Source organism: Melanaphis sacchari, unplaced genomic scaffold, assembly GCF_002803265.2.
Source record: "Melanaphis sacchari strain LSU unplaced genomic scaffold, SCAv2.0 Contig56_pilon_pilon, whole genome shotgun sequence".
NCBI classification, from domain to species: Eukaryota; Metazoa; Arthropoda; class Insecta; order Hemiptera; family Aphididae; genus Melanaphis; species Melanaphis sacchari.
The window spans coordinates 218,919-281,343 of record NW_020271399.1 but is presented as its reverse complement, the minus strand read 5'-3'; the positions used below and the strand labels follow the sequence as shown (position 1 = coordinate 281,343).

At 25.5% G+C, this 62,425-nt stretch overlaps 3 protein-coding genes across 12 annotated transcripts; 1 reads left to right on the top strand and 2 right to left on the bottom strand.

Moving 5' to 3' along the window:
* Positions 1-2,873: 2,873 nt before the first annotated feature.
* On the bottom strand, positions 2,874-20,600 carry LOC112599928 (CCR4-NOT transcription complex subunit 1-like). 6 transcript variants are annotated; one of them, XM_025347054.1, is made up of 42 exons: positions 19,788-20,600; positions 16,386-16,601; positions 16,121-16,316; positions 15,947-16,051; positions 15,721-15,881; positions 15,371-15,664; positions 15,100-15,285; positions 14,908-15,035; positions 14,610-14,850; positions 14,437-14,547; positions 14,208-14,366; positions 14,008-14,123; positions 13,525-13,784; positions 13,240-13,455; positions 12,991-13,169; positions 11,785-11,909; positions 11,532-11,724; positions 11,104-11,313; positions 10,894-11,037; positions 10,625-10,804; positions 10,332-10,559; positions 10,122-10,256; positions 8,861-9,020; positions 7,800-8,068; positions 7,553-7,693; positions 7,334-7,489; positions 7,129-7,269; positions 6,805-7,020; positions 6,543-6,740; positions 6,320-6,471; positions 5,982-6,257; positions 5,776-5,890; positions 5,576-5,704; positions 5,265-5,501; positions 5,047-5,193; positions 4,770-4,904; positions 4,368-4,607; positions 4,152-4,307; positions 3,844-4,096; positions 3,647-3,779; positions 3,413-3,547; positions 2,874-3,234 (listed from the first exon to the last, which is right to left on the bottom strand). In XM_025347054.1, exons 1-42 carry the CDS (start codon positions 19,887-19,889, stop codon positions 3,150-3,152), a joined length of 7,359 nt encoding a protein of 2,452 aa, XP_025202839.1. In that variant the 5' UTR covers positions 19,890-20,600; the 3' UTR covers positions 2,874-3,149. The 6 variants fall into 6 exon arrangements, with proteins under 6 accessions (XP_025202839.1, XP_025202842.1, XP_025202841.1 ...); XM_025347057.1 differs by having other exon boundaries at positions 4,368-4,571; XM_025347056.1 differs by having other exon boundaries at positions 16,121-16,295.
* LOC112599929 (3-hydroxyacyl-CoA dehydrogenase type-2) lies at positions 17,503-22,772 on the top strand. Of its 3 annotated transcripts, none has more exons than XM_025347061.1 (2): positions 17,503-17,525; positions 21,985-22,772. In XM_025347061.1, exons 1-2 carry the CDS (start codon positions 17,503-17,505, stop codon positions 22,727-22,729), a joined length of 768 nt encoding a protein of 255 aa, XP_025202846.1. In that variant the 3' UTR covers positions 22,730-22,772. The 3 variants fall into 3 exon arrangements, with proteins under 3 accessions (XP_025202846.1, XP_025202844.1, XP_025202845.1); XM_025347059.1 differs by lacking the exon at positions 17,503-17,525 and adding an exon at positions 20,856-21,072 and having other exon boundaries at positions 21,946-22,772; XM_025347060.1 differs by lacking the exon at positions 17,503-17,525 and adding an exon at positions 21,091-21,175 and having other exon boundaries at positions 21,946-22,772.
* A 3,686-nt stretch (positions 22,773-26,458) lies between these two features.
* On the bottom strand, positions 26,459-51,389 carry LOC112599941 (lysosomal-trafficking regulator). Of its 3 annotated transcripts, none has more exons than XM_025347071.1 (46): positions 51,365-51,389; positions 51,037-51,161; positions 50,808-50,896; positions 43,702-43,852; positions 42,882-43,156; positions 40,677-42,811; positions 40,510-40,605; positions 39,558-39,715; positions 39,348-39,481; positions 38,752-38,862; positions 38,513-38,676; positions 38,320-38,435; positions 38,077-38,242; positions 37,850-38,017; positions 37,526-37,779; positions 37,099-37,461; positions 36,942-37,020; positions 36,447-36,637; positions 36,209-36,382; positions 35,848-36,129; positions 35,520-35,775; positions 35,341-35,447; positions 34,997-35,215; positions 34,710-34,916; positions 34,326-34,643; positions 34,042-34,245; positions 33,761-33,965; positions 33,509-33,685; positions 33,277-33,433; positions 31,519-31,657; positions 30,480-30,727; positions 30,051-30,272; positions 29,862-29,974; positions 29,585-29,796; positions 29,371-29,514; positions 29,067-29,311; positions 28,880-28,946; positions 28,690-28,821; positions 28,389-28,630; positions 28,010-28,311; positions 27,767-27,936; positions 27,462-27,685; positions 27,118-27,319; positions 26,835-27,052; positions 26,697-26,768; positions 26,459-26,634 (listed from the first exon to the last, which is right to left on the bottom strand). In XM_025347071.1, exons 1-46 carry the CDS (start codon positions 51,387-51,389, stop codon positions 26,505-26,507), a joined length of 10,188 nt encoding a protein of 3,395 aa, XP_025202856.1. In that variant the 3' UTR covers positions 26,459-26,504. The 3 variants fall into 3 exon arrangements, with proteins under 3 accessions (XP_025202856.1, XP_025202857.1, XP_025202858.1); XM_025347072.1 differs by lacking the exon at positions 51,365-51,389 and adding an exon at positions 51,234-51,356 and having other exon boundaries at positions 26,505-26,634; XM_025347073.1 differs by lacking the exon at positions 51,365-51,389 and adding an exon at positions 51,252-51,356 and having other exon boundaries at positions 26,505-26,634.
* Between the last annotated feature and the right edge of the window lie 11,036 nt (positions 51,390-62,425).

Sequence of the window (62,425 nt, the reverse complement as noted above, 5' to 3'; positions counted from 1 at the left end):
ATCTGTAGCTATGAACACTGATATCACAGATATATAGTTATATAAATATATTAATAGTCAAATCATACCTATTATTAAAATACATATTTTTAGTTTTTACTACATTATGTACATATTCTGATTTCATAAATACAGAGTAAATCCAAACCCTAATTATAATATTAATATTATATTTTCTATATTCTAACATCATGATATTATTTTTGGTATTCGCGGCTTTTTGTGTTAACACATTTTTACAGCGATTCAATACCTTTCAAATTACCTTGATAAATTGATTAATGTTGATAAGAAAAATAATCATGTATTATTAAAATCATAATAAACGCAGCTATATTACAAATAAATTATATTATAATATAAAATTATAATTTAGTTGTATTATATTCTCTAAACATTACCATGTCGCAGTCACAAACATAAGCCATGATTTACGTTTTTCGTATTGGTATGTATGCTATTTAATTAGTATGCCATTAGGCACACCATTTTTAATGCTATAGTTCCGTTATTCATACTATTACGTTATACAAACAAAAATAATATTCTGCATATTGCAAACCACTCAGATATCCCATTTCCAATGAGAAATAGATTGTGGGTATGTATAATTAATTATCATGAGAGTACCTGACAGAACACTTGATGTAATGGTGCTAATGCATAATAAAATATTTATTGTATACCTATCAAAGGTAATAATACGATTTACGTTGAAACGTTAGAGATACGATTGCATACAGAATGTGTGTTAAAAAGTTTAATGTTTGTTTACATTGCTACTTTTTATGACACATTAACTGAACAGAATACAATCGTTTAAATTCCACTCAAAACACATTTATAAACTATAGATATATGGATATAATATATTCCAGTGCGGATAGATGACTGGATTATATTGACATGATCAATTTATAAATATCTTAAATAAATGGACCTATAGTACCTGCAATAAAATTATGTATTATTTAAGGTATTATTTTTAAAACCAGTAGCATAAATACAATCACAATATCATAGTCGTAATAAGATTTTTGGGGATTATCACGTCACTGAAAAAGATTTCATACACTATATGATAAACAATTTTTGATCTACGTGTAATATTTTATTATATTCATATAACCATATACATAATATATGACTATAAACAGGTATTTCTGTTTTTGTTATGTTTGACTGTTTTTATTTACAATTTTCCTCAATTTTATTGTGTTGCAGGTTGCTGGCAGCATTTGTGTATCGAAACGTATGTTCCTGTTCAATTGAATAGAAATTTTTAATTCTTGATTAGATGTACATCCTCGAATGCTTATACCACGAAGTCATCCTTATAAAACTTATTAATTTTCATAGTACAGCTAGCTAATTGTTTCGAGTGACTCAATAGTAGTCGCCACTGTTGATAAATTCTGTAATTTATAAATAAAACCTAGCTGTTTCTTCTGGAATCTTAAACGATGAACAATACTGTTATCAAGTAGATATATATATATATTAATAAAATTATATACTCACAGTGACTTAAATTGGAGGTACTCAAAACTTTACTTTGTCTTAACAATTCATAATAACTCGAAGTGACTATTAACTTAGTAAGGCACTTCCTATATAATGAAGATTGAGATTGCTAAGAAGTAAATTAAAATTAGTGGATATTTTTCTAGCAAGACACTTTTGAAATATAAATTACGCATACAATGAACTTAAAGCTGATTTATCATATATTTTCAGTCAAATATTTGTGTTTCGAACTGAAAACATCGACATTTAGTACGATTGATGCTTTGTTAGAAAATTGACATTAAGTGGTAGTTAACAAATTCTCCGGAAAATTATACATTTTTGTTTGAATTATATACAATTATTGTATTAACTTAAAATAAAATAAAATAATTTATAATTATAATCAGGCAACAATATTATTTTAACAAACTATAAAATGTTCTTATTTAAATAAATTTGTCAACTATGGAATTGTTTGTAATCACATTGTTAATAATAATAAATACTTCCATTTCATTTTTTGTTCTACTGCTGACACAATTTGGTCAGTTAATTTAATACATTAACTCTTTTATACAATAATTAATTTTGATTTTATTACAGCCGAACTAAATACGGAAGTTGTAACCAATAGTTGCAAAATTTTTTTTTTAAACAATGACACAATACAAAAGAAAATCCTCAGCAATCAAGATGCCCATTACATTTATTTTAACGCCTATGAATTAGAAGCGTTTTTTTTTTCACTTAAATGTGTTAACATACACCATAATGTCCATAATCCACAATTGTAAGTCATCACAAGCAAAACATGAAAATTTCACCCTCATACAAATTTTATAATCTGATATACTAAACAAACAATCACACATGGGACAATTAGGAATATTATATACTTCTTGAAGTTGAAAGTTAGCTCAATAAGGAATAACACTTAAATAATTAATTTATAAATATGATTGTTATTATTAAATAAGCGAGGAATAAATGTGTTATAAAATGCATAAAATAAAACAACGATTAAGACACGCCATCGGGTTATTTTGGACTCATGTATTTCATGCTTTCTGCACTTAAGAATAAAAACATTTCCACCATAAAAATTGGATTTAAAATACAAATAAGCTAAATTAAATTTAATGAGTGAGTTAAATAAATAAATTATTTCAATTAAACTACTCAATAAATCCAAGGAATTCAATAGTAACTTGTGTAAATATACACACGGTCAAATTAAACCAGACTAACTCAATGAAATATGGGAATGGATATGGAAAACACAAAATTACACTAAAGCAAGTTATAATATTACTTAAATACTATTTATAATTATTATAATAGGTAATACTAATATTGTACATAATTAAAAATTCACTACCCTTTAATATATTTGGTGACTAATCTTTACATTTTGTAAATAAGTATACTTCATATGTTACATGCATATAAACAATATAAAAAGGAAAATAATTATACATTTATATATATATTGTTTCTTGCTACTTTGATCTTACTTTCATACAATATTATTCTTAATTACTTAAAAACTTGTTTCATATTTTCCCTTACAAAATTATAAAACGTAAAAAATATATACGACTTCATTATTTAACTAAATCTATTAAATAAAAGTTGAATGCTTATAAATCTGGTAAATCTCCGCTATCTGTTGAAGTGTTGGGTTGTTTATGAACCATGCAAGAACGGGCAACGGATTCAAATAGCCTATGGATTCATTTTTAAACAAATTATTAAATTTAGTTTAATAATAATTTTGGTAACAAAATAGAATAATTATAGCCAATAATAATATAGGAAAATATTTAAAAACCATAACATTATTAGAGGTTCTATAAAAATATTAACACCAACTATTACATAAATATAACTGAGTATTGCTTACTTCTCAATTTCTGGAGCACAATGTACAAATTCATGGTTCCAAAACTTGTAAGCTGGATTTTTTATCAACTCAATAAATGTGATTAATAAGCCCCAAGGATGAGGTCTGTTAACGATCAATCTCTCCAAAAGAACTCTGAAATGAAATTAAGCATTAAATAACAATTCCATTAACAAATTTAATATTAATCCAAAAAAAAAATTCTTAAATTATATTTACAATGAGTATACTAACCTTGTTATTTGTTCTTGAATAGCTTCACTATTCGCCTCAGCAAATAGATACAAAAGAGTACAGCTAAAGTAATGTGTGTGACTATTGGGGAAACGTAATTGGTTTGCAATAGCATTTAAAAACAAATAACGACCTAAAATAATAATAAAATATATTTGTTGAGAATGATATATAACTAAAACTGTAAGATATTATACCTTCTGTATCAAGGTCCACAGATAAATTTTGAAAAATATCCATGTGTGCAGAATGAGCAATTGTAGAGGTATTTGGTACTAAACCTTTACTGCGAATATGCTGAATGGCTTGAGTACCAACATATAAAACAATGGCGTTTAAAAGAGAAAGATTATAGCGCATTCCTGGTTCACAACAACTCTGTTGCATTGTAGTACGGATCTCTGACAAGAATGTAACAGGAGCTCGGGTTTTCAAATACAAATCTAAATCCTAAACAAAATGTTAAAAATATTACTTTGCCATTAAAAATGTAAAATTTAATTACTTTTTTAAAGCTGGCTGGTTGGATATAACACTGGAAATCTGGACTTATTTTAGGAGCCAATGATATTTCTTGAAGCACGTCAACTTTTAAATTTGGTGTAAATGGATCTGGTAAACGCATGTTACGTGGGAATGCAGATAGTATCAAATTTCTCATCTAAAATCAAATTAATAATAATATATGAAATTTAATGTTCATTAAATAAAAAATACAAACCTGAATGCAATTTGGAGGTATCACATCACAAAAGCCATAATGGAACTCACACAAAAATTCAGGAAAATCATGTAGTAAAATGAGGAGCACTCTCAATGTTCCCTTATATAACAAATGAACAGGCTTGGCAAGTTCAGCATTTCTTAAGAATGGAGCCAGGTATTTGAACAGGTCAATGAGTAATTGAGCATAGAAATTCCAACTCTGAACATCATTAACCGGAGTTTGATCGTAAGCACGCTGTCGCTAAATCAATGTAATTATTTGCATATAGAAAAGCAAATAATGAAAGGCTCCACACCCCTCAAAAACATTTATAATTAAACATGCAATGTAGAATTAACTAATTGCGTAACTATTTGAGCCTTTCATTAAATAGCTAATGCTATCATTAGAGCTTACCTTTTGTTGTGGAGTTAATCCCAAAAGACGACCTATAAATATTCTGTGAGATATAAGTTCCAGCCAAGCGTATGCAAATCCTGGAACTTTTCTTGGCCGAAGCAGGTGAAAAGTATGGCAAAATGCAGCAAGTATCTAATAACAAGTATACAATATTAAAAAAAAAAAATTTATATGGTTTTATCATAAATCATATAAATATTGTACATAATACACATATTATTGATTTTAGATTTATTTGTTATTATCCATAGCTAGTTTAGACTTAAAATCTTACGGGATAATTGATTGATTCCAGTACTGGATCAGGTGCATTCAAATCAAGAAAAAGGGTGATTAAAATCCTATGGTATGGTAGTTGGTGAAAGTCAGTGGCTTGGACGTCATGATCTTGAAGTAAAACACCAACAACAATTCCAAGAACCTAAACATATTTCATTATTTTATACTTATACAAGTACCTATACTTTTAGAAGTAAAAAAAAATTTAGTTACTTTATTCAAAAGATTTGTTTTAGTAGTTATGGCAGTCGCATCACCAGAATGTTTAACTAGTAACACGATAAGTTTAACATACGCATCAATTGTATGAAAAAGTTTAGCACGTACAGTGGAAGGAGACTGTGTATGATCAGGTATCTGTCTATAACATAGTTCAACCATCATCTGTGTACTGAGGCGGAAAAATCGAGTTATAATATCATCAGATTTTAGAATTCCTTGTACATTCATCTATTTTTGCAAAAAAAAAATTAAACAAAATAATTAAACAAATTAATTAGTACAACAAGTGCATTACAACTAACTTGATGAATGTATACACTAAAAGTTTTTCCTGGATCCCTATTGGGTGCTGCACTATAAATAGTCAACCATTCTTTAAGTAAATACTCAGTTTTTTCCAACAAACCAGGAGGATCATCAAAGTCTCTACCCTAAAAATAAACCCATTTTAATAAGTTTAATCTTTACAAATTATTAAAACTTTATAGTTGATAAACCTTACCTGTAGCATCCCATGTTGAATGTGTGCTGAAGAACTACTACTGCCACTAGCCATTCTTTCTGAAGCATTATTTTCTGCTTGTGGTGATCTAATTATTTCCAAAAGCGCAGCCAACCTAAAAAGTAAATTAAGTTAAATATTGATAAAAAAAATTTAATTTAACACAATAACACAATATCATTATAGAAACAATTCAAATTACTAACCCATCAGGAATAGGGCGACCACTAAGCACAATGCCATTTAATGCATCAATAGTTGCTTGAAGATGATGTTCAGTTATTGGTGAATTAGAACGATTATCTATCAAATAGTTTTGTAAAAATTGTTTAACGTATGCCATGGCTACATAATTTGCACCATTATCCATAGACATAGCCAGATGCATATCATACATGCTAATATTCACCATTCCAGCACGTATTAAAACATCAATTGCATCAATGTTAAAACGTAACTCGTCTCTAGATTCCATGATAGCTCTAGGAATAATCAAACATAAATATTACTTTTATGTAAAATAAATTAATTTTAAATAACATACTTGGTCAGAGTTTTATTTGTCCATTGTAAATTGTAAGCACGAGGATCTTGGAAAGCTCTAAATATACTGAGATGTATATCACGATATCTGATACTCATATCCAAATCATGGTTAGCTGGTGGACTAAGACCATCTAAATAACTTTCTACAGTCTAATAATAAATAAAAATATTAAATAATACAATTTCATAAAAGGAATATTTTATTTAAATGGTTAATTTACTTTATTAACAACATTTGCTGCAGTAACAATATCACGTGATCTTCTTAATGTAGTCATTGCTTCCATAACACCATGTAAATTTGATGGTTGTGTTGTGTTAGATAGAATTCGTTGATTAGCCATATATAGCTGTAAAAGTGACTCTATCTCACTAATGAGTTTTTCATATACTACTGTCATCTCATCAGTTGGAAAGCCCTAAAAAATCACAAATAATAAACAAGTTAAATACGAAAAAATGAAATAATATTAAAATAATTACAGATTTAGGAATGAATAATGAAACAGCTTCCCGATCTAGTGGTTGAAAACCAGGTATATTCCTTGCAAATTCCTCATAAACTCCAATCATCTGAGGTGGTGGCAAACCAACTTTATTACGTAAAGCTTCTGGCAAATATTCTGCTTGGCCACCTAATACTAGTGGATCACAATAACGACGACCTTCCATTCTAGACATATTCCGCCTCTCATATTCCTAAATATTAAAAATTTTAACATAAATTTGCAGACAAATACATTTAAAATAAGTACACTATAATTACTAAGATTTTTAATAATAGATTTTAAAATAAATATCACTCACGTTTTTTAAGTATTTGTCAATTTCTATTACTGCTTTTTCAGTGGCAGTTTTTTGCACAAATGCACATGCTAACTCCAAATTATCATTTGCACACATGGTACATGCTTGATCAATCATTTCCTTTTGAGACTGTGTTGGAGACTAATTGAGAAAATTATATTATTTAATTTCATTAGTATAAAAAAATAACGTTATTAATACATACAATCAAAACACTCATAAAATGTTGCTTCAAATTAGTTGTCAATGTTTGAATGACTTGTTCTCGGCAAGTAATCATTGCCAAACCAGAAGTTAAATTTCTTACCATACAATGCGCTGCTTTTCGCAAATGGGTGTCATCTGGGTCCATACCAAAATCCTAAATTTTCAAATTGATTAATCACTTATATTAAATATTTACAATAAACAATAATAAACTAACTTTTTTAACAATGTTTTCAGTGGTAATTACAGCAATTTTTACTGATCTTTCAACAACAGGGTTTATCCATTCTTGGATTGACCGTTCTATAGCATTACGAACATAAGTCTTTAATGTTGGTTGGCTATGAAACAGCGGAATCTAAAATTAAATATTTGTAAAAAAAATTATAGAATAATTATTATTAATAATTTTTATTAAATGACTATTCAGTATATAAATTAACATAACTAAGAAAATAATTTACCTGAGAGTTAATAACAATCATAGACATTATCTGTGATGAATTAGTAGTATTGAATGTAACATAATTAAACTTTGGCTCAACTAAAGGTAGCGGTGGAGACATGCCTGGTGTACCACTAATTCCCATACTACCAGTAGATGTTAATGTTGTAACTCCACCAGCAGCTACTACATGACCAACAAGTTCATCATTGAATCGAGTATTCGAACTTATGGATGGAACTGTTACATTATTATTCTGTTGTTGTTGAGCTTGGGAAGCAACAATAGCTATAAAAAAAATCCATACATTGTTATAATTAATAATACATTTTTGTAAATTATAAATTTAAATAATAAATATATTAAATAACTAAAAATGCACAAGCAATACCAAATCTAAGGTAAAGATGATATAACTAATAAAAAAGCCAAATTTAATAAAATACAATTAAAGGATCATCACACTACATCATGTCATTTTAATTGAAAAATATTTCAATTCAACTTTATTTATGAATGATTTGTTATCTAAAACCAAATTATTAAATAGTTATTTACAATGACAATAATATGCACTATTAAGTTTTTTAAATTTAAAATTTTAGGAAAATGAAATATTAACCAATTTTAAATGAGAAACATTTATCAACTAACTTACTAACTTAATTTTAACAATACCTGAGCATAAATTTCTTATTTAGATTAAAGAAATAATTCACAAATGTGTACACAGTTAAGGTAAATTTCAAACTAAAAAAACGCAATTCATACTATACTTAAATTTTAAAATTAAAGATTTATGAAAATTTGCCTTTAAATTAAATTTGAACAAACAATTAAAATGTAATTTCTAATTTCAACACTTTTATCAGTTTATAATTAAGATGAAAATTAAATTTAAAAACAGTCATTAAATTTTGGGATATAATTATTATATTGAAACTCCAGACTTACAAATAATATTTCATATGGGTGCCATCATATTATTGTTGTCATTAATAATTTTTAAATGAAAATACCCAAATAAATTAAACAAGTACCAAGCACAGCCAATATTTATTCATTTAAAATATGTATTACTTTGAATAATTGGTGTTTGGCGCTGGGGTGTAGGAACAGATATTTTTGGAGGCTCTGGAGCACTTTGAGGTCGAGATTTAGGTTTTTCTGCAATAGACAGTTGAGGTTCTAATTTCTTTGCTATTTCTGGATCTTTAAGAACATATCCAGCAGTCAAATCCTAAAATATAAAATAAATTATTAATCATATTAATGGATATTAACTGTTTAGTATTTATAACACAAATATTAAAAAAAAAGTAATAAAAAAAAAGTTAAAAACAATTACTTTTTATTTAACAAGTTAAATAAAAAGTAATTACACATTAGGTGCTGATATTTTAGGTTGGTAAAATTCTAAAAATATATAAATTACAAATAATAAAACCTGTTGTTACAGATAACACAATAATTCTTAAAACATTAGTTTAAATAATACTAAATTTTGAAACAAAAAAATAAAAACAGTTTATTGACATATTAATTTAACAATTTATCAATAAAAACTAGACAACTTGTTTTTACTGAATATTCAATTCAAACTTTTTGAATGCGACTTATTCACCTAGTAGAGTGAGGAATGTCATTATTTTGAATTAAATGATTAATCAATTTATATAAAATTCTAAACAAAGAAAAAATGTTTTAGCATTTATTTCTAAGGGTAGTAATTTGTTATACTTTTATCAACTAAATCAAATTTGCTATTAGTTATTAAAAATAACTTGGAAATTCAATTATATTTTCATATTTAATAGTCTTTTTTAACCCTTACAAATACTACCTTAACCCTCATTATTTTTTTACATTGTTACCATCCTATACTGCAGACATATGTTATATTTAATTTTTCAAACTATATATACTTGCGCTTGACTTATAAATTCATTCTAAGGCATGTCAGAAAAAAATTGAAAAAAATCAATATTTATTTAGATATTTAACTGATTAGAACAAGATATTTAACATAAGATATATTTATGAAACGTTAGAGAATTAATAAGTAAATACTGGTTAGTATGTCACTGCACTGTAAAGATTAACTAGATAAAATTAACTTTACTCCATTTAGTAGAAAAAAACCATGAAAAAAATGTAATATTATAGTTTATTACATATACAAATTGTTGCCTGTCGGTGACAGCAAAACAGTAAATATCGATGCTCATCACAGTGACAGACGTATGTACAAAAACAACCAGTTTTTGTTAAGTGGGCATTCTTAAACTGAATGGAGGTATACACATAAAATTTATGTTACATAACATATCAAAAAATTCACCTTAAGTTCTATGTTTAAAGCTTTACACAATACTTCAACTTCAAATTTCAAAGTTAATTTCAAATCTGGTTCTTCGTGAAGTTCAGCTAAACAGTTCATTACAGACATTGTCCATGGATTTCTTGGCCTAAATACCTAAATATAATAAAAATTTATGTATAATAATATAATAACTAGATTCTTTAGAAGAAAATTAATACAAGAACATACTTTGCTTTTAGCACATGATTCTAGTATCTTAGCAATAAATGGCACTGTAAATAATAATTCTTGATGTCCCTTATTATATGCTTCTACCAATAACATTTTTAGGTCAATATCATCCAATAGTATAGGTTTATTTTTAGCTAATGTGATCATTCCCAACCAATGACCTAAATTCTTTAACAATGATCTATCAGAAAAATTGGCCATTCCTTTGTCACTTTTTAACAAAACCTAAAATATAAGAAACATATTATACATTAATTAATATTCAAGATTTAATTAATATTATTACTAACTCTAATATTCCTGAAGGTTTCCAGTATTATTAAAGAATTCAGGGCTTCATTATTCAAGCAATCCAAAAAGTTAGAGTATAAGGTATGGAAATTCAATTCAATACTGACACGTTTCATAACTAAGTATTGTGATAGCCATGGTAAACATTCATGGGTGATAATTTCTCTAATTTCATCACACTATTATGCAAAAACATTACAAATAAATTATGGTGATGAAACAAAATTATAATATGTGAATATTTTGAAAAAAGTTATCAATTCTAAACCTTAGTTTGTAGATTCACTTGACTTAAGTTGTTAAAGATAAAAGCTATCTTATCTTGAACATTTTCAGCTGGTGCAATAATTTTATCTTCTTGTTCTGTAGCCACCAACAAGGTGTCAATGTTTGTTGTGTTTGCAATTGATGGCTAAAAATATATTACATAAAAATGATTAACTATGAAACTTAAATTAATTAATAAGTTTTTGCTAACCCTGGATGGTAATACAACATTGGTAGTAGTAAGTTTAGAAGATGAAGATGACACTGTGGTAGTAGCTGTGGTAGTAGTGATACTCTGAGCTTTGAAAGCATTAAGAGAGTTTGGCATGAATGATCCTTGTGATATAGAACTACTACTTGCTCCAGCTAAATCTGTTACTCTAGGTGGTGGTTCTTGTGAATTTTTACCATACTCGACATACTATAATAATAAAAAATAGATCAAAAAGTTACAATATGTTTAAGAAATATTATTTCATAAATTATTTATAACAATTATCAAAATGATAAATCAATCAAAAGAATTAATGATCATTTAAAAATGGGAAGATATCATTGTAAAATTACCCATGTCCTAAAGTATTTTTCAAAATATGTTTACAAAATCAGAGTTAATAACAAATTTTAAAAATAATGTACCTCAATAAGATGTTGTGGAAACTGTTGAAAATGAGGAATAGTAGAAATGTGAGAACAATATTGATGATAATCCTTTAAACGATGTTTAAAACGATCCAATGCAGTTATACCAAAATTATACATTTTAGAATTTGGACTTTTCTTAAGTGCATCCAATATGAAACGTAACGCAAGGCCCAAAGCTTTATAATTTCTAAAAAAAAAATAATAAATATTAGTATATTACATAAAAACTATAAAGAAGATTACTTACGAAACAAGGCCGTGCTCTATAATACCACCAAAAAGGTGAGCTGTTGTTATTAGTTCTTTTTCTGGATATGCTGGGAAAAATCTATACTCTTCAAACAAGTTTCTCAACATACAACAAAAAACTTCCTATAAAATTAAAGATATTTTAAATTGTTTAAAAATGTATAAAAAGTATTGTATATGTCATCATATACATTATAAGCCAATATGTAGAACTTTAGGTAAGTATTATTATTTTAATAATATTAACAAAAAAATCAATGGTATTAGAATAGTTTAAAAAAATATATTATATACAAAACATGTTATAACAGAATATATATTTTATTAAATATTTAAATTCTTAAAAAATATTTAGTTGAGTAGGGCTTTGCTAAAAAGGCTAATAATTATAAGTAGGTTATTAATATTATAAAAGTAATTAATTATTATTCTTTTAAGTTATTTTTTATACTTTCAACGTTTAATATTTTTACCAGACCACGGAAATATATCATGATAAATAACACAACTTTAGCGCTATATGAAAGTGTATATTATAAAGAACATAATTGAAATGTTTTAGAATCACCTAAATAATATTATGTTATACATTAATCTCAACTACTAATTCTCAACTAAAAAATTTATTATTTTAAATGATTCTGTCTTAAAAATATTTAATACGCCCAAATGAAATTACCTCTTTAGAAATGTTTTCATGGAAATACTACACAAGTTAACACAATGTGTATTAATTTATTTTTGTTAATGATTTGGCATATTTACCAAATTATGTGTAATTGAATCAGTAACTTGTAATGGAAATTTTGTAAAATACATTTAAATTGTTTAAACATTTATTATCTTATAGTATTACCCATGGCTAAATAATCAGGTATGTCAGAAATAATACTAAAATCTGTTCTAAAAAGCACATTCATAGAATAATAAACAAATCTTAATTTATTATATGGTAATATGACATCAACCGGCAAGGATTTTTATCGGTCAAATCTTGAAACTAGTTACAACTGTGATAAAAGTTCCTGCCGGCTGACGTCACATGACATGCATATCACAGAGTTGCTGACATACCTAAATATTTAGCCATGGTATTACCATGACAATTATAATTTATAAAATACTTTTTCTCTACATATGACAACCATGGTAACATAAAAGTTTTGTCACACATTATTTCATAAATTTATATAAAATCAATTACCCTTTCACGTTTAACAGGAGATTCTTGAAATCTTTTTAACATTTCTAGAACTTCATCAATTGATAGTGAATGATGGGGAGCCAAATTATAAATACGTTGAAAATAACTATTTGCTTCATCTTCTATGTCTTTAGGTACAGAGACTGGCATGTTACCATCAACAAATAGACTGTTATCAACTAAAAATAAAAATAGTCTAATAGTCTTGTTTTGTTACTTTATATATATATATATATATATAATACTAACTAGGATGATTGGATTTTCCTATTACTGATGGTGTAATCTGATGAGGTGGTAATCGGCCAAGCATATTAGATGGCCCAGATAATTGACTGGAAACTGCAGGACCTGGAGCATTTGAAGATGAAGGAGTCATGATAGAGAAACCTCCGTGTCCAGACGTGTTTCCAATATTATTACGAGACGGCGATCCAGGTGTTTGAACTAACTGCCCTAAGGAGCCTATTGTATGAACAATTGTATAGTTTATACAATTTTAATTTAAACATGTTATGAATAATTAATACAAACCAGGTAAACTAAATGTAGAACCAGATTGTACTGAAGAATTTAATCCAAGACTAGCAAGACTAGTAGCCAGTCCAGTAAGTTGATCAACTAATACTTGTGATGATGGTCCTTCATTTAGTCGATGATGTTGTGAAGCACGAAGGATAGCTGGTGGTGGAGCTGTTGAATTAATTCGTGCTGATACTACTTTAGACATATACATATTAGTACAATTTGTTACCATTTGCAAAATGGCATCAGAAAGTTCTTGTGAAATAGTTCTGTAATTAAATTATAAAACAAATTTAAATGGTATTTATAATAAACAAAACTATTTATATTTTTTTAAATTAAATTTTTACTTAATTTTATACTATATTCATCAATATGTTAATTTTAAAAAAAATTAATTAAAACTTAAGTATAATATTTTAATACCAATAACCCAAAAGGTTAGGTTATTTAATAATAAAAATTAATAGAATTCAAAAAAGTCCACCATACCCAGTAACATTGCGTAAACAATTTAAAATTGTAAGAACAGTCTCAGATGATAATGGAGTGTATTTAGACAAATGTTCATCTTTGGCTGTAGATCCAGCTAATTGAGGACATCGTTTCTAATAATATGAATAAACAATAAAATTAAATATTTAAAATGTATAACTCTGAAATACATAAATATAAAAATAAAAATGACGAACTTGCAAAAATTTTACACAAGCTGAAACAAAGTTTTCACCGTGTTCACGTATTTTATCTGATAACCATTTATCAAGTTTCAAATATTCTCGTCTTGAAGCTAAACAAGCTAAATCGATGACAAATACAAACTGCTGAACACTTAACAATAGAGATAATGCCTAAATAAAATAAATTAATAATTAATAACAAAATTCAATTATGAACAACAGTGAAAACAATTACTCTTACTTTTAAATCTTGAGCTATATCTAAAATGCGAGAAAGTTTTATATGGTCGTGATCACTACGCACATACCACTCACTCATGGCTTGCACTAAAGTATGTCTGAGTCCAACATTCTAAAGAATAAATAATAAAATAGTTATAACCTATAACAGCTATTTATAAAATCTAATAATACCTGATGGTTCCAAGCATGGTGCAAAATGACACCTGCATTGCTATGATTTCCAAGAAATATTGGTATAAGGCCACTTATCATTTCATGCCTAACCATACTCAAAGGACCATTAGACTGAATTAGAGCCAGGGCCAATAAATCAGGGCATTTTTGAGCAGGGAATTTTAAACACTCTTGCACTTGATAATAAAGACCACACTCAGCCAAATACAACATTAAATCAACAAGCTCAATTGAACGCCTAAAAAAAAAATTGTTATCTAAATATTAATAATAAAAATAAAATTTATAATTTTACCAATTATTAATATCTTTATTATCTGCTTCTGGTGTTACTTTTAACAAATCGATTGACACAGAACGGTATGGATAATCAGCAAAACAAAAAACATCAGAATTTTGTAATATAAGTTGGACAAGTGACATCTAAAATTTTAATAGAAATTTAAAATTACAATTTTGTTTTTAGTTTAGAATAGAAAAATATTACCTGTGCTTCAGAATTTGACCAATGTCGATAAATCATTTCAACAGGAAAATTATCAGCATGGTATCCTTGGGCTTTTAAGCCAAGTCGCAAAGCAGTAAAAAGAAGAACTAAACCTTGTCTATCTTTAATAATAAAATCACTATGGTCAAGTTCTTTGATAACATCTGACCAAGACAATGATGGATTCTATAATATAAACACAATAATATTAATGTAAAAAAGTCATAGTATTTCTGAAGAAATATAAAATATTAAAGTAAAAAATTAATACCAAGTCTTTGATTGTATTTACAAATACTTCAACATTCCATGACGTACAATTAATGCTTTTATCTAAATCATGGTTTGCATTGTCGCCAGGCCAGTAAGTCAAATTTGATTGAGTGTCAAGCCCAGTATGAGTTTTTATCATCATTGATAACACTTTTGCAATTGATAAAGGACCAAAAATTACTGTAGAACCATTTCCACTGATCACCGATAACAAATTTCGACGGCATTCTTCTAATGATGAACAAATAGAGTAGCCCATTTCCATGACTAAATCAGCTAATGATGGATCCAACTGTAACATAAATAATGTAAATATAGTGAATTGTTAATTTAAAAATAAAATATTACCATTGAATTGGAAATCGACGACATGTCTTGATTTATTTTATCCATTGGACGATCTGGGTTATCAGAATATATCAAAGGAGCCAATAACACAGGAGCAACTTCGAGTGGAAAATCACGGCGTAAATTTTTTAATAAAACTTCCTTGACTTCTTTACTTATGCCTAAAATCAATAAAAAAAAAAATAATTAATAAGAATTAATGTGATTAGAATAATTTTAAACATACCAAATATTTGATCATCGACAGCAAATACGTGACTTAATATTAAATGTAATACTTCAGGACTAGAATCATGCAATCCTCCTCCAGTAATTTGTTCGGTATTAATATCTAAAATAAATAAAATTAATAAATATAAAAAAATTTATAATGAGGACAAACTAAATAAATAAATTGTACCCGAGTTAATATAAGATTTGATTAATTCTGGCAATTTTTGTTTAACAAATTGCAATGCAAATGTTGAATAGTTTGCTGATTCCAAACAAACGAGTCCAAAAACAACTTCTTGAACAAGACTAAGATGCAATATCCTACTCAGCTGGATAAATAGCTGTATTGATGGTTTTAGTGGCTGTATTGATGATTTAAAAAGCTATCAATTACATTTCATAAAAGTAAATTCAAAAACTTAAGACATTAAATAATAATTCAATTGAATTACCTTTTGTGTATGAAGTGGATTGTCAAGAGCAAAACACAAAATTGAAGTAAGGGAAGGCTTATTTAAAAGAGTTGTACACTGTTGTGCCAACAATTGAACTTGATAGTAATCTTTATGTGATATATTTCGCGGTCCTTCAATTTCTTTAAGATCTATATGAGAAAGAAGACAGCGCAATAGATGTCGATCTGCTTCAAATCCTTGTAATTGGATTGCCTGTATATAAAACAAATAAGTATAATATAAAGACTAGATAAAAACATCTAAGTTTTTCTGAATCAGTTTAATATCAATTAAATTAAGTAATAGATTTTTAAGTACTTGTAAACTTTAAGAACTAATTATTTATTGCAAATTTATTCCTCGAGGTTAAATCTATTTTTTACAAAAATGCCTTTCAAAATAAAAAGACAACTTTATTGTATTTACTAACCTAAATATTTATTTATGTATAAGTAAAAATTTAAATACTTAAAATATTGGATAATATCACAAATTAATTTATTATGTAGTAGATCTTTGCTGTCATTACTGTTATTGTGACTACTACTACATTATGTTAAAACTATTTTATTAAGTTTAACATATTGGATTATTATATATGTATAAGTTGTTAAACTCAAAATTTTATTACAGATAAAATCATATAAATAAAATAAAAGTAATACTCAGTTATTCACTCAAAAGGAAAATATTCTATAAAGCAAAACAAAATTTCCAAAAATATATCTGTATGAGCTTGATGCTACATCACAATACTACTGAGGTGTTTTTCAATGTTTTTTAGTGAGTCACTTAATAGATTCCCTGAAAATGAAAATGCTTATAACCAGTGTTTAATAACTAATCCATCTTGGAACCATACCAATAGTCAGAATAAATAATTATACCTTGATTTAATGTTATTTTAATTGTGTTTTAAGTGTACATACAGTCCTATTTTAAACCTTGACTAAATACATTCTTTAATTTTTCTACAAATACATCCAAAAATCCAATAATTATTTAGTTAAAATATATGATCTAGATTCTTATATTAAATACTGTCATGGAAATATTATAAATTAAAAATATTTTTAAAAATATCTAACAATGGCCTGAAATACAATGTACTAATATGTTGTTTATCAATAAAACCATGTTTTACAATGGATATAATAAAAATCATTTAATTATTATAAAAAAAACTGAGAACGTAATTTAGCAAATTAAATAAAAATAAATGAAATCTAGAACAACATATAAAAACATCAAAGAAGAAACCCATCATTAAATAATCAAGGGTATATTCATCAAACGGTTGTTAATCACACTGAATTTTATATTTACTCAAAAAAGGAGCAAAGATATTTAAGAGTTATAGACAATTATAAAATGAGACACTTCCTTGATTAGATTAAGAATTTTATATTAAATGGTAGATATCTTATCATTAAAATTTAAAAACCATTTTTAAAAAATTTTTAGCTAATGTGAATATTATATTAACTGCAAAAACTAACAATTAAGCTATTAACATCAGAATAGAATAGAATACTGTATAAATTAGTTTAATTAAAAATTAGTGAAGTATATTTTTATATTAAATTGTAGGTCATGTATTAAATTAAATATTAATGATCACTTTTTGAACTATAAACTGATGAATAAATGTGTAAAGGACCATTACCAAAAATCTTTCTTAGTCTTTAAAAACAAAAAATTAAAATAATTAAATGATAATCAAAGTATTGTAATCTAGTTGGATAAACTAAAAGTAAAAAATATTATTCTTGTATATTCAGTAAAATCTATAATTATTCAAGAAACCTATAATAAAGAACATGATATAAAACTTAAAAATTGTATATCCTAACATTTATTGTATTTTAATAAATATTCCTGCATACAAATATAATTTAAAAATCAAGTAAAAAATTGATAAGTATTTAAAAACAAAAATTAGATATTAGCATACCAGTACTTAATACTAATAGTAGGTTCTATATTAACAGTTTAAACATTTGTTGCAAGTAATGCAAATTTTAATCTTTTAGAACTATACTCTGTCTCAAAGTAGAATACACCGGTTTCGAGCATCGCAACTGACGGTCGCGGAAGCTCGTTGCCCGATTTTCTCCTACTATGCGGCGAAATTGACAGCAGATGCGCGACACTAAACGAAAACCGGTCAGCTGGTGTATGATTTTGATTATAAAAAAAAAAAAATTTTTCAGCACTGTTTTATTCTGCACAACAAATATTTTATAAAAATAAGATCTGCAGAGAAAATATCAATTATAGACTTAATATTAAACAAAAAAAATTTTTTTTTGATTGATAATAAATAATGTATTAATATTTGTTCAAGTAAATACCAACAGAAAAAAAATTCTATTTCAACATATACTATTAACACATTTTAAATTCTACATACTTATGTTATTCATATGCCATACATTAATAATGCATGTTTTGATTTATATGCATTCATTGAATGATGGTTAATAAATAAAAACATTATGATGTGTAGTACTAATGTGTAAAAAGTGATTCAATTACAAATGTATATACCACTTTTCATAGAAAAAAGCTTAAATTACACTAACTTTACTTATCTTTAATAGGTAAAATTGAATAACAAGCAGATGAAATAAGCAATCAAATCAAGATTTGTTGGATAAGTTAATTATTAAACTGAAAGTAGGGTTACACAATTTTTATTCAAAAGCATATGATTCTTCAAAATTGCTCATAGTAACATGCAGAGTAAATTAGTCATTAGTATGTTCAAAACTCAAATATATTGCAAAAATATAAATAGATAATAACTATTAATTTGTGTAGATGATTGCTAAGTCATAATAACTTGAACAACAATAGAAAGTACTTTAATTTTTTTAATAATTCAATTAATTTATTATATGTTTTAACAGTGAGCTATTTTCCTGATTCCCCCGCCTCATAACACTTGCTTTTACATAATGTGTAACTTAAGAAAATTGACCCATAAAATAATGGATTAAACTGATAAAAACTATAATTAAGTTAACTTGTCATTAAATAGAAAAATATAATAATTGGTTAGCATTAAAAACAATTACACTAATAAGGTTATATTTCATATACTATGATATAAATGTTGATAATTTTAATAAAATATATTCAATATCAATAAAAATTTAACAATAAAAAACAAGGATAAAACATTAAGATAAAATATATAATTAATTTAATTTTAACATTGTTGACTAATGGGTACTTAAAAAGGGATTATTTACAATGTTTGAATCCAGAACAAATAGGTACCTATCTATATGTTTAAGAAATACAAATGCAATATGCCCTAACTGACTAGCAATGTACAATGTATAAATAAATTATTATAGGTTAACATGATGAAACAAAACGTTGTTTACTTACATCCACTAATTCTTGAACACTAGACTTGTAATTTTTTTTCGACAAATTAGCAACGAGATAGCTGATTTGCGACAACGTATATGACAATGAATCCAGGTTCATAGTTCCATGAATGCCGATTCGAAAGCTTCAATAGGGTTTGAAGCTTTCTTCTTTGGGCGGAGAAGACCGTGTCGATAACAGAAGAGTGTCGACGGTGTACCAATCGTTAAGTGCGACAGACGTGCAGGAGAGGACGGCCGGACTACAGAAAATATTTACGTAAGTGAACAAGTGGAGACAACGGCTGTCCAGTCGAGTCTTTATTCCGGCACACTTAGAGGGTACAAACGCGGGTTAGCGTGGACCAAGATAGAAACTACAGCAGCGGTCGGGCCGGTGTCCGTTTCGACGAGTAAGGCCGAAAACGGGTCGACACCGGTCCACTCGGACGGGGACGACCGTTGTCCCGAGACCAAATATTACATATTATCTATGATTTATGTGGAGTAAACCGAGTTAAATACATTACTGGTTGCCAACGACGACGCAACAAATGGTGAACAAAAAAAACTAACTAAAAGAGAGCTCAACGGTTAAAAATCACAAAAGTGCAAAAACACAAAATCAACACAACAACGGCAAAGAGAAAACTAAGAAATGGCGATGTAATAATGTAAAATATAAATTTAATTTAATAATAATAAAAGAAAATAATAATAGTAATAATAATAATAATAAATAATAACAATAGGCTAACAGGCGCAGGCCGCAGAGGGAAGACGAAGTTACAACGAATCACAAACAGCCGTCTGTCTACAAAAACGAAAACGAATAATGTTTTTCCCGTTTCCGTGAATACAGAAAATATTTTCCAAGCGTCGGCGACCGAATCGTCGCGAACACTCGCAGTGTGACCGATCGCACTAGATGATAGTCATGCATACCAACCTAAATCCAGTAAGTCCGTCAGTGGGCCAAAAAAAATTTCATTTGACTGATCTGATTTCACCATCGTAATTATATCTTTCTTATCATTTCCCAGTACCGGCGATCATAAATAATTTTTATTTCATATGGATATATTATATTAGATAAGGAGTTAAGCACCGCAGCCGTCGATTGTGGTCACGTGCGTCCGAATCCTAATACGGCTAATACTCATTACTCAGTAGTCAGTAACGATAATTGAAATTTGATTCATGATAATCCCGAATTATTCTATTTCGTTCTAGTAATTTACCTGATATCGCACAATTATGATGACCGTTTTTTGATTATTTCACCGTCGTTATTCCCATTAAATGTGAGTACCAATTAAAACGTTAGAATGATTGATACGTCATATGAGTATGCATAGGTATTCCGAAATCCGAACTGCCAAAATTGAATTTTCCAAAAACCCACGTGTACGTGTTTTAGTTTTAATTTGAAATAACGGTTTTAATAAATACTTTACATTACTTTCTAACATTAAATAATTAATCCTCTCAATGGCAGCACATTTATATTCCGGCTAAGAACCTAAAGTTTTTGGACTTATTGATAAATTTCCATAATTGAAATTAGGATTAAACTATGAAGACTCGAATTGTGTTCATAACTTAATTACCTAGTATCTATTTTCTAATTTGTATATCTTTGTTGTTGGTTCCCTAAACTTAATTCTTTAATAAAACTACTTGAGCTGGGTTGACACTGCAGTACATTGTGTAACATACTTTTTTTGATTATTTATAATAAAAATGCTATTTTGAAAATAAATTCCAAATTATATAATCCTACTATGACATGTCAATTTAAGCCAAAACTAAGCTAATAAACAATGTTCATATTTTATATTCTTTTTTATAATTTATTACTTACTAAAAGTATTCAGTATTTTGAGTAAATATCTAATATAAGACTTATCTATTATAATTAATTAGTTTTAATAGGTATATAAAGTTAGTTTTATTAAATGCTATATATTTAACCTGTTTTGCTAAATTCTTATTTAGGTGCTTTGTTTTCATTTTTTACCATACTTATTATTTACCTACTTAAATATTATATGCAACAATTATTAACTGAACATGCGTTTAAATCAATTTTAATTTATATTAAGTGTTAAGAATTACAATTTTAATAATGTGTTACATTTCATATTATTGATATCATTTGAAATTTTGTATTACAGATTATTATAAAATTCAATCATGTCTAAGGCTCTTGTAAGTTTAGTCACAGGAGCCGCCTCTGGATTAGGAAAAGCCACTGTTGAACGACTTGTGAAAGATGGTTACAAAGTAATTATGTGTGACCTACAGTCATCAAATGGAAAAAGTGTTGCTGAAACAATTGGTCCCAACACTAAATTTGTACCTACTGATGTACGATCTGAAACTGATGTGCAAAATGCTGTTGACACATGTAATCAACTCCATGGAAAATTAGACTTGATTGTTAATTGTGCTGGTATAAGTATCGCACGCAAAATATTTAATTTCAATAAACGCAGTGCCCATAGCTTAGAAGAATTTACTGATGTACTTATGGTAAATACTGTAGGCAGTTTCAATGTTATCCGATTGGGTGCTGCCTTGATGGGAAATAATGATATTGATGAAAATGGTCAACGAGGAGTAGTGATCAATACATCAGGATATTCTGCTTATGATGGACAAATGGGTCAAGTTGCTTTTGCAGCCAGTAAAGGAGCTATTGCTTCAATGACATTACCTCTTGCAAGAGATATGGCTACACAAGGCATTAGGCATTGTACGATAGCTCCAGGATTGTTTGATACTCCATTATTAAATCATTTACCAGACAAGGTTAAAAACTATTTTGCAGATATGACTCCATGTCCTAAAAGATTAGGACAACCAGAAGAATTTGCAAATCTTGTTGTAAGCATTGTCAATAATCCATTTTTAAATGGAGAAATTATTAGGATAGATGGTGGAATCAGATTTATTTAAATCGTTTGTAGTACTCGTCGTAATATATTTTAATTTTGTACTTCTATACATTATGTTAATATTTTTAATATTTAATTATAGTAGTCATTAATAAATAGTTTATTAAATAAAATATATTTATAATTTGTAATTCAGTGTTTTTCTTTAATATATAAAAATTACTTAAAGCATCATAACGTATGTCATATCATAAAACATATTATAAGCATATGAATAGTTAATCAATGTAGATAAAGTAGGCTACGGACTAATTATCATAATGAGAAGGAAAATTTATAATTGAGTAAAATTTTAGTACAATATAAATTATGTGTTAATATTTTTTTAATTCAAATAAGTAATTTTAAGCTTTAAATATAACCTTAGTGTAAACCACAGTATCACATAAGAATATAACATATTATTCTATATATTATATGAGTAACTGTATTTCTCATAATATTATAAAAAGGTTGGGGAATAGAAACCACTCTGCTGTATAGTAGAAGCTAAGTGAATCATTATAATGTTTAATGAATGTGTTTAATTTTAATTCAATGATATATCTTTGTATACAAAAAATGATTCACAACGTAGATGATCGTGAGTTTATATTACTAAATATATTTCAGGATATATTTTTTGATATTGCTACATAAAGTAATTTATTTTAATATTAATATTATGATGTACTGATTCAATTTTAGCCAAAAACATTTAATTTATTATATTATTGTTATTACAGTGGATGCTATTATAACCAAATTAATTTTATAGGTGAGGTAGGGGGAAAAAAAACAACATTTTTTTTATGAATTTGCTTTTATTTTAGTCTACTTACATACATATTACTTATTAGTGAAAAAAATGAAAAAATAATAATTAAAAATTAAAACTATATTATTATAAAAATTATAACATATTAATAAAAAAATTATAAATTACGTATGTACATTTTTATTATTTATGAAAAAAATTTGTAATTTTAGTTTGTTTTGAGTTATGTTCTAATATTCTGAAAATATACTGCTCATATTCATATTGTTGTACATACCATAAAGTATTATATATTACTCTATGATCATACACACATTATAAAGCATGAATCAAAACCAGTAATAAATAACAAAAATATGAAATTTTTTTAAAAAAAATTTATTTCCAAGTTTTAACCAAAAATGTTTATTTTTTATAAATTTTTTTTTTTTTATTTATAAAATTTGAGTTTTATAAACAAATTGGTAAATCTTAAAACTAAATTTTTTGTAATGTATTTGGATACATCCAGACTGTTCTGGACGATTTTGAGTCTATTTAGCGACTGAACCTTATATCCATGAGTTTTATAAGCGGCTCCACTGAATTACTTTTAAGTTGACATCACCATAAAACATTGTGGATAGATAATACACAAATATATATCTAAATATTATGAAAATAGCATTACTACTTAAAGTAAAATTTAGAATATACGTAAAAAATTTGAGATCCAGTAAATATTTTTTTTTAATTATCATCGTTATTAATGTTATTCATCATTTAAAAATGTGATTTTGTTCAAATTTGAACTTTAAAAAAAAATTAGATTTTTCAGTTCCAGAGTAAACTATATACCAGGGGTCACCAACTAATTTCTATGGGGGTCCGTTTTGAAACTTACCAAACTTTACGCGGTCCAAACAGTTTTAATGACTTTTGCACACGTTAATAAATAGGTATTTATAATTTATAAATTTGTGATTATACTTATTTATTTATTCAAATTGTATTATATACACGTTAATAAATAGTAGGTAAATACATTTTTTAAATTTGTATTTATATTTATTTATTTATTCATATTAAATTCATTTATTAATATAAAATGAAAACGCGCTCGCAGTCCGTAAAAAAAGTACTCAAGGTCCGTATCCGGACCGTGGTCCGCCAGTTGGTGACCCCTGCTATATACCCTTATAAATTGTGTTAATTTTTAAAACCTTAGATATTCAAATAAAAAAATTTCTTAATTTTTTAATGTAAGATACTTGTAGTTTATAGATTTTGTGATTTAGACAAATTTTGTAAAAGTTTTAACTTCAAATGCATATAAAAAAAATAAGCCTTTATACTTTTATTATTTTTATACAGATATATATTCAACTTATGTAGGATATTGTATTGAATTTTTAAGAATTTTGAACCAATGAATAATTTTTAACATTTATAGAAAAAAACAAAATTTAAACTTCAATTGTTCATAAAAATTAGACTTTCCAGAAGAAATTTTATACATTTTTAACTAGAATAAATTGCCAATTTTTCACAATTATGACAACGTTTATTGAAATCCTTACTTAAAACACTAACACAAATTCTTTGTAGACATACATTCAACTTATTTTTTAATTTATATTTATAATGAATAACCTTGAATCAAATTTTTAAAGTATTTGGACCAGACAAACATTTTTTTACTAAAAATTTTTAAAAAAAATATGATGAAATAGCTCAAAAATAATTGAAAAACTTTTTACAGTTATTTATTTTTACATTATAACAAAATAAAGAAATTAATTTTGTCAAAAACCAGTAGTGTGTTAAAATTCCCTTTTTTCCTAAATTTTTTGTTTTTCCTATTCATTAAGAAAATTAATAAGAATCTTAACTTTAGACTAGTACTAAAATATTAAATAGATGAAATTTGCCACCAGAAACATTTAAAATTAAAAATCGAAATATTTTTACTGCCTCAAAAGATGACAGACTTAAAAAAAATACACACATCATTATAAAATCAATAAGTTCATTGATCAGCTCAAGATTTATAATAAATTAATTGAAAAAAAAATATTCATTTAATGAAGATAAACATTACAAATATATTAACTTGAAATAAGTATAATTTATTATTTATTAAAATATATTTTTTCAATAATAATAATTACAACATGGATGCTTTAAACATAATTAAATTGTTTCTATTGTTTTTTTATAAACATAGATTTTTAGTTAAAATTAAAAACAAAACTTAAATAAAAATAGTTTTAATTTAACTCTAATATATATAATATAATAATAAAATGAACCCTTAGAAATGTATTTATTTTAAAATATAATTTAAATAAATATGACCTAATTTAAAATTAGATATATGCAATAATAATATTTAGATACATTTAACAAGTATAAATAGAAACTAGTCTAATAAATTTTAATATTATAGAATTTAATATAATATTGTTAAATGATTGATTTATATACATGAATCCAAAACAGAAATTAAACTATACACATTTACGAATTATTAAATTATGGTTTATTTGTAAAACAATGAGATAATAATTTCTATCATTATATTAAATTTTTTATGGAAAGGAATCAAATAAACAATTCAGGTTTATATATTTTATAACTCCAACCAATTAACCAAAGGAAACAAAATACTCTGGAAACTTTAATAATATAATATGTTTATATTAATACTTTGTAAAAAAAAACAAAAGATGTAATTTTTCTAAACATTATTCATAAATCATAAGTAAAAAAAATAAAATATTTTCTAATAAATTATTTTAAACATTGTTCAACATTAATATAAAAAATTTAAATCTATAATTCAATTGTGTATTCACATAAAAAAAAATAGGAAGATGGATAAAAAAAAAACAAAAAAAACAATATAAATATGTAAACTTTAAGTTATCTTTTTACTTGTAAAATATTCATTATATTATACTTATTTGTAGATTCACCAGTCTTATTATAATACTATAATGAAAAGCTTTTGACCACAATATACATAATACATCTTGTTTTATTGTATACTAAGATTTAAAAATTTTGGTGTTTTACTAATTTGTTTAGCACCAGCAGACTCCCAAATTGTTACTGTTCCATCTTCTGTTGATATATATAAATGTTGAGAGTCACTCGAATAGATAATACTGAAAATTTGTCAAAATTCTAGTTAAACAATTGGAAAGTAAGAGATTTATTTATAACTTACGCTATAACTGCTCCGTCAAAATGGATAATTGGTATTTCATTAACAAAAGATAAATCCCATGTGCTCCATAACCTGGTTAAGGATAAATATATATTTATTAAATTACATATAAAACCTACTGATTTCAGCTGTAATTACTTAACACTCCCATCTTCCAATCCCGTTGCGATAATATTAACTGATATTCCTTCGGGTGCATTAGAAAAGCATACTGCTGTTATTTTTTTATCATTTTCTATACTGCCAATAAGTGAGGCATTTATAGTATGAAGTGTCATGATTGATTTTCCACTGTTACAGTTGTAAGCAATTGTAGCAATATCGCCAAGAATTTCATTGATGGAAACTAAATTTATCTAAATAAAATGAAAGTATAATATTGAATTAAATTATAAAATAAAATTTTTAATTATTTCATTACTGGGAATGTCATAGGCTCCAATGATCTCACGTATGCAATATCATTTAAATCCCAAATAATTGCAATTCCTTCATTATCACAACTGACAGCAATACTAAATGCTGGACTCAAAGCTATACAAGATATTTTTGCTCGATGGCCAATAAGAACAGTCGGTTCTTTAAAAATTTCTACGTTACCAACAATGATGTCAAAATAAAACCTGAAATAGGTTATATATTACAATTATATTTTTAAATAAAAAAAATAAAAAATATTAAATGTTCAGATGAAAGTTATATTGTTACTTATAATAAACGGGCTCTATATAAATAAAACATAAGTTTAGTCAAGTATTTTATTACTTGTATACGTGAATAATTCCAGATTCAAAACCAATCCAAATATAAGGGCAGTGTGGTGCAGTGACTATAGTGCTGATGTTGTCTGTAGAAAAAAATTTGAATGCTGGTTTAGAGGGAGCTTCTTTACGCTGTTTAATTCTAACCACATTATCAAATTCACTCCAAGTAAGTATTGCTGCAGCCATTACAGTAACTCCTTCATTTAATAATGTTAACGATTTTTCCTAAATTATGATAAAAATTAAATTTTAAAATCAATAATTTTTCAAATAAAACATTAACTTAACAATGGTCATTATAATTACTTTTGAATATGTTAAGAGTAAAGCAGAGTTATTTGAAAGTCCAAATACATCATTGGTAAGTAAGGGCACAAAATTAGTAACCAGAGTCTTGTGTTTTCTCTTCCAAATATACATGGGGACATTTTCCTCTGGTGATCCAACATAATTTCCCCATTTTAAATTTTTTAAACCTACGAGAATAGAATTATTTAAAACCAAAGAATATGAAAGAAATATTATCAAAGTGTCTAAAAAACATTTTACCTTTGATAACATTTCGACAGTTAGTATTTTTTGTTACATTTTTTGGAGAGTAATCATTGACTATCATTGGGTGTGGAAAGCGAAATAACTGTCTTGGAGTCTGTCCATAAGTGCTGACCATAGTTTTAAAAGCAGATCTTGCAACTGGATCTTCTGTATCTTCTATATGTGATCCATAATAAGTAGCTGGGTGAAACACATTGATTGCATCAATTGCTGCTTTACCAGTCTGTTTGTAACCAAATATTAAGTCTATCCAATGTGGTAAATTTTCACTAACTATTTCAGATTCCAGAAGTTGCCTTTTAATAAACATTAATTAGTATTCCAATAATATTAAATCAAATTTTTATATAAATAAATATTTAATTTAATTTACCTTTGAATAAGAACAAATAATCGTGGATTATCTTGAGCCCATATTGGTAATTTAACAGAATCAACAGTTTCTCCAGATTGCTTAACTCCAAAATTTAATTGTTCAAAGTTCATAAACATCTCAGGTAAATAGTAAAACTCAGGTATAAGTTCCTTCAAGTCAGTCGTTGATTCATCAGATGACAAACGCCAGGTAATTTCCATTGAATGAAATGATCGATCTGGTACGTCAAAATTATTATCCTGAAAGTAGATATGTTGGGATTAATTACATTTTTATTGATAAAATTGTACTGTATTACTTGATATTTAATAAACATTTGTGTGTATGGTGGGACTCTGATCAAGAAATGTAATACTGTACCAGAATTACTGTAATGTGAACTATAGTGATGTGGATCAGTTCCAAAGTTATGAATATCTTCTTTTAAATACTGAAATGAAATAAATTATACATAAACCAAAATTGGAGATAAAAATCAAAAATATTACGTTGTAATGTTGAATATAATGAGCTTCTTTTTTTTTATTCTGAATTGCCATAGGCCGTCTCAAATCCCTAATATTAAAAAAAAAAAAAACAAATATATTGTTTAATTTAAATTATTTATAATGAATATTATCAATCTTTTAATATTTACAAAAATGTCAACATAATTTTTAGTATTTTATAGTTTACCTGTAAGTAGATAATTGATTCAAATCTAATTCTGTGGTATTGTAACTAGCTAAAATAAATGGCATAACAGGATATTGCATTAAATCATTATAAGATCGTGCAGCCATTTTATTCAAAATCGATAAATATTCCATGTTGGTGATTTGACGTGTCCTCCATAAATCAACTGTTTCACTTAGTATTTCGTTGGTAATATGATTTGGTAATGGAAAATTTAATAAATAACTTCCAAATTCATCTCTTTCCTGGGCACAAATACCAATTTTACACGATAAAATACAAAGAAAAGAAAAAATGAAGGTACCTTTTGAGAATGAAAAGCAATTAAGAACGTTTTTCCATTAGTAAGAAATATTTCTACAGCTTTTTCCTTCAGTGAGTATCTGCGGTTATGTATTTCTTTGATTTCATCAAATTTAAGAACATGTGAATAATCATTTTGTGGAAACTGTAATATTATAAACAAAAGTTAAATATTTATATACTTATTAGACTTTATTAATTTTTAAAAAATGTACGTTTGGTATGTTTTCGGTAGGAACAATGTAAATTGCATTTTCACTGATTAAAATTTCACATTTAATTTTTTGCCATGGGTGTACTAGTTTTGCAGTACACATGTACGATATTTTTTCTTGAGACAATAAGCTTTCAACAACAGCAGAGGAAACAGGAACTTCCATATCATCTGATACTAAATAGTCTAGAGGTCCTTTGATATTATTTTTTTCTTTAAATAAATAAAAGTTTTAGTACTAATTAAAACTCAATAATAAGTGAAAATATAATACTAACCAGCTTTTTTTACATGTTCAGGTTTAAAGAATTTTTTTAATATATTTAAATGGCACCTTTGAAGGCGAATTCTCACTCTACTAGGTCCTTCTGTTGGATTAAGTTCCCATGATCTAAAAATATATGTTATATGAACATAAACTTTAGAAAAATTATGTCAGATTATTATTTACGAGATATACTGTTTACGTTGGATATGACTCTGGAAAATACCACGGCGCCTTTTCGTGAGACATTTGGTTGATAATAGATTTCCATCGTATTGTTGCTTGTATGGTATTTCTATAATTTTGTTTAGTTTTTTCTAGTACAAGTTTCCTTTGGGAATTTTGTTTATCTGATACAATTGTTGTAATTTCCATAGCAGAATTGCAAATCAACTTTATTGTGTTATCCCATTTACAAGCACTTCTATAAAAATATTACACAATTTCTAGTATTAAAATTTGCAATTTTTTTTATGTGAATTAAATCTTAAATAAAATTATTTCATATATCAAAATCAAAGCAGTTAAATATAAATTTTATTTAACATTGCTGAATGGTCAAAAATTTAACCACAAAAATTGTGTAAAGTTAAGTATTTTCAAGAACTTAAAAAATAAAACAAAAACATACTTTATAATATTATCATTTTGATTAATATCCATTCCATTTAATTCTATATTCATTTGACTTAAAACTTGATTTATCTGATTTTTCCATTCATTTTCATAAACAATTCCATTACTATCGGCAGTTAATAATTCTAATTCGATCAGGTGTTCTTTCAATGCTTCACACGTACACAATTCTTCTTCAGTAAGAGGTACAGTCAAATCAGCATTCATCAATGAATACAAATAAACATAAAACCTTTGTTCAATCTAAATATGAAAAATACAATTTGTATTAAGTACAAATAATCAATTCTTTAAAACTATTATTAATTTGTAACATTAGAGAAATTATTGACTATAGATAATACTGATTATTATATTTTAACTAACTACTAGTTTAAATTTAATTTTTTAATCAAATAAAAAATGTATTTGAGTTAAAAAGTAGGTAGATAACTTAAAAATTTGCTTTTTTTTTATAAATTATTAGAATAAAAATAAGAAATCATGATCTATATTTACTTTATTATTAATTTACTCTGAAGACATTTTATTTTGTTACAAATATTTCAATTTTAAGGGCACATTTTTGATATATTAATTATTGTTATACTATAAAATATATTAATAGGAATCTTTAATTATGAATATACTCATTAAAAATCCAAAACCATAAATTTAATGCAAATTTTGGTCAATATTAATTTATAAATACATATATAGATATATATTTTATGTATTAGGGTTATATAATTTTCTGCTCTATTTATGAAGAACTAAAAACATGTCAGAAACTCCTGAGAGTATTCAATTATTATCAATCATATATTATCAACAAATAGAACAACTCAGTCATTATCTATTAAAATAATAAACTATCCAAGTAAGATTATTATGTTAATACGCTTAATTTGTATATTAATTTTATGCATATTATTATAATATTAAATTTAAACTAAAACTACTTGCTGGTACCTTAAAAATCTAAGTTTTAATAATAAATAAATAATCTATTCATTATTTAAAAAAGAATTTAGAATAAATAAAACATAACATACCTGAGGATTTATATATATTAAGTTTTTGAACAATTCTTTAGACCTAGGTTCATTTAATAATGATTTTACAGCAAAAATACGTATCCTTGTTGTTTGATCTGGACTTAAAAGCCATACTAATAAATTGGCACCTTGCAATCTAAAAAAATAGATTATTTTAACTTACACTTAGATTTATTTATAATAATTAACTTTTAAAAACTTCAGAAATTTATTCATAATTAAAATTTATTTTAATTAAAAAAAACTTAAGTTGAGAAGCTTAGTGCAATAGTTAGAAACTTCTGTTATTCACAAATCATACAATTCTATGTTACAATATAAGTAAAAATATAAAAATGTTAATATCTATTGACGATGTGGTGTTTGATACATGAATATTTGATCTAGGACCAATGAACACTGTGGTTTGGACATCAAAAAACCAACAAAAAATAATAATAAATGTATAATATAAATATTAATAATAAAAATTAAAATCTATACCATAAAAAGTTATTTATATATTATTTTTTTTCCTTAAATATTTTAATACTGATCTATTTTATCATATTAAAATAAATAACTATTTTAGATTCTGAGCAGAGCAATGAATATATTTATTTTACAATGATGTTTTATTATTATTTCTGAGTACACAATAAATAATCAATAAAATGCTTTAATTTTCATGTTGAAAATTGATTTGAATAGCAAATTTGATTTAGTTTGTACTTTAGAGAGGTCAATATTAAAAAACTTAGTACCTTTAATAATTGGGATAAACAAAAAATTAAGAAAAAATGGGAATTTTTATACAAATCCAATTTTCAACAAAATTAATTTTGTACTTAAAGTAATTTGAGAATAAATAATTGTAAATACACAAATTTTTAACTAAATATTTAAATTATCATTTTCTATTTGTGATAACAATTTTTAATATTTTTGTGCTATTAATAGACAATTGAATTTTTTTATTTGTGTTTCTTTTTAATTTTTTTTTAATTGAAATGTTGATTAAAAATTATTTCCTAAATAGATATGTTTAAAAATATAACACAAATCTCCTCATTAAAGTTTTTTTTATTTCTAAATTGGAAAATATCAAAAATCCATTGTCACAATATTTTTTTATAAGCATCTATAGTTATATTTTAACAAACTTAGTCAACAAATGCTGAAAATGTACAAATTATTTTGTAATTAAAAATTTGTTTTTGTAAATAAGTGTGTTTATAAAATAAAATAAGTGTTTTGTTTATACTTAAAATTTAATACAAGATACTTTATATATTTTACAACCAATATCAATAAAAAAAATTTCTATCAGGAAGTCAAATTAATTAACCTTTCATGAAATATACTTAGTAATATAAACTGATAGACTGTTTTCACTCAGAATGATTTTTTGTATACATTGATATATTATTAAATTCAAATTTAAGTCATCCATAAAAATGACTCACTCGACACCTAATTTACAGCAGAGTGATACCCACAAGCCTATCTTTAAGAAATTGTATTTTAATTTTTTAATTTTCATAATTAATATTAAAATTAAATATTTTTTTTATGACCAATTGTCTCAACATCCAAATGGCTGTGTACAAGCGTCTCTATTCAAAAAAAATATTACTGATAACTATTTGTTTTCCAAAACTTGATGTAAAATATAGTGCTTTACGTTAAATTTTTATTATATGTCCATCACATAATAGTATACATAATAGTTCTATGGTTAGAAAACAAATGAAAATGTATTCAAAATTCTTGTACCTTATAACATCACGAGCAGCTCCATAAATAGACACCCATGGATGCTGTCTTTGTTCTCTCGTATTTTGTATAATACTAGTAAGATTGTAAAGAAGAATTGTGAACAAATGACATCCAAACGCAACTTCAGGAGTAACTTCGTCACTTGTTTTTTCATCTATAAAATATTTATTAGTATTATAAAAAACTACCTTTCTTTTTATATAATTATATGAAAAATTTTTGACGTTACTTGAAGCAAAAATAAACTCAACAGATCGAATGATTATATTTTTGTATCTTTCAATTAATTCTGTTTTAGATAAAGATTTTTGACGATTAATATTAGATACAATACTAAATAGGCTTGATTCACTGTTTGATATGGATGGTATATTATTTGTTTCTTTTGGGTTGTTTAATGATAACACTAAAAAGTAAAAACAAAATATAATAATGTAAAAAAATCAACTCATAACAGTTAAATATTTAAGAAGTAAAATACCAGAACTCAAGTTCTTTTTTAAACGGGACAAAGCAGGAACTAAAGGTGGTTGAGTCTGTATGAGATCTTGAATTGTATCCATTCCAGATTCCAAAATAAAACGTTGCGTTTCTCTTAGGGTTAAGTTGGACCTGATGCCTTCTTTTGATGTTTGTATTTCTGTTTTTTGTAAATAACGACATTGGTACACTGAATCATTTAAAATCTGAAAAATGATAAAAAGAAATTAGTTTAAATTATTATGTTAGTTGATGATAGTAAAATAAAATATTTATACTGACTTGAATATTTTGTGTACCAGGAGTATGAATAGCTGAAGTAATCAATGTTATTAATAATGAATTTATATCATCAACAAGTATTTCTTGTTTATTTAAATCTATATGACTCTGAGCTGTTGGGTAAATACTAGCAATTACTGATAATGTTTTTAATAGACATTCAACCAAACCATACTCTAAAATAGTATTCAAACACTGTGGAACCTAAAAACATACATATTAATGGAATCTTTTTTTTTTCTTTTTTTTTTAATTTAACTTGATATTGATACTGAAATTCTTACCTTGGTTACGAGTTTGAGAAAGAAGTTTACTATATTTGTACACAATGTCAAATTATAAGTAGACTTGGGTAACAGCGAGAGTAATAATGGGACAGCAGAAAAGTTAAAAGAACCCATTTCAACAGGTTGGTCCCATAGCAGTTGTTGATCCAAAGAAAGCCAATAGTTACCAGTAAATATAGAAGCACAAGTGTCAACTAAATTCACTGTGGTTTGATGTAATGACAATATGTTTGCCATTTGATAAAATCCTTTGAATTTAGTCACAAATCTTTTAGCATACGATTGACTACATCGTTGTAAAAATACACATATTATCTGGAACAAGAATGATTTTAAAATTTTAAATGAATATAATAAAACAAAATTAACTACAAAACTTACTTTTAAAACGATAATTTTAATTGAAGGACTAGGATTGTTAAGTAAAACCACGAGTTTCTCTGCGTCAAACATTTTTTCAATAACATTACCAGGAACACAATTTGAAATATTAATTAAAACATTTCTTAATATAGAAAATAAACCTTCAATCATCTCACTGTAACTTTCAGAATCAGAAGATTTAAATTGTTTTTCATTTAATTTTTCCTAAAATAAATATCATTATTTGTTGATAATATTATTAAAAATTTAAATTATTAATATTTATAAATAAATGATAGATTTACTTGAGCTCCAAAGTACACTTCAGCTTCGCAAGCATTACCATAGTCCAATGATACATTTTTTTCATTACTTTTCATCGCTACGGCAACATCTTTAATACTACCATCTATACCGGAATCTTGACCAGTCTCTTCTGGAACAAAATGTTCACTACTTTCTGATGTTTCTTCACTAGCTTTGGATGAATATATTTGATTATTTTTTAACAATTCTTGCTGTACCTACAAGAAAAAGTAATATAATTAGTAATATCAATATATGTTAATGATTCTTGAAAAAATATAAAATATTTTAAAAACAATTTATTGAAAAATTAGTAAAGGATATAATAGATAAATTATTTTACCTGGAGTTTTAATAACTCTGTATTTAATCTATGAGTATCAATAGAACCAGAAAAATCAGTTTCTGAATAATTGTTTAAATGTAATTTACTATCAGACTCTTCAGATTCTAAAAACAATACACACAATATTTAAAGTAAAAATAAATAACCAAATTTGAATATAAAAATTAAATAAATACCTGAAGATACATGAATGTGAAAATCAGGTGATGCATACATTCTTGATTGGGGTGATAAAACAAAATATACTAATGCTTTTAAATGAGGCAAGTATAAATTTTTACTTGGATGCACAGCAATCAAAAAGTCTAATATCAAAGTAATATAACTTTTATTTGTTCGTAAATCAAAAATACTTTGTACAAAATCAACTAAATCTTTTTGAACACATCCTACTAATGTGGTTTCATTTGAATCCTCTAACAATAATTGACACTATTCACAAAGTAATAATACAAATGTTTGAAGATAAATAATAAAAAATTTATTTCACAAAAAAAAAAATACCTTAATTTGCAATAAAATCGATTCCAATAATTCAGATGATTGAATTTGTTTTAAATTAAACTTTCTATGTGGATGGTTTAACGATAAAAGATGTTTACAAAATTTGAAAAGATACTGAATAATCTGTTGATTATTGGTAGTCCATATCTTCCAACATGGTAAAATTACTTCTTTTATAAAACAAGTATTCAACAAAACACCTTCATAAAACATATTGACAATCCATTCATCATTTACATAAACAAATGCTCCCTTTTTATTACAACCGGCTTCCAAAAGAACCTGCACATCAAATAAAATATAAATATAATTATTTAGCACCTATTACTATATATTACAATTATATAAATATTATAAATACCATTAGCATCGAACAACTAGGTTGAATTTTTGATGAAGTCAGTGCTTTTGTTAATAGTTTATAACCATCAAGTGTAATAAATTCTGAATACAATTTAGAATCAGATTGTACAAAATGTAATAGAATTTTTAATGCTTTAACTTGATCATTAGAAGATGAATGAAATTCTATAACCTGATTAATACATGATAAATAATCATAAAATCAAGTATAAAACATTAAATTATAGTTTATTTACCCTTGCAAATAAAAATAATATTAAAGGCATGCCTCCTATTTTATTTATTGCAGTCAGTAATCCATTTGGCTCAAGCACTTTAATAGAACTAACAATAACTGTAGATATCACTTGAGGTGGGCTCTGACATGCACGTAAATCATATGCAGTCATCTTGAACATTAATGGTTGAGTAGGAGGAAATAAAGAACCTAAATAATACACAAAATATTATGAAACACTAAAAATGTCCACGTTATTTATAATTTATATCTTAATAATTATCATAATGCTTTTTTATGTGCCTACTAAAAATTAAATATATTATTATTATTAATTTTCAATAAATAACCATATATAAAATAACCATAGGTCACATTCAATGAAAAAAAAAAAAAAATGTTATAATTTGCTTATTAAATAAAATGGTGTAAAACATTCAATGCTACAATTTTTATATATATATACATATTCTTAACTGTTTATCAAATAAAATTAAATAAAAAAAAATGTCACCTGTAGGATTTGGAAGAGTCAAAGAGTACAAACAAACTGTAAGTGGTTGTCTTGGAGTAAAACTCAGTAATATTACATCCTAAACCAAATATCAACAATTTTATATATAAATTATCTTGAAGTTAAATTTTTAAATAAATTAATAAATTTAAGTTACCTGTAGAGGCTTAATTATTTCAAAACTTTGTTTCGATATTTGACTCCAGTCAAAATTAGAATTCAAAGATGCATTTAAATTAAAAACTGAATCATTAAATAACATGCTAAAGTTTGGTTTTAATGGATTATTCGAACAATCAGCCAAATTTTCTAAATCAGGTCCAAAAGCTGCAAGAGTACTAGAACATTCTTTTGTTAGAACAGGCAATCTGAACATTAAAATATTTCCAATTGAAATAGGTGAAGTATTATCTCTAGTATCCCCTAATAGAACATTGGATGGTCGAGGTTTTTTAATAAGAAATCCATTAAACAAGAGATTGGCTTTATTTTCATACAATCCATCTATTATAAGTGTTATCTAAAATAAAAAAGAAAAATCAGTGATAATTAAACAAATTAAAATTAAATTTTGAATATCTTACCTCAATAAATTTGTCTCCTTTTTTAATACCATTTACATTGATAGCAACATGATGCCAAGCAATCACACCCAAACAGTTGTTAAAATTTACTTCAGAAAGTAATTCAAATTTATTTTCATTTGGCCTAGTGAGTCTCACTACAAAGCCATCAGTTAAAGAGTTCAACCAAAACTCTATAAGCATTGCATCAAATCCAACTGAAAATACATGGGTTAAATCATCTAAATTGTTTGTTTCTTTTTGTAAGTTTTGAGCTAAAAAACATTTTATACATTAATATATTATATTTACATTATTAAAGATAATACTAAATTATATCATTACTTTTTCCAATAGATTCTGCAGAATTGTTTCTCTTGATACTTATACATTTATGCACATGATCTAAACATAACCACATTGATAATGAAAAGCCAGTCGATAATATAGACCATCCAAGATCTGTGTTTATGGGTAAACTTAGAGCAAATACAGACCATGGTGTCAGCAAATCTAAAATAAAATAAATTAATAATTAATATTTATTTAAAACAAAATTTATTCTTCCATACTCATTTCTTTATGGTTTTCTCGAATTAAAATAGCTAATGCTTCTGCAGGTCTATCACTAATCGGTAAATCTGAGATTAATTTTGCAGGAAATTGAATACTGTAATATGGTCGCCATGCAATTGGTATATGATCAGTCACGTAAACTAATGGCAAGAGTAATAACCTCTAAAGAAAAATAATTTTAATAAAAGACTTTATAAACTCTACTATTTCAGATTAAATTTATTAATAAATTATCTTACAAGAGGTGGATTATTTATTTTAAACAAGTTTAAATACATCTCAAGTTCAAAAGTTTCTATATAATGACAAGCCATTAAAGCAATAAGTTCCATCATATAATTATAAATTTTATCATCTGTTTTAAAACAAAACATTTTTAGGTTAGTAAATGAAAAATTAGCAAAATTAAATAATGAATACAAATATACACACAAATTTCAAATTGTTCTTTGTTATTAATATGTTCTTCAATACAGTTTAACAATTTAGAAATAAGTCCTTCTTTAGCAAGTTTTATACAACTTTCATCATTATCTTTACAAATAGCAATTAATCTTTGTAAACAGTAAATTATTCCATCTATATTGTCAAGATTTCTAGATTTAAGAAAATTAAAATATAAATTTAATTAGTTTAAAATATGAAATATTTTAAATCAAATTTAAATATACCTGGAAAAAGTCATTAGGTCTATAGCCAATGTACACAGTGCTGGATGCATAATGTTCATTTTTTTTGTATCTGTGTGAATATTTTTATGAGAAATTGATTCATCTGCAGTTCTATAAATATCAATGTTATGCATTTATAACTTTTAAATATTGAAGTATATTGTAATGAATTTCAATTCATAGCCAAGATTAAAAATATAGGACATAAACAAAAGTTTTTCTACCTTCCTAACACACAAATACTATTGTAACTAATTAAATTTCATGACATTAACAATTGACTATCATTATGTATATATTGAAAAATAATTTTTTATAAAATAATTGATGGGCAATTGCCATAATCCTTACCGTGTAATTGTTAATATAAGCCTAACATAATAATCAAATTAAAAAAGAAATAAAAACATCTTTGTAATACATTTATAACGGAACAATATACTATGATAATATTAATGTATACTATAAATAATAATATATAAGAAATAGGTTTTTTAAAAGAGAGAGAGAGTGGCTTTAGTCCCAGAGTTCCCTCTCCTAGGTCCGCAAATGAACATATTTAAAATAATCTATACTGTTTTAAAAAATGTACTCACTTATCAGATGAGTCAATATTTATCCAACTCTGAAACTCAATATCTGCTTCATAACCTTCATCACCAGAAATAAAATCATCGTCATCATCAAATGGTAGCCATTCAGCTTTACCTGGTGTTTCTATTTCCAATAACTATTTAAAATAACCATAATTATATTATATAAAAACTAAATCAATTGATTTAAAAAAATATATAATCAAAATATACCATATTTAATGATTGATCTGTTGTTATTGAATTTAAGGTTTGACGATTATAAGATACTGTAGCACATTTTATTAAAGAACTACAAACTTGTTTAATTCCAATATGTCCTTTAGACAAAGCTTCAATCAACAAATCTTTTACGTGAGAATCCAATGTAACTACATACAAATTTGTCAATAATAATTAATAATATATTAAAAATAATAACTTATATAAATATCTAAAATCAATAATTTCTAACCAAATTAACCCAATGCCATTAAAATACCTAAAATAATATCAATACTAGAAGCAATGTAGTAAAAGAGACAATGAGACAATGTATACCCACTTAGAATATGGATAAATTATTTAATTTTATAATATATAATATATATTATAAATTTTAATGTAATAATATATAATACATATATTTTATGGTAATTTTAGAGTAGACTATTAGTGAACTAACAGTACTCAATGTGGTAAATCAATTCAGTAAATATCCAAACACCCAAACGCCTACAGTATAAAAATAAATATGAGACAACGTCAAATGAACCTCATTTTGCCATATACAGTGGACAGATTAACTAAAAAATAGGTAGGGGTTATCATTGTGCTTTAAGACATATTTCGCTTTTCTTTTTTTGCTTTATTTTATTTAAAAGCAATTTTCATTAACTCAGTTATGACAGAGTAATTGACTACTCTAAATTTTTTATTTTATTTATTTCTGATGTAATATTGTATAAATATGAGTATCAATAATATTTTCATTATGATATACTCAGTTATTTTTTTTTTAACTTTTCCCTGTTCTAGATTCAATTCTCACCATTGAAGAATACTCAATATTCAATAAAATATGAAATAAAAATATAATAAAAATAATATCTTATATGCTTACAAAATATCTTAAACCAAAATTGTATGATAAAGATGCTAAGTATAATTTAAAATCTTTACTTACTTTTATCCTCAAAAATTGATAGATTTAAGACTAGTAAACATTCGATAAGCTTTAAATTTATAACATTTTTGTCTTCAATTGTAACTACATTCATACCTGAAAATAATAGTAAAGAAATCAAATATAATACATTAAATAAGTAAAGGAAAACAGCAAAATCGACTGACCTTCCACACTAATTGGCCTGGTTAATAATAAAGATACAATTGATAGAAGTGTGTCATAATGATATACAACAGATGAAACTTGTAAATAACTCCTAATTCTAGGACATGTTAATGAAAGTCTAGCTAAGCATTGAAATAAATCAGCCAATCTTGTTATAACACTATTATAGTCATTGTATTGATCTACAGATTTAAATGTGATATCTTCTCTTAAAAAATCTGACAAGGCTGATAGACTGTATTTAAATTTCAAATTAATTTTTGTTGATTGTGTTTTCATTACATAACCACAAAATAATTCAACTAAATTAAACACTGCAGTTACAATAATATTTAAATCTTCCGCTTGACTATCTGTAATTAAAATTGGAGTTGTTTTAATTTGATTCAAGGTCCACATTTTTGACATTATTTTTGTTTCCAACACATTGCAAGCCAATTTTGTAAAAATTGGATCAGTTATTAAAAGTTTTAAGTATTTAACACCATTTAGAGAATCAAATTCTGATGTAAAATCTAGAGACGCTAATAATATGTTAAATATATTTAATGAAACATTAATTAGAAAACGATCAGAATCACTCTTATTTTCCCTGTATGATTTTTCACTTGTTTTAAATATTGGATAAAATATACGAAACAACATTACATGTTGAACATCCTTTATAAATACTGAAGCATTTTTTGACAAATGTAATCCAATTGTATATGTCAGTTTAATGCTTGAACCAGTCAATAATTTTCTAAACAATTCAAAGGTAATCCATTTTTGTTCTTTTTTCTTCTTCTTTTTCTCATATAAATTCATACTACTTAGAGAAGTGTCATCATCATCACAACATACCTTACAAGAATTATCTTTGTATGCAACACCTGTATCTCGATACAAAGTTTTTTCCATCAGTTGTAATATCATGTAACTCTTCTTATAGTCATGGTCACCAACCATTTTTAATAACTTTGGTAAAATTAAAGACAGTGGTACACAACAACATATTCCTGTAACTCCTATTGTCTTAGCCAAATAAAACCATAGTTCTTTATCCTGGTTATTTAAGTTGATCATTAGTCGAATAAGAATCATTGACAATGAAGTAACACAACAATTTTGACTAGTATCTTGAGATGGAACTATACTACTTACATATACTTCTCCAAAGAGATTGTTATGATGATGCAACATAGATTTAGTACAATGTCGATGTCTGATTTTGTTACAATGCTGTAGATGTACCATACGTTGTCTTATTTTCTTCATGTTCAACACTAATAAACCAAGTAAATTTATAACAATTTTAACATGATTAGAGGAGAGTTCTGCGTCTTGATCTCTTATACTAAGTATTAATGAAATACATTTTTCAATTAGTTTGCCACGTTGGCAGTCAAGCATTACTCGTATTTGTTTTAAAAAATTAAAATGACTATTATAAGAATGACACTCAAATAACATCAATGAGAATAACATCAGCAATGCACATACAACACCAAAAAGAGTTTTTTGACGAAAAGGATATTCTTTTAACTCATTTATTCTTGATTTGTTCAATAAGTTTTCTAAAATTTGCAATAATAATGGTACAATACCTTCTTGAGTAATTGTTTCACTGATGTTTTGATACTGATACAATTTTTTAACAGCTAAAACCATATTGTACAACATTTTTGATTGTATTACATCATCATCTTTATTGCTAACATCAAACTGAGAAACACATATGCTATCTAATGAAAATTTCATAACTATAAATGGCACAAACTGATGACTACTTTTTAAATTATATTTTAAAGGGTTCTGAGTACTGAACAATAAAATTTGTGTTAATAAATCTAAAACTAATAACTTTATTTGGCTTGGAGTTGAAGTGTGACTGGTAATAGATTTAATATGTTCGTCATAAAAATAACCAGGATACAAATTTCTTCTTTTGGCCAAGTTGGTTTCTTCATCATCAGACTCATTATGCTCATCTCCACTACGTACAATATTAGTAAAGTAATCAAAGTCCATTGGATTAAATCGAATACGCAGAGCGCTAGGCGACTTCATCATATCTAATGCAGTTTGAGACTCTGATTCACTAGATTCTTCGACCATTTTTGATTTATCACCTTCTAATGAGTGAGTTTTTATCCTATGAAAAAAAAACATGATATAATTTTAAAATATTTAAATTATTAGTAATAAATAACTAAATAACATACCTATTTGCTGATACAGAGCTTACTCGACGAGATCTAGGTATACTAGGACTTGACCTATCATATATAGAATTAAGTTGAGTTTTTGATTTTGATTTCATACCTTGAAATTGTGTTAACTTAATTAAATCATCAAGTTTCAAATTTGTTTCATCCGTTGAAGAAATATAAGGATTAATCTTTTTGGCATCATAACTTATTTTACAATCAACATCATCATTGAATATTGTGAAAACTGATACTAAGACATTAGTCAGTTCCTTTAGTTGTCGGACTTCCTAAAAAAGAAACATTAGATTTAAGAATTTCATATATTTTATTTAAAAAATGAATCTTTTGTTAAAAATAATTTTATAATGAATAAAAAATTCTAAAATTGATCAATATTTATCTTGACAGAACTTTAATTACTATGTATACTATTTTTTATGAAAAAGATATTATTTACTATTTATAAAAATTAGTGAATCTTGTTAAAAGTTAAAATTTGTATTTTGTAGCTGTGAACTGTATGAAAGTCATAGTGATATCTTTCTTTAAAATTAATAATGTTTTGAAACTTTTTTATTTGTTCTTAAGATAAGTCCAGAACTCCTGTCTTAAGCCCTGTACAAACATGACAGCAACATATGTTTTTTATATTATTTACAAAAATGTTTCGGATATCACATCACAACATAGTAATATATTATTACATTTTAATGAATAATTTATCCTAGTTTGGAGTCCAGATGTAACTTTAAAGAACTGATATAATACTATTGTATTTTATATATATTTATTAAATAAACATATGAATTAATAAAAAATATTAAAATTTTACTTGAGTCCCAAGCAAATGTAAAACTGTTAGACATCTCCATCCTCGTTCAATTAAAATATATTTCTTCAAACTAGATAAATCTTCTTCACCAGACACAGAACATACATGATCAATATCCAAAAGTAATTGATCTACTATTGCATTAGATATACTAAAAATACAAATTTGTTTATTAAAAAATTTAATAAAATGTCATATATTAGTTAATATAATATGTCCCAACTATTATAAATTAAAAATAGTATTTTAACAGTGTTTTTATATTTTATTCAATGGTTCTCAATTAAAAACAATATAATATAATATATACATAATAGAAATATAAAATCTCAATAAGTCATGAACCAAAAATATTTTCTTTAACTCAAAAATACATTTTAGTGAAATATCTAATAATATTTATATCTACTATATATACTTAATGTTGTAAAAATTTTAATTTGCTTCAACCAAGTTTTGTAGTAATATTATTTTCAATACTACCAATGCATTTAATTTTTCATATTTATTAATTAATTAATTTTTTTTTCAATGCTGAAAAAGATTATTTGAAACAATTGTCAGTTACTATACTAACATTTTCAATGCAAAAATAACATAAAAAAAAAAAAATCATTATTTTTATAAAGATAAGCATTTATAGAATTTTTCTCTCATCTATTGGAATAGATTTCAGTTTAAATTTCAAAGAATTTACATCATAAGTCTTAACAAATTTGAAATTATTTTAACTAATTTTGTATGTTTAAACTTTAAAAAATACACTCAAGTTTTTTTTAATAGGTACTTGTAAGTGACTAGCATAGTATTAATGTATACGTTTTTTAATAAAAGTAAACAATACATAAATTGTGTGTGTATTGTTTTATAATTTAATAAACATAAAATAAATTTTTACTCCCATTTTTTATCCATAAATTTACCCCTGAATATAAAATAAATAATTAAATAGTAGGCAACTTAACTTGCATCTTTTTCACCCTAAATTTTGTTAATAACAATAATATTTTGTTCAATGTTTTTGTGTTTTATTGTGACTCAGAATGGTATAGATAAATTAATTTTTAATGGATTGGTTTAACTACTATCTTAGTATGTCACAGAAACTTAAAGTTTGAAATAATTATAATTAAAAACAAAAAAAAATTTAATTTGGAGAAAACCTTAAAAGTAAAGGTTTTGATCAGCTTTTCCGTTTTCTCTTCTATTTACATATAATTAAAAATACATAACAAATACTATATCAACTATAATCTTTTATACTAGGTACCATTATTGACTATATTGAACTAAAATTCAAGGTACTTACTAGCTACTGACTACTAAAATTTAAACATAGGCATTAAAGTTAAAGTTGATATTTCTGAAAGAGATTTGTAAAAATAAAATTATTGTAAAGATGCAAAATCACAATATATTCTTTATATTGTACATATTTTATGCTAAATTTAAGTAGTAAGTAGTAAGTGTAGTAATGTAAATTAGTAGTATGATTTGTATAAATGGCCATCTTTGAACTTTTGATTGTTATTTACAAAAACTTGATAAAAATTATAAAATATAACAAAATTATTAATTAGTTTAACATATCTATAATTTAAATAATGCTGATTCAATAATACAATCTGACTACATCAGTTTATAGTATAAAATATAATATTATTTAATTGAAATAATAATTATTAATAATGAGAAAAATTATCTGTATAATATTAGATGTTTATGTAACTAAAAAAAAAAAGAGATACAATAAAAAACAAAGATTAATCTAAAACAAAATTAAAAGGTACTAAACTAAATGTATCGCTTTCAGTGATCAGTGTTATCAAATGATAATATATCTAAAATAAAACGGCAAACAATGTCGTGACCTAAGCAAGTAAATTCAACACAATGAAGTTCCATAGATGGTTTCTTTACTCAAAACTCACAACTACATAATATAATTTACATTTATTATAAAATGGTTAATTAAAGATAATGCAATACATATAATATATAATAAACAAAAAATAAATTATAAGACTCAAACTGTTCATAAAATTATATATTTATTTTATATATTATAATTAACTAATTTTTTTCTTTCTTTCATATTATATAAATTAATCTAACACTAATGGCCTATAGTAGTCGAAGCGGAAATTCTTTGTAAAATTTCACGACTAATAAAAAAAAAAAAAAAAACAAACAAATAAAAGTATCTAAAATATTAATTTATACAAATTTTAAACAAAAAACTATTTTTAAAACATTGATGATTTAATTAAATTAAAACAATTTTGTATTTGTTTGGATTATTTTTATAATTTCAATACAAAGCTAATTTCGATTCTTAATTAAGAAAATTGTAATTTCAAAAATTGGTTTCTCTAATAATAATATTTATATTGTTATTTATACAAAAAAAAACACATCTGAAAAAACTTCAATGATTTGTAACAAAACACAGATAATTACTTAATATTTTTTTATTTCATATATTAATCAGCAGAACTAATTTATAAACATATTGTAAATTAACTTTCTAATTATTTTTAAAAGGGCATACAATGGAAATGACCTTAAGAAATTTAATCTTTTTTGATATCATTATATACACAAAATTATTAATTATACTATAATAAAATCATGTTTACTATTTTAATTAAATTTATTCACAAATTTTTTTTTAAAGAACATAATTTTAAACATACTAAAATAAAAGCTATACATCAATAAATATTTGTTTTTTTAATAAAATTTAAATACTTCACTCTTATACATAAATTATGCTGTTTAATTTGACACATAAAAATATTTGGTATATTATCTAAAATTTAAGTTAAATCTTTCTCTGGTAGAAATTTATAAAATTACGTTTATGTCTAAAATACTATACATAAATTTTGTTCTATAATTAGTTGTTAGTAGGAAAAATCTACTTACATAATTAACAAATAATATTAATTCATATAGTTTCAATTAAATCTCTTTAAACATTGAAAATTAAGATAAATACATTATTTATAACAGAGAATTTATAAGCATCCATTATTGAATATTTCTAGTGTAAAGGGGTCTGTAAACAGATGTCTCACAATGTATAAATATATATAATAGCATGTAATATTTTAACTATTTGTTATTTATTTAATTTGATACTATTTTGATCGATTAGAGAGTCAAGAGTTTTTATTTTTAAACTTATTTATTCTGAATATAAAAATATGATTTATAAGTATTATTTTTTTAACTTATATATACAATCAATAAATCCAATATTTACAATAATTTTGTTTTTAATCAGTTCATTTATTATTTGAGATTTAGCATACATGGATAAAAAATCAGACACCTAATAGTATAGTTCTATAAGTCTAAATTTGAATATTTTTTCCTAGTTACTAGTTAAGATTAGAATATTTGTACCACTTTCTCTCATATCTTCTTGTTAAATTGCTTAGAATAGTATTTATATGAATGTATTTAATTTTGTGGATCATTAGGTGATTTTTTGATACAGTAATATTATTTATTATATACAATCAAATTGTCTAGATCAACGGTTCCTGAATTGTGAGGTGCGCCTCTTAAGAGTGGTGCAAGCATTTAACAGAGGAGATGCAATGCAAATATTTATACAGTACCAATACACTAAGTACTAATATAGTGATATACACTAATAAAAATGTTGTTTCATAAAGACATAATTTTTTTTTGTGGGGGGGGGGGGGGGAGTGCAAGAATCAAAAAGTTTGGGAACTGCTGTTCTAGATTATTTGTTTTATTAATTTATTATTTATTATTTTTGTTTTTTCATTTTAATTTATAATATGACAAGAAAAATATGAATAAGAAATACATATCATACACTCATTTTTTTAAAATAGAGAACATTTTTTAAAATAACTAGAGTAATGAGCAAAATACTCATATCATATGATAAGATAAAACAGAAAAAAATTAAAAATAATTTAAAATATAAAAGCTTAATTATAAAAAGTAAACTCTAAAAACAATAATTATTCAAATATCGTTTAAATTAAATATAAAATATTGTAAAAAATTGATAACAGTTATTAGTTAATAAAAGTTAATTAAGAATAAATTGTTTTATAATCAATTAATTATTAATACTTTTATTACTAAGAAAGTGAATATTTACTATCTGTACTCAATAAACATATAAATAAAAAAATGTACATGGACAGGATAGCGTAAGTTAAAGGGTATACCAGTGACAAATTTTATGAAGGGTGGTCATAGCAGAGAATGCTCCCCCCCACTTTGAACTTGGTTAATTCACTTTAATATTTGAATATTAAAATTAATAATACATAATAATTTATAACAGTAACTATTATAAAAGTTTTAAAACATAACAACAATAAAACATAAAAACACTTGAACAGTTGCATACTTTTTTTACCAAGGTGGCTAAATTTGCTGCCACTCCTAAGGTATTTTTTTAAAACTGCTACTAGAATTGTACATTGACTTAAAAGATACTTATATAGCACTTTTATTAAGTTAATGACAGCATTTTATTAGTTTTCAATCACCGCCAAGCAATGGTAAATAAATTAAACACATTCACATAAATTTAATTTTTATAATTTTTGAGAACTTTAAAGAAAAATCAACCATGACAAAAATATATTTTTTAAATCAAATAATAAATAAAATACAAAACCAATAGATCAAACCCACAAAAATATTATTCTTTATATTTTTTCTAATATATAAATTAAAGAGAATAATAAATATTCTGTAAAATTAATATTTTTTACGTCATTAATACTGTTTAAAAAAATTTGGGAAAGGAGGGAAGTTCAAAATTAATTATGTATTTATTGAATTTACTTTCTATAAACATCCCCAATACAAACATTATTATAAATTATGTTTATTGTTTATGTATCTAACTCAAAAGTAAACAATAGGATATCCCAAAAATATTGATCAATTTATAACATTACATTATATGTCATTAATGATTAATAAAAAAGATATTATTATTATAAATGATATATGTTATATCATACAAATAATAATAATTATCATAAGTCATAATTAGTGAAGAATGTTGCTTAATACTTGTCACAACCAAAAACACATTTAATCTTAAAAACTTAAAAATATAAACTAATTTTAACTTTCAAAGTAAAAATTATTATACACAAAAATTCTTTTGGTGATTCATTAGTGTAAAAATAGGTAAATATAAACCATAAATTTAATTTACACAAAAAATTTAAAATAAATAAATTTTAAATAAAAAGACTTACAAATATTTTTAATAATTTTATGGATTATAATGAATATTTAATTTTGTAATTTGCCTAAATATTTATAATTGGTATACTTTTTTTCAAATCTAGTTTAGAATATATTTTATTGATTTTGTAGATTTTACTAGGGTACCTACATGTGCTACAATTTCTATTAATAACTATAAAATGTACCTACTTCTATCTCTACTTTTATATAAATACCAAATTTTATTATTTATATAAAAACAATTTCAATTCAAGTTAACTGTTCAAATTATAAAAACCCAAATTCCAAAATGTTGTTAAGTACATATTTTCTGCAAGGGCTTAATTATATGATAACAATGATAACAATAAATTATTACTAGTTAATACTTATTAACTATATAACTTATAAAACTATTAACTACATTTGTCAAAAACCTTACACTAGGAATTTTCATGGTTAAAATTACATAAGAACAATAAGAACCATAAGAGTTAATACATAACTCATTTAGCTTAATACCAATAATTGTATCAATTGTGTAACAAAAATATAATAGATTTTATATCTTTAATAGAAAAGGAATCTTTTGAATACTTTAACGCTATTCCATAAACTAAAAAATTTAAGATCTGTATAAATTAATCAAAGATAAGATAATATTGTATTTGTTTGTTATAAAAACTAATACTAATATTTATTATCAATGGAATAACTCTATTTTAGTGTTTCATACATTATGACAATGGTCAATAATCTGAATGATAATAATTTATTCTTTAGAGAACTATCTGAAAAATATTGTTAATAGAACCAACTACAAATAGTAAATTATGATAATGTGAACATTTTTAATTCATCTGTGAAAATATAAATTGAATTTCATTAGACTAAAATCATCAAAATTTCTTAATTACATTAAAGACACCTTGATTAAAGTAAATATTTAAGTTAAAAATATTCATTAGATACCTAGGACGATAATTACATTAAACAAGTTAAGAATGCACTATTTAAAAAAAAAATTGTTTAAAATATATGTACATACTCTTTGCAAACTTTAAATTTAATAATAAACATTATGTAAATGTGCTGTTAAAATATTATATAATTTTTTTTTTATATTCAACATACAACTGATAAAAAATTAATAATTCAATTTGTTATTAAATTATCTTTCTATTACTCAGCTTGAAAACGTTGAATTTACTATTAAAAATAAAAACTTTGTTAATAGTTTTAAAATGTACTCATTGTACATTGCATATGTTTCAAAAATTTAAAAAAACATATTAGAGTTCAATATGTGATATTCTTAACAAAAATAAGAATATCTTAGAGTATATTACATACTATGTTGTAATGTTTATTAAAAATTTTATAAAATATGACATAATAATATATTATCACAATTTGGAGTAGTTATAATTAAAAAAATAAATAAAATTCACAAAGGTTTCAAATGATGAAATTTTATTTTTTATACATAGAAACGCATGTATCAAACAATTTGATAATTATATAATAATAACTAATTACATAACAATACTAAAATACAAATATTTATATCATAAAATATAGTTAAGAATTTAATAAAAATAAATAATGCATTTTTTATAAATTTAGAAAATATATGTATATTTTCATTCAAATTGTATTAATTTTAAAAAATGCATATGCCTATAAGATTCATATTATACCTACTCCTACTTACATGAGAAAGAAATTTTAATCTAAAAATATAAATACCTAATAGAAAAAATGATGTAGGTACTGATTTATTATCTTTTTACTATAAGTAGCAAAAATTATTCATTTATTTACTTCTATGCTCGCTTATCTAAAATGATGGTACAAAGACTTACTTTGCTTTTGGAATATCATCAGGAACTTCCTTAATTTTTTCATGTACAGACAGTATTTCAGATAGCAGTAAATCAAACCATGCAATTTTCTATAATAAAAAATATTTAAATAGGACAATTTCCTTTTTTTTCTAAGACCACGATTATTAATATATAATGTTTCACTATCCAAAAAATCGCACAGTGTTCAAGAAAACATTAAATATTATAGTACAATTTTTGTACTTACAAAATCATTTTTAAGTGCATTTTCCACAATAGTGTTACATTTCAAATAAGCCTCCCAGAAAATAAGTATTTTTGAAGGTTTTATAGGTGCTGAATGATCCATAGGTTTGCAATTACTGTGAAAATCTGTAGAATAATAATTAACAAAATTTTAATACATTGGACCGACACTATAGCAAACGTGGTGTGCCCACTCACTGAAGTATAAGAAACAACCTGAGGATGCGTTTAAAAAAAATTATCAATGCAAGTATGACCGCCAACCGGTCTTGGACTCTTACATACAAACATTATTATAATATCAATAATTGACAATTATCACAACATACCTAATCGAGACGACCGACGGGACATCGAAAAATATAATATGTAAAATTCCAGTTATTTGTGCGCACTATCACCCATCAGTCATCACGTGACCAAGGTTTTATCAAAACTTTAAACTACCGTCTACCGTCTACAATCACGGAATACTAATGAGTATTGAGTAATGATCTCTGGAGCTGCCGCTCTCGTCTCGTTCTCGCATTATTTTTCGCCCGAATATATCGATATTATTGTAATCAACACAAAATCGATTTATCGACGTGTTTAATCGGGTTATAACGTAAAATGTTATGTTACGATAACCTGCCACCACCAGCTTGTAGACGGCGGTCTAATTATTTTTATTTATTAAAATAAATGTAATTGGTTCCTGATGTACCTATAATCTGTACAAAATCTATCATAGGTTTATAGTCCAGTTTGTCAATATACAATATGTATAATAATATTATTTCATTCTACAATTTATTATGGACTAAAGTTATTATAACTTATAACTTAAAAATATAAATTCCTCATTTCTAAAAAAATGAATTACATATTTTTTTTTTCATGTTTAAAATAAAATAAACACGTTATACATTTTATAAATAAATTATAAAATATATATATTATGTATACGGTAGGTGCCCAAGTCAATAATAAATACACTACACAACATCTTTATTGATTAAATAATGAATATTATGCCTACTACAAAAAAACCTCATTTAAAAAAATTGTTATTGTAATTTTACGAATTTAATGCAATTTTATCTATTTATGGTCACGCACGGGCTACGAAGACATCTATGAATTATAACTAAATATCAATACTTATATATGGCTTTAGAACAGAGGTCAAAATGAAATACAAAGTACGAATGTACAACGATATGGAAACCTTATATTAATAATCATACCTATATAGTGTACTTGTGTAATGTGTTCATATTATTTGATACTTACATTTAATATTCTGCAATATCCTAATCGGTAAATACATGTATGTTATGTAATAACAAGTAATTTAATATAATTAACAAAATATAAATAAATTAAATAAATATCAAACTCATACGTAGGTAAACTTTATCTGTATCTAAGGCAGTAGTTTAATGTTTCCTAGATGACTTGAATTACTTATGGTGACACTATAAAAATTTAATATTTTTTTTTTTAACCAAATAAGACATTACTAGCCCATATACGTAATAAATACAAATAAATAAATGTATGACTATTTAACATGATTATAATTAAATAATAATAGCTAAATACAAGACATTATATAAATATAAAATAATGTATAATAGACAATAAGTGCAAAGGAGAATTAAATTAAGACATTTATAAATTATAACAATTTATTGAAGCATTACGATAATGTGAATTTAACACAATATGTTAAATATTCATGAGCTTATTAATTAATGAGTAGGTATCGTTTTAGGTTCTAGCAATAAATATCGAGTTTCATTATTTATCATTATCACGAACTGCAAAGAGAAGTCACATACATTGAATACTAAAAGCTCGTCTTAGAAATAGTACTTATTTCAGACCAAAATACTTAATAAAATAATTTGTCTATTTTATATTATACCTCCTAACATTAGGAGAATTTAAGTTTTTCAGTTATTCGTTAAATTATAAAAAAATAAAGAAATTAAATTTGTTAAAAACTGATTTAACATAAACCATTTTCCTTGATTCTTTGTTTTTCATATAATTATTAAATTTTTTTTATTTTTGAACCCCCTCTCACTTCAAAGTATAAATTCAATTAAATTTGCTATCAGAAACAACCAAAGTTGAAAATCAAAACATTTTTGTTTTCGTCAACAATTTGTGTACATGAATATACAGTTAACAATAATATTGTAGTGTTTTTAATAGATCGTTAATCGTAATACGTCACTTATAGCTATCACAGATTGAATAGATAATACCGAATATACCGCATAAACGTCTTGAACCTTGTAATCCATAGCCCATAGGTAATTAAATATAAAATATAATAAATATATAGGTAGGTACATGATATTCTAATACGTCTAATTACATTAAAATAAAGTAAAAAGCACAATAATTATACAAACACTAACAAGTAACAATACGCAGTTGTCTTTAAATAAGTCAAGGTAAACAAACACAAAGATTATAATTTAAATATATCTAAAGGTATTACTATAACTATATGTATATAATGTATATATATATATGAATATAAACTTTATAAGCATGGAAAACAGGAAAATGAGATATACCGCTTAATATACCTACGTAATAATAGATACCATTGATTTTATTATAAAAATAATAATAATTACGTCTATATTATGTTGTATGCTAATTAGTAATTAGTAGGTACTTAATAATAATATCGATTTTTATGTAGGTTCGTAAACAAATGTTATTTTATCGATAATACCTACAATAAAAACTGTAATGTAGAATTCAATTTTTTAAGATGACGTCGTTCCCCCCGCCCTCATCATATGCTGTCTTCGTCTTATTAATGTACGGTCTAGATAACATATTTACCTTTAAATTGAATGATGGGTAAATTTACTTTTAAAGCAAACAACATAAAATAAATTCTGCTGAACTCAAATTTGCTACCGCATACGTACTAATCAAACGAAGACAACACATGTGGCCCATATAGTGTGAACGACATCCTCTAACCTCTTAAAGATTTAATTGTAAAGTAATAAAAAAAGAAATTGAAAATTAACTTTTAAACATCACTATATTTTTATTTTAATGAAAATTAAACTTCACTTCGATATTTGCTGTTCTCTGTGGAGTTATGACCTATAATCATAATTTTGATAACATAGCACCATACGATTTTTAAAATTTTGGGTGTGACGCTGGCGTTAAAATAAGTTTAAAACTGAATAAAATAAAAATCTTAGTTTAAAAATATTCAACTTAAAATAATTCTGCAAAAAACACTCAAAAAAGATTTTCGATTCCACTCTGATTTTCATTAGCAAAATTATTCTTAACGTATCTTTGGAACACTCTGTATAATATATTTATACAAATTATATTACATAGTATTAATTGTTTTAATTCATCTTTTACAAAAATAAAATGATTGTTAGATATATACAAATCCCATTGTAGTGGCTAGTATGCTAAGCCCCCTCCCCAACAATAAATAAATACTAACAATGTTACCTCAATACCTATATATGATCAGAAATCAGAATAAAGTATATTTTAATTAATGCACATTTTAGAAATATACTTTTGGGGTTTGGGAAATCGTATAAAAATGTTTTCCTATTTTCATCATTATTAACATAAGAGTTAGATTTTTTAACCTACATACTCGTAATTATAATCTATAATCTATAGTACGAGTTGTGGAGTACCTAATTATATAGTTTTATCCATTCTGCATTCCATTTACTTATTATTATTATTATGTAAGTATTAATAATAGATACTACCATCTATTAATATACATGCAGACCATACGTTTCCATTTTCTACAATGAATGAATTATAAAATGTGTAATAATAAGACGTTAAACTCGAGAGATAAGATTTTTACGCATTGACCTCCATAAATAAACAATAGTGTAAAACACGTCGGACGTCTTCCAAGAATCGTCAAAACGTACTAAATAAATGATTTATAAATGAAGTCAGAATATTATAAATTAATATTTAATAGTAATAATAAGCTACCAACACTTATAATATATAACATATATAATACGTTTAGTATGTATAACCAATGCATAATAAGAGCCACATATTATTAAAAAAAATAAAAACCATATGACCATTACCATTCCTAATTATAAGTAATAAGCAATAATATTTACTATCTGCCTAGTAGGTACATAATACAATAATTAGTGTTTATAATCTCAAATTTCAAATATCTTCTAATTGGTAAGTAATTAACAAAATATGTATTCTCATGTCAAAAGGTCATAAAATTACTCATACATCAACATCAAATACGTATAAAACAATCTCTTATAAATTAAATTAATAATAAACTATATCATAAGTTATAACTTATAAGTGTTATATTATAATTTATAACCAATGACTATTCTCCATAGTACATCAGTACATAATATAACTCAAGACTTTTAAGATAATCTTAGTTCTTAAGAACTCTTATAAGTTATAATTAAAAGTATGAATCATATTTAATCAAAGACCACCAAAGTCACAAGTCATATTTCTCATATTTTTAGAAAATGCATTGTTATTAACTTGAATGTTCTTTATATTGGTGGTTCATGGGATATATTACCGAGTATTCTCGACTTTTAATCTTCCAACTGCCGAAACGTCAGACATCAATAATATTATTTTTAGATAACTAATAATTAACTAGGTATAATAAATTAAAATAATAATATAATAGTAAAATGTCATCAATAAAATATAATAATTTTACATTCAAATTTTAACTTAATCATGGCTTAAATTAAATTTTAATATGATCATTTAAAAATATACTCATAAAGTTGAACTATTTAAAATTGTATGCAAGGCTTGCACTACTGTCTACTTATAAACATGTCATGCCAGTACGCCACTAGTCACTGATGTATAAAAAATTCATTTTTGTATTTTTATATGAATTAAAATAATAAACATTTAGTTATATTTATACCACTAATAAATCATAATATTTTTCAAATTTTATTTTCAACCATCCCAACACAATTAACACTTGTAAATAGTTATCGAACTACGAGCTACAGGCTATCCTACGTATATAATGATAGATTAAGTTATAAGCTCTATGAGGAGGTGACGATTGGTTGGTCCGGGTTTCCGATCGTTCCGGGAGTGTTTTCCACTTCCTATACCGTGGCCTCAGTGGGGAACGGGCTCAAAGCTTTCTATGGGCATGGTTCGGAGTTTGCAGGTGTGGTTGTTATGGGTGCCAGGTGAGGGGGGTGTCTCAACCAGCTTGAACAAATTTCGGTGATCCCTCATCCTTTGTGTGTTCCCCAATTGCCAGAGTTGAGGTGATCCGTAACTGGTGGTGACGAGATAGCGGCTATGTTCGCAGACGGTGGAGATGGCGTCCAATTGGACCTTGGACAATTCCTAATCCACTCCTATGATGGGGGGCGTAGTACTATGATGGTTTCCATCAACAGACGGGGTGGCGGTCGAGTTGTTGGTGGTGTCGGCGTTGCTCTTTTCGATTGTCACGGGCTGTGGAGCCTGCTAGCTGTTACCGTCACTGGATCACAACTTGAGAGTATTTATGAAGACCTCTGTGTAGCCGGTCTTCCAGCCACGTACGTAGGCGGCCCATAATATTGGGTTTTGGCGTAGCTGAGCTGTTGACATCTTCCGTACCCATGCCGCTGTCATTGCTTGTTGCGACGTGATGGTAGATGAATTATCCTGTTCTATTGTTCGTGTGCTGATTTGTCTCACCTGTAAAGAACCCGGTTACTAATTGTTTTTTTCGTGGTAGAGGGGAATTGCTTATTTGCTTTTGTGTATTGATGTTTGAGACACGAATGACACATAGATTTTGCGCGCATGGTGATGGTCTGTCTGTCACATCCACATAGTGAAACCACTCATTTCATGAACTGGATATCCAGATAGTGAAATTTGTCCAGATCGTAAATTTTGACGAAAATACATTATATGGACATCCATTTCATGAAACGGACAATACCTATATCGTGTACTTTGTGTAATTATTTTATTATATAATGGTTCATAAACTATCATTATACATTTATATGTATATTATATTTTATTATATAAATAATTATATTTTAACAAAAATATTTGTATATTATTTTTGACGATTGATGACATTGACTGGGGTTGTCTAGCCCTCAGACTCCCGTCATTCGATCGCATTACGCATATCGTTTGACACAAATTGAGGGCCGTTATCACAAAGGCACACGGGAGTATCCGAAGCGTGAAAAGAATTCTCATTCGAGGGTTTCGGTAATTATCTTCGTAGTGACTATTCCAAGATGGTAGACTTCGGTCCATCTACTAAACAAATTCGTGATAACCAGTATACTTTTATACTGTTTACCCCTACTCGTGCGTAAATAGAGCCCCATTAGGTCTATACTAATTACCTCCCAGGGAATTCGGAGTATTCTGAAGGTTGTCTGATCTTCAGTACGTGTATTTAGTGATTTGGTACATGCACACACATGGTAAGACTTGACGTATAGTCGATTTTCCATCCCTTTCCAGAAAAACCGTTGCCTGATAACCTTGTAGGTCTCTTTCCAGCCTAGGTGATAAACGAACATGTGGTCGTGGTATTTCTAGATCACATTTTGCCCTCTGGTTTTGGGAATGACTATCCATGTTTATTTACAGAAGGCCGTCGGTAAAGACGAACGTAAGGGGTTGCTATCTTGTTGCACGCCGGCGTCGTACGTACGTCGCGGAATAGGAAACATTATTATAATACTATTTATGTTATTTTAAACCTACTATTAAAATGTATAGATGATTAGATTAGTTGACTGCAGACAATTGACACTAACACTGACATACGGAAAATCATAAGTGAATACAAATTTATTTTTCAATAAAATGTCTAAAAACAAAACATCCATTCAAAAAAAAATTTTTAAACCTATTAAAACGTCAAATGTTAATCAAACTAATACCTTAAAAGAAAAATTTTAGGTCCACATACAATAATAATATAGTATACATATATAAACACAATATAATAGAATACATTTGGTTTAATAAAAATAATACATTTGAAATACATATTATTTTATAGGACCCCACTCAGAAAAATATTGGAGAAGTATATCAGCAATGAATATATTATGAAGTATAGATGAAAGGTCCTACCTTGCGAAACTCCAGCTTTTATATTTTGAACAATTAAATAATTATATTTTAAACGAATTAAAAACAACAGATTTTCTAAGTATGATTTGATTATTAAATAATATGACGAAGAGAGAAACTGTTTTAGTTTAAATAGAAGTTCGTCATACCATATGCAGTCGAAGGCCTTGGATATATCTAGAAATACTCCGAGGAAATATTGCTTGATCTCGAAAGAGGTAGAGATTTTACCTGCTATTCTATGGAGTTGATGGATTGAGGTGTGTTTGCGACAGAAATCGAATTGTGATTTAGCCACACCTTATACAAGTACTACGTAGTATAAGGATATAAGGTCACAGACTTTTATATAAAATTTCTACAGAAATCTATATCTATGATATATCATATTATATTTCTATTTAGAAATCTATGTATAAGGTCTATAGATTTAGCTAATATACCGTAATGGACAATTAATGACGTAATTCTGTGTAAAATTAACTTTTCAAATACTTTGAAAATGTGGGTAGTTAACTGGCAAGGTTTATAGATAATATATAGATAATTATATTATCAATAAGCCTTAGTCAACTGGTAAGATGATAAGAACTGATGAGGTGCTTAGGATTATTAGGTTTAGAGATCATTATAATAACTGAATACTTCCATATTATAAGAGAGAAGTAAAAATAATTAGAGATTTTATTTTTTTTTTTCTACAATGAAAATCCATGTGATCGTTCAACATAGGTTCTAATAAAATAATACAATGTAAGAACACAATATTTATTGTATTGATAACACTTCTCCAGTCTCTGTGATCGCGAAATTAACTATAGCTATTAGCTGAAGATTATTACCTTACTGAATTTTCAAGATACAAAGAAATTCTTTGACAGAGTTTGAAAAAATAATATGATTTTAATTTTATACTATTCTATTTAACAGTTTTGTTATTTATACTTATATTAAATGTATATTGAATGTCATTAACAATTTATTCTATTATATTTTTATTAAAAAGGTTAAATTCAATTCTATATGATACACTTTTGTTTTTTTTTTTGTGTTTTACACAAAGTGAAGCAGTAAAACAATTTCTAATTTTTAATTTTCATTAGATAGTAGATATATTTGTAATTATTGATATTATTATAATAACTAGCAAAATAATTATATATTTGGAAGTTAAAAATGTATTTGAAAAAAAAACAATTTGTAACAATAGCTGGGGTCAAATAATACAAATACTCCATAAACAATTTTATATAATGATATTCCTTACTAGAGTTGTCCAATGATATTAACTACTAAAAATTCCAAATTGAAGATGAATATTTAACCAAAGTTTATAATAATTATGTACTTTTTATATTAAAAGTAGGTATATGCAACATTTAGTTGCTACTGTTGCTAGTGTTATTAAAATTACATTTATCCTTGGTCTAACTGAAGTCTAAATTACACTTGTACAAAACAATTTAAAAAAACCTTTTACAATCATAGATAAATTAATAATTAAATGTACACAAACAGTAAAACAAATTGATTTAAAATATAATCGAGTTAATATCTATCATTGTAACAGCTTGATCGTAACAGTATGTCAGTATCTAATCCCCAATCGGCCATATTTAACGATTTTGGTTATGACGCAGTAATTAATTTGTACAAAAAGATAATTCCAGGAAAATATCATTCTGCAAAAGATAGTCAGTAAAATTAAATAAAAAAACTTACCTGTAAGAATAACTGTGGAAAAAAACTTAATCAATAAAACACTTTTTTTTCAAAACATTTTAGTTTTTTTTAAATTATTTATAAAAATACGTTTGTATTTTGTAATTAAACCAGCTTAATGCTTATCAATGATAGTACGCACATCGCACATGATTGAAACCGATAATTCTGCGTAATTATTTTGGTGTTACCAGTTGCGTAGTACAAATAATTATTACCGTGACACTTTGCCTCGTGTAACATTATGCCCGACGCTCGAAGCTCTCCCATGAGTCCTATGACTCCTATGTATATCATGATGGCTACTATACAAGAACGACACGTGACACTGTGACAGAAATCTGAAATGGTAGGACACTACAATGTATATGAATATTATGAGACATGTTGTGCATTTTTGATGCGATTTTCCAACGCAAATCACAAAACATTGTCCACGGACATCCTGTTTAATAATATTATCAATAATACGACCGCCATCGGGACAAGTCAAAACAGCCTTTTTGCCGTTCTCCTATGGAAACGAAGTATTTATTATTTTATCATAATTCTTTACGTTTGTGAGCTAATTGTTCACGTCGTTGTTAACAGCGTTCTCTGGCCGGATGGTTTAAAACAACATGCTTAAGTATTTCTTCTGTAGTTGATATTCTGAAATATTCTTGCGTAGTTTATCAGAACAGCCGCCCGAGACGGACTGGCGTCTCTTTCGTCTCACTACGAGTTGATGGTATACTGGACAGTGGACATCAGTGGAAACGATGAAGGTCCAAAACTACCAAAATTAACGATGATGGTGGTGATGGAGGAGGTAGATTCAAAACTTGGCGTGGTAATTGATGAATACGACATTAATGCGTTTTGCGGGCTTCATTCAAAATTGTTTTCTGCTAACAAAACAGCAGCTCCCAAATTCAGTCTTGTCGACGACAATGTTTGATATTCCAATAATATGTGCAGAATTGTTTGTCACTTCTCAACACACGCATGACATAAGCATAATAATTAGTCATTAATGATTATGTAATAAGTATTAATTATCTAATTTTCCTAGTTACTTTCAAAAATTATTATTTAAAATATTATTATGATTTATTATGTTGTTATACTTTAATATTTAAACCATATAAAACATAATAAACATTATTTATTATCGTTTAATTTGTCAAGTATTAAATTTACATTAAATCATATATTTTTATCAAACTACACAAAATATTGTTTTGAAAATCTTTATACGTATAAATTATACTATTCTTAATAAATAGGTATATCACATTTTATTATTTTAATAGTTTAATTGTTTGTAAAATATCTCGAATAAGTAAAACGGTGTATTATTACATAAGAATATTTTCTATTTTCTATAAATAGATATAAAAATATATAATAATATATAATATATAAAAATAGCTAATAAAATTGGAGTATTCTATCTTTGGAATGACTATATACGAGTTGTATTCAAAATGGTAAATTCTATTTTCCGAAAATGTATTGGGATATTATAAATATTGTAGTTGAATTGATGTAAGCGTATAGCTATATTTTTCTTACTTATGTACGAACAATTGAAATTTTTGGATTCAAAAGGTTAATGAAATTACAAATTTTATTTACAACAATTTATTGACTTTTTCTTATTGTATAATAAGATATTGAAGTTTGTGAATGAGAATATTTATGTTATGAGTATTTTGTAAATTATAAATTAATAGCAACTGTCATTGATTCCGTGGTCACTTAAATATTGTTTCGATTTTTATTTATAGATATAAATAACCTTCGGATACAGTGACTATATCCATAGGGCCCTCCTGGATATCTTATATCTTATTGATGGAAGATTGTCATAATTAAAACTATATTTAGTTTTTATTGATCTATAAGTTTTACTTCTTACATTAGTTATAAGCAAGATAATTTTTCTTTAGATGATTAATATTAATAATAGGTTTTGAGAGAATATTTAGACTATAAAGAGGTAGACAAGTTTAAAGAAAAACTCAATCATAAGCGATATACAAATTTTGAGAATTAAAATTTTAAGGTGATGAATTATTATTGACTAAAGGTTTTAAGAGAAAATTTATGTTATAAGAAAGATCAAATACCCTATAGATTTTATTTAATGCTAGTAACGCAATTCAGTTAGACAATTTTAAAGATAAAATAAAAATTTAAAAGACAAATAATTAAATATTTTAAAACCTTTATCGCAAGAAGAATCTGATATATTTTCAAAGCTAAATAGGACGTTTACTATACATTAAGAATGATAGACTATAAACAATTTGGTATTAGCAACCATCCATGGTCTATACTCCATAGATACTCGGGAACAAATAAGAAAGTTAGCACGTAATATTATATAGGAAATATTAAAATAAATAACGAATCAATAGAGAAATTAACAAATAACAAAAGTCTTTGTCCTAAAAGACTAAAATCATACAATAGCGTCATCTATCGATCGAAGTAAGTATAAATCGGGAAATGCATTGTAG

Coding starts and splice junctions, on each gene's coding strand:
- LOC112599929 (XM_025347061.1), top strand. CDS start 17,503: ATGTTGTTTATCAATAAAACCAT. Junction 17,526..21,984: donor TTGTTTATCAATAAAACCAT/GTTTTACAATGG, acceptor GGCTCTTGTAAG/TTTAGTCACAGGAGCCGCCT.
- LOC112599928 (XM_025347053.1), bottom strand. CDS start 19,889: ATGAACCTGGATTCATTGTCATATACGTTGTCGCAAATCAGCTATCTC. Junction 16,602..19,787: donor GTGTTCAAGAATTAGTGGAT/GTAAGTAAACAA, acceptor TTTTATATACAG/GCAATCCAATTACAAGGATT. Junction 5,194..5,264: donor AAACAAATCTTTTGAATAAA/GTAACTAAATTT, acceptor AAATATGTTTAG/GTTCTTGGAATTGTTGTTGG.
- LOC112599941 (XM_025347071.1), bottom strand. CDS start 51,389: ATGTCCCGTCGGTCGTCTCGATTAG. Junction 33,966..34,041: donor CTGGTACACAAAATATTCAA/GTCAGTATAAAT, acceptor ATCATTTTTCAG/ATTTTAAATGATTCAGTGTA. Junction 28,822..28,879: donor ATTATATTCAACATTACAAC/GTAATATTTTTG, acceptor ATTTCATTTCAG/TATTTAAAAGAAGATATTCA.